Source organism: Peromyscus californicus, unplaced genomic scaffold (genome assembly GCF_007827085.1).
Source record: "Peromyscus californicus insignis strain IS unplaced genomic scaffold, ASM782708v3 Scaffold_9__1_contigs__length_137607984, whole genome shotgun sequence".
Lineage (NCBI taxonomy): Eukaryota > Metazoa > Chordata > Mammalia > Rodentia > Cricetidae > Peromyscus > Peromyscus californicus.
This window is the reverse complement of record NW_026294617.1, coordinates 86,315,319-86,374,839: the sequence shown is the minus strand read 5'-3', so window position 1 is coordinate 86,374,839 and position 59,521 is coordinate 86,315,319. Positions and strand designations below refer to the sequence as shown.

The 59,521-nt window shown below is 49.2% G+C and overlaps 4 protein-coding genes across 9 annotated transcripts; 3 read left to right on the top strand and 1 right to left on the bottom strand.

Moving 5' to 3' along the window:
• The first annotated feature begins 9,836 nt into the window (after positions 1–9,836).
• Positions 9,837–23,930, top strand: Sypl2 (synaptophysin like 2). Its single transcript, XM_052731137.1, has 6 exons — positions 9,837–10,382; positions 10,545–10,619; positions 18,080–18,204; positions 19,343–19,544; positions 20,358–20,549; positions 22,852–23,930. Exons 1-6 carry the CDS (start codon positions 10,329–10,331, stop codon positions 22,996–22,998), a joined length of 795 nt encoding a protein of 264 aa, XP_052587097.1. The 5' UTR covers positions 9,837–10,328; the 3' UTR covers positions 22,999–23,930.
• Positions 23,931–27,370: 3,440 nt separating this feature from the next.
• Positions 27,371–35,845, top strand: Atxn7l2 (ataxin 7 like 2). 2 transcript variants are annotated; one of them, XM_052730036.1, is made up of 12 exons: positions 27,417–27,531; positions 28,797–28,975; positions 29,394–29,459; positions 29,846–29,950; positions 30,315–30,525; positions 30,802–31,088; positions 31,637–31,719; positions 32,090–32,340; positions 33,118–33,316; positions 33,424–33,545; positions 34,007–34,802; positions 35,692–35,845. In XM_052730036.1, the coding sequence occupies exons 3-12, from the start codon at positions 29,423–29,425 to the stop codon at positions 35,704–35,706; spliced, it is 2,106 nt and encodes a 701-aa protein (XP_052585996.1). In that variant the 5' UTR covers positions 27,417–27,531; positions 28,797–28,975; positions 29,394–29,422; the 3' UTR covers positions 35,707–35,845. The 2 variants fall into 2 exon arrangements, with proteins under 2 accessions (XP_052585995.1, XP_052585996.1); XM_052730035.1 differs by lacking the exon at positions 28,797–28,975 and having other exon boundaries at positions 27,371–27,531.
• A 113-nt stretch (positions 35,846–35,958) lies between these two features.
• LOC128105143 (probable transmembrane reductase CYB561D1) lies at positions 35,959–42,695 on the top strand. 3 transcript variants are annotated; one of them, XM_052730041.1, is made up of 3 exons: positions 35,959–37,484; positions 37,942–37,979; positions 38,619–42,695. In XM_052730041.1, the coding sequence occupies exons 1-3, from the start codon at positions 37,118–37,120 to the stop codon at positions 39,120–39,122; spliced, it is 909 nt and encodes a 302-aa protein (XP_052586001.1). In that variant the 5' UTR covers positions 35,959–37,117; the 3' UTR covers positions 39,123–42,695. The 3 variants fall into 3 exon arrangements, with proteins under 3 accessions (XP_052586001.1, XP_052586002.1, XP_052586003.1); XM_052730042.1 differs by having other exon boundaries at positions 37,246–37,351; XM_052730043.1 differs by lacking the exon at positions 35,959–37,484 and adding an exon at positions 37,548–37,855.
• Positions 42,696–46,429: 3,734 nt separating this feature from the next.
• On the bottom strand, positions 46,430–51,673 carry Amigo1 (adhesion molecule with Ig like domain 1). 3 transcript variants are annotated; one of them, XM_052730040.1, is made up of 3 exons: positions 51,559–51,667; positions 49,625–51,131; positions 46,430–46,533 (listed from the first exon to the last, which is right to left on the bottom strand). In XM_052730040.1, exons 2-3 carry the CDS (start codon positions 51,030–51,032, stop codon positions 46,463–46,465), a joined length of 1,479 nt encoding a protein of 492 aa, XP_052586000.1. In that variant the 5' UTR covers positions 51,033–51,131; positions 51,559–51,667; the 3' UTR covers positions 46,430–46,462. The 3 variants fall into 3 exon arrangements, with proteins under 3 accessions (XP_052586000.1, XP_052585999.1, XP_052585998.1); XM_052730039.1 differs by having other exon boundaries at positions 46,430–51,096; positions 51,559–51,673; XM_052730038.1 differs by having other exon boundaries at positions 46,430–51,131.
• Between the last annotated feature and the right edge of the window lie 7,848 nt (positions 51,674–59,521).

Here is a 59,521-nt window from a genome sequence, read left to right as displayed (position 1 = left end):
CTGGAATTCACACGGTGGAAGGAGAGAACCAACTCCACCAAGTTGTCCTCTGACCTCCACACACACATCATACCACACATCCCACAAATATAAAATAAATCAGTAATAAATTGGATCGAAAGGACATAAGCATGAATGGAGAGCCCAGAAGGGCATTTCATCGGCAGGCCCAGTAAGAGGTAAAGGTGGGCTAGGCTTAGTTGGGGATGGTAAGAAGCACATGGATTCAAGCTCATCTTACAGGTGAAAGGATAAGGCAGAGTAAACGAGGGGGAGGGGGATGCATTTGCACAACTGAATGACTCACTTTCTGAAATGGATTTGTCAGAGTGAGGCTCAACAGGGTAACAACTAAGGGTTGAGACTTCAGATGCTCGAACATGCGACACGTAAAGAAGTATATCAAAAAGACATTGAACACAGGAGTGCAGATTGCAGAAGAGATGTCTGTCCTGGGAAAAGTAACTGTCTGTAAAACCCTAAATGTTGACATGAGAGCCCAGGGTCTTGAAAAAGAGGAGTTATGTCTGATGTGGAGAGTTGGGTTGGAGATAACAAGAACATGAAGCTGAAAAACCATCACACTTTGAAATGCCCCAGGATAAGGACAGAAGAGGAAGAGGAAAAAAAAAGGCTAGACACAAGGTGCTTGAAGATTGTCAGGGAGTGGGGGAAAGAGGCCAGCAGTTTGGAAGATAATTACACTGGGAAGAGAGATGAGCTGGATGAATTAATGACAGAAAACTCAAAAGGCAGAGGCTTCTACAGAGACAGAGGGAGCAGTGAGGAGGAGCCTCCAGTCCTCCTTAGCTGTATTCTTGGTTTCAGAAAATGCGGCTTCAAAGAGTGTCTTTGGGTTTTGCAGATTAAATAGACAAAAAAATTCTACCCCTGCTTTTTCAAATAAAGTCAGTCTCATGTAGGTTTAAACAAGGTGGAAATCGGGCAGAGTGAGGCCAAAATGGAGAAAGTGTGGCATGGGTAAGAGAAAAATAAGTAAAAGTGAGCTGGTCATGTGGTGCACACGTTTGATTCCAGCACTCGGGAGGCAGAGGCAAGCGGATCTCTGAGTTTGAGGCCAACCTGGTCTACAGAGTGAGTTCCAGGACAGCCAAGACAGAAACCCTGTCAGGAAAAACTGAAAAAATACTTATATAAGTATTTGATTGAGTGATTAGTGTCTAAGCAACTACATGTTAGCTCAATAGAGGGCGGAAATAGAGCTAGAGAATGAGTCCAGTTAGCTGGCTAACGAGTTAATTGATCATTCCTACGTGAGAATCCGTGTAAAAACCCCCAGCATGGAGGCTTAAAGGAGTTTCCTGGTAGGAAGTGCACCTGGAAAGTGGTGCATCCCAGCACCACAGGGAGGGAGCGTGAACACAGCACTCAAGACCCTCCCAGAGCTCACTGTATCTATCACAAGTGTCATGCCTTCCTCAGTTCTGTGCGTCATGCTTGCAGCTTACTGAACCTGACTCCCTCCCGGGAAACCCTAGGTTCCGTAAACTAGTTCTCTTTCACACTCAGTTTTCCAGGGGTTAAGAGACTGGTGTCACCCACAAGGCCCCAGGATGGAGACAAGCCCTTGTTCGTTGTAATTGATTCTGAAGTGAGCCTATGGCTCAAAGTGGGCTACTGGGGGCCCTACCCAGAGTTCCGTTTAAAGCGTTCATGGGCATGCTGGGATCAGAGGTAAGCAGGAGTAGATGGTTTGGCTGACCTATACAAGGCCCTAGGTTTGATCCCTAGCATGTCAGGTAGGTGGAGTGTATTCCAGGGGGACAACAGGGCTTCGGATACAGCTCAGTGATCGATTACTAGTCCTGGGTTCATCCCTCAACACTGGGGTAGGGAGCAGCATGTAAAGATGTAAACCCAGAGTAATGTGGGCCACCGTGGGGAGGGTATCCTGGGAGATGAGGCCAGCACAGAGAAAAGCCGAGCAGAAAGAGAAAGATAAAAATAGAAAGACAGAGGAAGAGAAACAGGCAGAGAGCCACACAGAAAGACGGAGAACTGGGAGCTGACGGTGTGATCTGAACCCTTCGAGACAGCCTGGTCTACAGAGTCACGAAAACTCTTGGACTGTTTAGTTACAGGAGGCAATCAGCTGCTTTCTTTGCTGAAGCGCATGTAAGTTAAGAGTCTGTATTGATAGAATTTTGATGAATTCACTTGATTTTCTGGTTCAAGCAGATTTGAAGCGGCACTAGAGGAAAGGTTTTGTGTGGAGGAATGTGAATCATCAGTAAGTTCACTGATTTTTAAAATGTTTCAAACCCTGAACAATTAACTAAATAAAATGCAGTAACTTGCTATTTGGAGCTAACACCAAAAGTAGGCAGAAAAATCTCTCTCTTTCTCTCTCTGTCTCTCTCTCTCTCTCTCTGTCTCTCTCTCTCTGTCTCTCTGTCTCTCTCTCTCAGTTTTTTTAGACAGGGTTTCTTTGTGTAGGCCTTATTTTCCTGGAACTCATTCTGTAGACCAGACTGGCCTTGAACTCAGAGATCAGCCTGGCTCTGCCTCTCAAGTGATGAGATTAAAGGCAAAAATCTCTCTTGCAAAACAAGAAAGAAAAGAAAAAGAGAAGTTTGCTTTCTCGGTCATGACTCCTTACAGCACAATATCTTACAGGGCAGGACAATGTTTCTGTTAATGTAATTTTGTGTGCATATGATGTGGGTGTGCACATACCACAGCGTGTATGTGGCAGTCAGAGGACAGCCTTGTGGAGTCAGTTCTCTCCTTCCACATTTATGTGGGTTCCAGGGATTGAACTCAGGTCATCGGGCTTGCTCAGCAAGCGCTTTTCCGGCCCCCAGGCTAGTGTTCCTGACCCTAATAACATCTCCTATTTTTGTAACTGACCTCAGCATCCCCTCACACTTAACGCCGTCTTCGGTGTCCTCCCTCACTAAGAAGCTGGAATGCCATTAGTGATGCTTCTGTTTTAATTCCCCGTAAAACTAAAGCAATGAGCTTTATTCAGGTATATTTTACATGTCCAGCATTTATGCTCTTTAAATTAAAAACTAAATATTATGTAACACGTTTGAAAGCAAGCCCTGTGAGCCTGGCATGGCGGTATATGCCCTGCACTTGAGAGTGAAGACAGGAAGGAGGATTGGGAATGCAAGACGACGCTCCGTTCATGAGACCCTGTCCCCCACCCCCAAAAATCCAAAGCATTAACAAAAATAAACTTGAAAAGCACGGTACAAAACGTCCTCTGGCCACTGCTGGCCCTGCTGCTCTCTGAATGGTCACTGTCTCCCAAGCTAGCTCCCTTCCTGAAGTCCTCACCAGGTTCATCTCTGACATGGCTGTTTGGAAGAGCTTCCAGACCTGACTTCCAAGTCCAGCTCCCTGTGGGATTTCAGGAGTACTGTCTCTGGCTGGAATGATCTCTCCCGAGTCTAAGACAGAGGGTCACAACCGCTGCCTGACTCTTCCCCAACCCCTGTGGGTAGATTTCTTACTTTGGAGCCTCCTTGAGCCAGGACCTTGCTGGCCTTTTTGCCAGGAGAGTGGAGTGGAGGAGGGTGAATTTGGAAGAGGTGGGGTCTGGTGGCAATGGGAGAGTGACGGGGCTTAGAGTAAGGTTCTTGTGGAAAAGCGGGGAGGGAGGAGAGAGTGTGAGTAAAGGAAGCCGCTGGCTGACGTGTCAAATGATGGTATCACACCACAAAATACCCAAACCTCAGTGCTTAAAAATAGCACAGTGTATCAGAGGGCTGGCATGTAGAAATGCTGACACGGAAACATGACTGCATCCCTGACCTGCAGGCAGAGTGGCCTCTGAATCTTGCTAATTTCACTCAGAGGCACATCTTCCCACCAAGAGATTCCGCTTTCTGAAATATCCTTGGCCTCAACCTTGGAAGGCCCTGCCTGGCTCTGAGCTAGGAAGGAAAGCCGTTTGCTTAGCTCATTTTGTACCCTGCCGCCAGATTAACATTGCACACTTGCTCAGAGCTGCTGTTACACGCTAGGTTTTAGGCACCAAGCTGTCCACGTGTGGTGGTCTTTAACCGCCACAATAGCCATTTGTAGTGGATACTATCATCAGCCCCATTCTGTAGATTAGAAAAATGATTAGAAAAAACATCTTGAAAAGGAAACACAGCTACTGAGCAGCACAACTGTCTAGTGACTAGACTCTAGTCAGAACACTTGGTCCTAGAACCAGCTTTGGTGCCCAGTCTTACGTTAATTCACAGGTTCGGCTCAAAGCTTACGCATAATGGGAGGCGGAGGGTCACGAATTTGAGGCCCATCTGGGCTACATAGTAAGATTCTGTCTCAAAACAAACGAACCAACCCAAGCCATGAGTAGTCAGTAAAATCCAGGCATTTCTCATTCAGGGCCTTTACCTTCAAGTGCCATTCAAACATTATTTCCTACCACTTGACTTTCGTACATCTGATTTCCCAGGTAAATGGAAGTATTCGCTTATCATAGGTATACCCCTATCTCATACTTTACGCCCTTGTTTACATAAGAATTCTTTCTCTGTCTCATTTCAGAAAACAATGAAATATTTAAATCATTGCTTCATACAATTATCGTCCTGATTTTCATTACAATAAGGGGGCCCAGGAGAGGGCTTGGTAGGTAAAGGCACTTGTTCAAGCCTGGAGAGTTCACCCATGCGCTCTCACACCTCCTCACCTCCCTATATGCACAAATAATATAAAACTCTTAAAGGTGTTCATTGTATTAAGTGCCACTGATTTTCATTCTCATATAGATATTGTTCTTAAACTACTTTTTGTTCTGAAATACGTATAAGGTTCAGGGCCTTTGGAATGTACTATTTTGTTTTGTTTACAAATTATTCATAAGTCCAAATCTTACAGAAGTAGAATTCCAAATAATAAAAGATATTTTGTCCAAAGTAAGTCTTCTTTTCCTTATTATGAGACAAAGTCTCCCTATGTGTGTGGTCCAGACTGACCTCAAATCATGATTCACCTCCCAAGCACTGATATTACAGGTGTCACAGTGGTCAGCCCAAGAGGCCTGTATGGTTTCTAGGTTTCCTAAATTAAAAAAAGAGAAACTGATAGGCAGAAATTTGGCAAGGGGGTCTCTCTCTCCCTCTCCCTCTCCCTCTCCCTCTCCCTCTCCCTCTCCCTCTCCCTCTCTCCCCCTGTAATTATATGTGCCTCTACTCCTAACAGGCAGGCATGAACCATCTGCTAGAATATCTATTATGGGGGCAGTTTGATAGGTTCAAATGAAAAGAAAACAAACTTGGTGACATGTACCTGTTCTACCAGCTGCTGGGGAGGCTGAGCTAGGAAGATCACTTCAGCCTAGAAGTTTAGCAGCATAGACAGACTCTGTCTCAATAAGCAAACAAAACCACTGAGAGAATGATGTTTCCTTGAATGTGTCTGGCCATGGTGTGTGTAATAGTTACTTTACATGTTGTAATAGTTACTTTATATGTTGCTGTAACAAATCTGAAAATCTTTGTTTCTTCATACATAGCATTAGGAGAACGCAAAAGGCAAACTAAAGACTGGGAGAAACATTGCACAAATTGTATGTATGTACATATACATGAGATACAGCTATACCTGTCTAAACATATCTCAAAGGACTTATATCCAGAGTATATAAAAATTTTCATAGCTCCATAATAAGGAACCACAGCCTGAATATTTAGAAAGGCAAAAAAATCTTGAGCAAAAGAATTCACCAAAGAAGATATTCAAGTGGAAAAAATAAAGTAATTAAAGGATACTTAACATTATTAGCTACTAGGGAAATGCAAATGAAACTAGACAGCCACATGCATTTTATGGTTAGAAAATGGTTAAAACCTAAGGTAATGAATCCTACCAAGCTCTGGAGCAGATGAAGCAATGAGAGTACCTAGCTAGCAGTGTGAATGGATGCAGTCCCCATGGGAAGGGTTTGGTTGTTTAACACAAAGTTAAGCTTACACTACATATGACCTAGAAATCCCATTTCTGAGAATTTGCCTTAGAGATAGAGATTTGCACTCACACAAGAACACGTGAACGTCTACAGAGGTTCTACAAATAAGAACAAAGGACGTAGAAGCAACCCAAATGCACTCTTCACAGGTGAACGCATAAACAAGCCATGATGCACCATATTAAATATCATGGAATACTGTTCAGCAACAAAAAGGATCACCACAGCGTTGATGTATTTGACCATGTGAATGAGTAATGAAAACACTATGTCGAATGAAAGAAACCAGATACAAAAGGGTCAAACTATATAGTTCTACTTGAAATTTATTTCAATAGTTCATTTCAATGAGACTAGTACTTTATCATTTCAAGTGTATTTTTAATATATTTCACAAAGATGCTAAAAACCCATGCAATGCTGCCTGCATTGGATGCAAGTCTGGGCCACACTCCTCTGCACCTGGATCTTTCATCTTGTTTTTAATGTTTACTGTGACCCCTGCATAGTCTTCAAAATGAACACCCCATCTTTTCTATATGACTTTCATTGTCAAGTTACCATGGCTGGATGGACCTTATGCTTAGCCCTGGTTTGCCCTTTCTTTCTTTTCTTCTTCTTCTTTTGGTGCCTGTCTTGGATCTCGCTCTGTAGACCAGGCTGGTCTCGAACTCACAGAGATCCACTTGCCTCTGCCTCCTGAGTGCTGAGATTAAAGGCGTACGCCACTTCAGGCTGGTTTGTCTTTCTTAACTGTGGCCATCACCAGTTCACTCACCAGCAACAGGAAGTCTGTCCAGCCATCCCTTGATTCCCTTCACAGAGATGATAGGCACGTTTTTGGCTCCTGTCTTGTCGGCACAGGTATTGAAGTTCCTACGGAGAGACCTAGGGAAATCCAGAATTTTGCTTCAGAGGACCCACCACGCCCTCACTTCAACATCTGGAGCACCCGGAATAAGAAGGGCACCAATTTTATTTTTTTGATGATAGAAATCAGGATGAGGACTGTCTGGAGACTGACTGTAAACTCTTTGAAATGAATGGTATATTTCATGATTATGATGGTGGACATGGGTGCATACATTTGTTGAAGGTTAAAGTTGAAAATGTTCACATCTTATTATCTAGCCAGACTAATTTTAAGTGTATTGCCATGTTTATCAAACTGCTGCTAGAGACCCACTATGAATGAGCCATTAAAGGACAATAAATCATTATCTTGAAGGTAATGAGGCCCAGGTTTCTTACTCAAAGGCTTGACTAATTTTGTATAGCATTTTGTGGACTAGACAGATGGTTTAGTGGGTAAAGGCACCTGCCACTGTGCCTGATGACCCGAGTTTTACTCTGAGGACCCACACAGTAGAAGCAGAGAACTAACTCCCGGCAGATTGTCCTCTGACTGCCATACATTTGATATGGCACAAATACACCCACACATGAGTGAATGTAAAAACCTTTTAAAAAAAACTTTACAGCAGTACAATTCTGAAAAAATAAATTACAACAACTTTAGGATCCATTAAACCTAAATCTGCCACTAGGTAGCCAGAATTTCTTTCTTTTTTAAATTAAAATTCTTTCATTTATTTTACACGGAATTTCTTAATGAAATGGAATAGAAAACATGAGTTTCACAATATCTTTGTTCCAGTTTACTTTTAAAATTGTATTTATAAGATGGGCTTTTAATTCTAGCACTTAGGAGGCAAAGCCAGGCAGATCTCCATGAGTTCATGGTCAGCTTGATCTACAAAGTGAATTTCAGGACAGCCAGGGCAGTTACACAGAGAAATCCTGTCTCTAAAATAAGATAAAATAAAATGTTAAAATAAAATTGTAGCCGGGCAGTGGTGGTGCATGCCTTTAATCCCAGCACTCGGAAGGCAGAGGCAGGTGGATCTCTGTGAGTTTGAGGCCAGCCTGGGTTACAGAGTGAGTTCCAGGAAAGGAGCAAAGCTACACAAGGAAACCCTGTCTTGAAAAAAGAAAAAGAAAAAATAGAAAAACAATTGTATTTATTACTGGTCTGTGTGTCTGCTGTGGGAGTCTGTTGTCTCCTTGGGCTGTGGGATCCAGGGATTAAATTTAGGTCATCATGCTTGCCTGGAAAGAGCTTTTACCCCCTTGAGCCATTCTTGTCAGTCCTGTTTCAGTTTATACAATGGGTCAGGCTGTAAACATCTATTTACAACCAAGGTACGCATTTGGACACACACACACACACACACACACACACACACACACATACACACACACTGAAAACTCAGTGCTATGTAAAACCTATACAAGAAAATACACATATAACAGCAGTGTGTTTGAAGAGTGGACTTCTGGAAATAACCCAAACACTGAATATGAAAGTAGGAAAATATTCTGCACTATGTTTGTGGTGGAACTCTCTACAGCTAAAATGAAACACAAAAACAAAACTAAAGCTACATGTATCGGGTCAGATGATTGTCACAAAACAAAAGCAAGTCAAAGAACCATGATATTAATAGTAAAGTTTCAAACGATTTGAAAAAATTATGATATAGCATCTATACATTGTTCCTAGATATAGTATAATGGGGGGGGGTGAGGCTGATAAACACAGGATAGAACAGCAATGGACTTGAGTCAAACAAGGCTGGTCAGTGGGCATTATAATACGTTTTATTTCATATCTGTGTGGTTAGGCATTTACACCTCAGTCTTCATGGTGGCTTAATAAAAAATGAGTTCGAGGCCAGCCTGGGCTACCAAGTGAGTTCCAGGAAAGGCGCAAAGCTACACAGAGAAACCCTGTCTCGAAAAACCAAAAAATAAATAAATAAATAAAATAAATAAATAAAACAAATGACTGTAGAATGGGAACCTAAGATAGCAGAATAATTTTTAAAGATGCACTTATCCTTACTTTATGTGTATGAATGTTTGCCTGTGTGTATGTACGAGCACTCCCAGAGGCCAGTTGGGGCAATGGATAGCCTAGAACTGGAATTGCAGACGGTTGTGAGTTCCCAGAACCAAGCCCTGGTCCTCTGAGAAAGCAATGTTCCTAACTGCTGAACCACCGCATCTCTCCCGTCCCCATGATTTATTAAGGTCCTATCTGTGGACTCAGCAATTCCTTGTATCCACAGCAGAAGTTTCCTTACAGCCCAGCCTGAGCTGCTTGTCCCACCCACTCATGCCTAGGTTTGGGAAGACTCTTATTCAACGGCTGAATTATATAAATAACAACAGAATGTTTGATTTAAAAGCATTGGTTTTGAAATGCTGAAATACTGGAAGTAGGGACTGGAGGCATATCATCAAAGAATGACTTTGATGGATAAAAGTTAAGAGCAAAAGAGGGAGGCTGGTTCCCTCCTAGCTCCGCCCATTGATTCACTCTGAGTCTTTGGTTACGTGGTGTCTGTCACCTTTTACTATTTAGATTTCCACTTCTTGTAAACGTAATGTGTAATACTCACGACTGCTCGCTTTCAGCTCCCACAGAACGCTTTTCAAAAATGAGGCCCATTCAAAGTCAATCAAAATGCAACTTTGCCTTAGTTTTCAACACAAACTCCAGTCTCTGCGCCCACAGATCCTTAGAGATTCATTCTCATTTAAATAGTGTTGGCTATTAAAAGGAGATCGAGTTCTTCCTTTTTAAAATTTGGTAACTTTGAAACTCATTAACATCTAAACGCCGTTTGTTGTTAAAAAAAAAAAAAAGTAAAACCGTGTCTACTGCGAAGTGAAAGTCTATAGTTCAGTTCTTTCCCGTCTGTTCTGGCTGGTGGAGCACCGTTACAGCAGCACTAACGATGCCTTAGGAAGATCTTGTGTGCTCTAGTTATTACGGTATGGAAAAGGAGAAGAACCCTCCGACAGAACTCAGGAAAACCGGGAAAGCTGCACTAGGAGTCCGCGCATCCCGGGTGGGTTCCTGACCTTGGCCCTGGTGTTGGAGCGGCTGCGCTATTTCCGTGGGGACCCTCCCTGGAGGCTTCTAACAAAGCCCGGGAGCCTTCTGGCAGCCCGACGGCTAGCAGGCTCCACAGGTCCCTTTAAGGCGCCCTACGCGCGGAAAAAAGGGGAGCGCAGGGGGCGGGAGCAGGGTTCGCGATCGCACGCCACGTGACTCGGCTGCGGACTCAGCCCGAGAGTTTGACAGAAGTTTGAATCGGACTCGGGGGCTTTCTGCAGCCGGCGGGGCAGTGCGGCGGACACAGCCTCCAAGAGCGCGAGCAGCAGCGCCCCCCACGACCTAGCCCGCCCGCCAGCCTGGAGCCCGGCCTGCCCACGGCCGCGAGCCCACCGTCCCCAGCGCCCCCGCGCGCCACGCAGCCTCCCGGCCAGGGAGCCGAAGCCCCACACTGCTCCCCGCTGCACCAGCATGTCCTCGACGGAGAGCCCCGGCCGCACGTCGGACAAGGCTCCGCGCCCGCAGGTACGCCCCGAGCGCTCGGCTCGTGGACTCTCACCAGCCCCTGCCCACCTAGCTATCCTGCCTGAGTCCGATTCCGCCTTCCCTGCACCCCAGTGTGAGTAGAGGGGGACCCCCGCCCCCCTCCCCCGCCTCATTGACCGTCGGCTGCCTCTGTCTCTGCAGGTGGACCGATTGCTCGTGGGGCTGCGCTGGCGGCGCCTGGAGGAACCACTGGGCTTCATCAAAGTTCTCCAGTGGGTGAGTCGGCCCCAGCCCCGGGCTATTTCGGGAGTCTGGATCGTGACGCCGACCCGAAGCAATGTGGCCCCGGAGGAGGCTGGGGAGATGCAGCGGGCCCAGCTACTGCGGAAGGGTGGAAGGGTGGCGACAGGTGGGCGGGGGAGGGGAGAACCAGGGTTGCTTCTCCAGCAGTCGGTGGAAGGAGGGAGAGGAGCCAGGCCTGCGGAGTCCTGGATTCGGACCTTCTATGTGCAGGGCGCCTTTGCCCAGGCCGCTCACATTTCGCTCGGGCGAGAGGACCCGGGTGTAACCTTTCCAGAACTCTGATCCTGCACATACCACTCTTCAGTGGCAGGCGGGGTGAGGAGGACAAGGCGGGGGGGGGGGGGGGGGGGGGGGGGAGTAAGGTCCGCTTTGCAATCAGAGCAAAGCCACGGAGGGCACCGGAGAGAAGGAAGAGGAGGGTTACAGAAACCATTCTGCCCAGAACCCTCTAGGACCTAGATGATCCTGGAGGTGGACTCAGGGGACAGACTCCCAGCTGAGGTCACTGGAGTAATTTGGGTACCTGTAACTGAGTAAAGAAGTGGATGAATGAATGAACAGTTTCCCATCCTACGATTAAATAAAACAATTAGGACAGGAGAAGATCGCCGCGTGACTCAAATGTGGCAGCTAGAATAACAAAACACGGAGCTGGGAAGGTGGGGTGGCAGGTTGCAGGCCTAGTTCTACCTTTCTCAGCTCTGTGACCTTGGACAAGCCACTTCTCTGGACATCGCTTTCCAACCTTAGTCGAACTTGGATCAAACCTGTCAGCATGCTAGACTACAGCTCGACATTAAATTTACCCCGTGACCTTGAAACATTCGTCTGTCCAGGTCCTCAGTTTCACCTGCTTTGGTCTAGTAGGAATATTGTCTTGTTCCACTGGTCCTTTAAAACATTGGCAAGCTCTCTGTTCTTAGACCCAGTGCCCAAGATTGTCATAAATTAGAAACGTGGACAGGTGCAGTCAGTTTTTCAAATCATAAAGACTTGGGGGACATTTTGTGCATTCTTGCAGAAAGGATTTTGTTAGACAATCCATGTACCAAATGCTATATGAAGTTATTCCCCCCACCACTACCACCAGCTTGGTGTTTCTCTGTGTAGTCTTGGCTGTACCGGATCTCCCTCTGTAGACACACACACACACACACACACACACACACACACACACACACACACACAGATTCGCCTGCCTCTGCCTCCCTAGTGCTGGGTTTAAAAAGCATTCACCACCACTGCCTGCCTTATACGAAGCTGTTAATGTGCCCTCAGCTAGGGAAACAACTTACCATTGAAAGTGGGAGGAGTGAGTTCTAAAGAGCTTTGAATTCATCAGAGACAGGGAGTAGCGTGATGTCACCAAATCCTAAATAAGTGTGGTTTGGATGGGAATCATCACATTTGGAATTCAGGGACAATAGTGCATTTGGGATTGTCTCTGGGTATCTGAGACCTGACTGGCTGTAGACCAGCCTGGGAGTCCTAAGTGTAAATAACCTCTGGGACTTTCCGCTTTTTCTGCTGCCTCAAGAGTGGGACCAGTGTCGACCGAACTCTTCCACCTCTTGCCCTTTCTTGCTTTGACTTGAGCACCAGAGGGGACTGAGTGGGAAAAGCAAGGCTTCAAAGGGGCTGGCATCCAGAAATTAGGAGGCATCGTGAGCAACCCGGAGAACCGGGACAGGACATAAGTGCTATCTAAACTGGCCAAGTGGATCTAATAGAAAGTTGAGACGGACTGTCAAGGGATGGAAGAAACAATGAGGAGAGACCATGCATTTGCTTTCCTCAGGAAGATTCTGAAAAGCTTCCTTCTTTGATCTCGCCATCTTTCTCACCACCGCTTCCTACAACATTCCTGCACACAGCCATGCCTAGCACAATGCTCCAACCTTCTTCTAACCCTGTCTTAGGTTCTCAGCCTTCCTGATGCTGCAACCCCTTGATACCATTCCGCATGTCGTGGTGGCCCTCCCCCCAAACATAAAATTATTTTGTAACTGTAATTTTGCTATAAATATCTGATATGCAGGATATCTGATATGCGACCTCCAAGGGGATCATGACCCACAGGTTGAGTACTGCTGCCCTAATAATTAAGACCTCTCTGACTTTATGATCTTCAGCTTTATAAAGGGAATTGTACAAAACAGGGACCTTCTTCCTCTCCTGCTGATGAATCAGGTCTCTGGGGATAACTTGGAACTGGCCTTCGTTCACAGGGTAGCATCCTAAGGAGCCGTGATTTGCTCTCAGTGCTCTACCAGCTTGGGGTGTGAGTTTGGCTTGTTTGAGTCTGCAGACGAACAGAAAAGTACGTAGGAACCAGTGTGAGAAATACTTCTTACTGGGGAAGAAACAGAAAGCACGGATCTTTTAGTTATTATAATGGTAATTAAAAACTTTTTATTATTGCCCAAAGGAATCCTTGTGAGAAGAAAGTGATGTGATTCTTTTTTGAGTCAGGACTTTGAGTGTCTTTAAGACTTGGAAATTAAGCTGGTCATACTGACACACACCTTTAGTCCAAGCAGTTAGGAGGCAGAGACAGGCAGATCTACCAAACCAAACCAAACTAAATAAACAAAAAGACTCAGAAACTAATCTCACCTCAGTTCCAATTCAAGAATCTTATCAGGTCTATATCAAGCCAGCCAGCCAATTCTATCCATCAGTCCATCCATCCATCCATCTATCTTTATTTTGAGACAGTATTTTTCTACACATCCCTGGTTGTCCTGGAACTCACAGGACTAGGCTGTCCTCCAACTCACAGAGATCTGTCTGCCTCTGCCTCCCAAGTGCAGTCAAATAACTCTGAAGTAGGTTTTTGCTGTTGTTTTTTTAACTTTCATATTATCATTAGTATGCGTGTGTGTGTGTGTGTGTGTGTGTGTGTGTGAGAGAGAGAGAGAGAGAGAGAGAGAGAGAGAGGAGAGAGTGAGAGAGAGAGAGAGAAAGAAAGATAGAGAGAGAGAGAAAGAAAGAGAGAGAGAGAGTGAGAGAGAGAGAGAAAGAAAGATAGAGAGAGAGAGAAAGAGAGAGAGAGAGAGAGAGAGAGAGAGAGAGAGAGAGAGAGAGAGAGAGAGAGAAGTGGTGCAAGTGCCTGGCATTCATGTCAAAAGAGTTGGCTTTCCCTTTTCATTTTTACATAGAGTTGGGGGATGGAACCCCAGATCACCAGGGTTACATGGCAAGTGCCTTTGAGCCATCTCCCTGGCCCCAAAAACTAGCTTTAAAAGTAAAGAAGGGAAAGAAGGGGGGAAAGACTAGGATTGGATGGACTTTGACTTAAATTCGGTCTCTTTTGTTTTCCATCCCTCAAAGCTTGGGTAAGTGATGAAATCTTTATGGGCCTCATTTTCTTCATCGGAGGCTAAACCATATCATCTAGGTTTACTGGCAGGGCTATGGGAGGTAACGTCTATGGCGCATGGAACATTCTTGAAGATCATGGTGAGCAGGTTCCATAGATGCGTGCTCCCTTCCCTCCAGTCTTTCCTAATTCTCCCCCTTATGCAGACTGTCCCGTGAGAGTCATCCTTTGGTGAGATTACGCGAACACCACTGCCAACCGTTCGGTTTGAACGCAAGGTACAGGAGAATCCAGGTGACTCGGTCATATGGGACTCCATTTCCTTACAAGGAATAGATCGTATTAACTTTATCCAAATACCCGCTCCTGATGAGGGCTGACGATTTGGGAGTAGAGGGGATGGGCTTTGGTATCTATAATACGAGGAAGCTATTTCATTGGTGGAATTTGTTTTTATTTGTTTGGTGCACTTTTTTTTTTTCTATTGGAGATTTTGAATGGACACTGTCAGAATCCATAGCACCAAGAGATGGTTGTGAATCAGGACTCAGGGGGAAAAAAACCCATGTTCTTGTGCTTTGAGCACTAATCCCTGGGGGTTAGTGCTCTCCGGGTTGACACTCCATTACAACCAGCAAGCCAGCCAGCATCAGAGTGGAGCCCTAACCTTAAACTGAGAAGGTTATTCTATCTTTTCAAAGAGATTCAAAGGGGGGGGGGGCGGGGGAGGAGAGGGGGAGGTAGAGGGCAAAGTTCAACCATCACCATTTGCAGTTTCAGAGCTCCAGAAACTCCCCTGCTCTCGGGTACCCCATCTTGGTTCTTTGTGATCAGTGTGTTATCTCACAGCCTTGTGTGTGTGTGTGTGTGTGTGTGTGTGTGTGTGTGTGTGTGTGTGTGTGTGTGTGTGAAGATTAGTTTCAAGTTCTTCTTCTCTTGTTTCTGGGGCTTAGTTCCCTACATGGTTATGGCAGGAAGCAATCTGGTACAGAAAAGTAGAGGGGTTGAAGCTGTGAATGGGCTGGACTGGTATCTCTGCTCGTGCAGCCCAGAGCAGAGTGCCTGCCTTCCTCCCTTCCTCCTTGTAACATGCACTGCACAGAAGAGACCGCCTCTTCAGCCGTAGGAACTCTGCGGTACAGTCTTACTCACCTCCATATCTCTAGTATCAGGGCACAAGGTAGATGCCTAGTTTCAGTTGAATGAATGAAGTAGGAGGAGCCCCGAACAGGAATCAGGAGCTGTGGATGTGAAACCCCCCCTCACATTAGCTAAATATGATTTGAGAACATCACTGAATCAGAGGAAGGAGTGCTTCTGCATCCAGAAGTGAAAGGAAACCACTGGTCTAATAATGTCTGAGGTCTTTTGTTCCCACTGCTCTGAGAACCTATCAGATTTTTCTGTTATCCACTAACTCTGCTCTCTGGCACCACAGATTGTGGTGGTCTGTGTTTGGAGATATGGGTTTATAGTAGAGTGCTTGTCTAGCATACTTAAGGCCCTTTGTTTAACACTGGGCACCACAAAATGAATAAATAAACACACACTCAGATAAGCAAAAAAAAAAAAAAACTACTACAGATAATGTTTAGATATTCCTAGCTTTCAGAGAATCAAAATAGAAAAGAATAAACAATTAACAGCAAAGTGGTTATGAGTGTATTTTGCTTTCTGAAGAATCAGAGGAGGGCTCATAATTTTCTGACCTGAACCTCATCATTTAGACTGAGAATTTTCATTGATGATGGGAAAGTTCTGTAATCCATGCTGATCAGTAGAGTGGTGGTTTGCTGAATGTGACTACTGAGCACTTGCTATGTGGCTGGTATGACTGAGCAACTGAATCTTAGCTTTTGTTCCATTTTATTTGAAGTATTTTCAATAGCCATAGTTAGCTGGACACTACCTGTTGAATAGTATAGTTCTAAGGCATGAGCTCCATGAGGACAGCACCCCTGTTTGTCTGTCTGTCTGTGTTTGTGTCTGTGTCTGTGTCTGTGTCTGTGTCTGTGTCTGTCTGTCTGTCTCTGTCTCTGTCTCTCGCTCTCTCTGCTAAAGTGACTGGTACAGGTACATACTTGAGAAATGCCAGCTTTCGGCAGATGTTCACCAGTGCCCAGAGAAGAAAAGGTTCCATACTTGGTATTCACTGCCCCAAGCTAGGAATCTGTACATGTTTCCCTATACTCACTGACTAACAGTTAATGAATAATAAAAAAAATACACCCAACTATGCTGCCCTTCCTCAAATGTAACACGCTGATTGTGTCCTGTTCTAGACACTAGAAACCAAGAGGAATAAGGACTTCTATGAGGAGTCCGAGAGTCACAGAGTGAGTGAAGATAAGAAAACCCCTCAGAGGAAGAGCTAGAGAAGGTTCATTGTTTTGCTCGAGAGGCCAGCTTTGAGTATGTTAAGGGTGATGATACAAAGGCGTCTAGTGACTTCTCTCTGTCCCTGGCTCTGTCAGGAAGATGAGCTAACAGTGCTCTACTGCAGCTTTCAGAGCTTAGCTCAGATATGGAAGCTACGTAGGCACTGCAGGCAGGCTACACTGTCTGCTTTCCTGGGTATCGCTGCCTGTATAGACAACTCCCACTCCTTTGGAACAACTCTACTGAAAACAGGGGCACACATGACCTTTAGAGAGCAGTCAACGGCTCCAGCATTGAGCTCAGCCAGGCCAGGCCATGCGAGGCATGGCGGTAGCACTGGATACCACCCAGGAGCAGAGCACAGCTGTCGGTAAACCCGGCCAAGAGCATGCTCTGCTGATAGCATTAACTTCAGACGGTGGAAGAATTCCAGAGCTGGAAGCAGCCTTTAAATAAACCCCAGGTCCTTCCTTTTAGAAATGTAGAAACTGGGACTTGGAGAGCCAAGCCACCCAGAGAATGAGTTACAAGGCCAAACTGGGTTTCCTGACTCCTAATCTAGATCTCTTTTCACTTCAACCAGCATTAGAGAAATAATGCACAACTCTATTCTTGATTAGATGTAGGCCCGGAGTATAGATTTCTGTCTTCTTCTTGTTTAATGTCCAAAACACTGACTGGGTGACAGCGAAGCAGATAGAAGCAAATAACTAACAGAATATATTCATCATTTAATAAGAATATTAGTATCATGCCAAAGGTGGGTGCACAGGAAATGGGCTGACCAGACAATAGGGGAGAACAAGAGCCTGCAGTTTCTTTCTTTCTGTTCTAATCAGCGTGTGTTCCTCCAGAAAGAAACGGGAGAATCATAGGACGGGGACACTTCATATTACTCAAGACAGAAGGTGTAGTCAGCCGTGACGAAAGGTGGAAAGGGAAACAGTGCGAGTGGTCTGAGCCACCCCCGCTTCTGGCCACTGGGAAATGGCAGCATCAGCAGATTACAAAGAGGAACAGCAGTGGGGAATAGTAGAGGCTGATAAGGAAAGTGGACGATACTTTCCTCTGGGCTTGAGCCAGGCCCTGTCAACATTCACCAGCGGGCGCCGTTGCCGAAAGGGTATACGCTTTCGGGGAAGAAAAGTCAGGCTGACAGTACCATGAAATGGCTCGGTAGAAGCCTCCTTCCACCATACCCCCAGTGAGGGAAGAAACTACTGGAAGTTAGAAATAAAGTAAGGGCAAGAGTCCATGACTGGTCGAGAGAGAATGAAAATGAAATTAAATGAAAAACATCCCAGGCATGCCTGATCTGGCTTGATCTATGTCTGATCTCTTGTTTTCGGGGGTGGGGGGGGGGGGAGAGTCTAGCTTTGAAACAGACATTTCCAAAGCCAGAATCACAGAGGTTTGGTGTTAGTCGTTATCTTAAAGAAGCTATGTGTGGTCCCCAGTGCCGTGCCCAATAGAGAGGTCTGGAAACCGTTCCCTCTCGCTTCCCCTCCCTTGAGACCACACTCAGGGTTGGTCTTCTTCATTTGCTCACTTGGCCCACTGCTTTGTTCAGAGAATACAATATTTGGAGTTGAGAGAAGAATGGCCGCTGAGGGTCCCTACCAGGAGGAACTTGAGAAAAGGAAGCACCTGCACCCTCTGGAGTCAAAGGGTGGTTCTTTACCTTGGACGGGAGAGACCTTCTGACTCTCAAAGCGGCTTCCCTTTCTTTTAGCTCTTTGCTATTTTCGCCTTCGGGTCCTGCGGCTCTTACAGCGGGGAGACGGGAGCCATGGTTCGCTGCAACAACCAAGCCAAGGACGTGAGCTCCATCATTGTTTTGTTCGGCTACCCCTTCAGGTGAGTAGGGACTGGTTCTGACCCTAGGTTAGCAGGGCTTTCTTCTTCCCCTGCTCCTGCCAGCCTCCTGTCACTCATTTATTTCTGCTCACAGGACACACAACCCAAAGACCATTTACTGTGTGCTGCTCTAGATCAAAATAGAACAAGACCTGGATCATTCTGTCCTCTAGCCATTTCAGACACTCTGACCAGAGTGAAACACGGACATATCATTGTCATAATGGTCCAGTCCACACTCAGGCAATGGCAGATCTCCACAGCTCAAACGGAGAAACTCCAGCTGGTGCGGCGGGGGAAGGGTAGTAGGATTCTGGGCCAGTGACAGCTCTCCCTAACCCTCGGCAGATTCCTCTGTGCTCGAAGGAAGGAAGCTGGTTAGAGTTTAGATATTAAACAATAGATGCGAAATGCTCACGTGATGTCACCCAAATACAAGGAGGTACATCTTGACCAGGAAGTGGATACTAACCCCTGAGTATTTGGGAGCCTAAGGAGGAGGGAATGTGTGTTCATAAGAGGATGAAGACAGAGCTCATCTTTTCAGAATGTCTGAAACCATTTCAGCCCCCAGCTTAGACTAAGTATCTCTTGTACACAACGAGCTGTATTTCCCACTTTATTTTGTTCAATGTGGCCAAATCAGGGAGGGCTAAATCAAGTCTGTGAATGGGTAATTCAAACCCTAATTTGCCCACTACTTAATACGTGCTTGTCTGTTTCTAAGGGCAAAATGGATCTATTTTGTCTAGTGGTTTGTCTATCAGAAATAGTTGGACTGTATATCTTATGACTTAAAGGTCCCTAGAGATACTTAGAAATTCAGGGAGACCATTTCTGGCCGGATGGGTGGGTATGGAGTGGCTGCTGATGGGGAACATAGGGCTTGGATGGAATCTTGGACTAGGGTAAAGCACTTGCCTAGCATGCGTAAGACCCATGTTCAACCCCCAGTACTACCAGAAAAAAAAAAAAAAGAGTAGAATCTTGAGGCAGCTCCTGTCTTGACTATAAGATTTCCTCAGAAGTTCCTACCTATATGACTCCTTTCCCAGGGTGAGAACCAACACAGGGGCCCTTCTTGGGCAGGGCAAGAGAGGCGGGCCCTGACTCAGCATGGCTTCCTTGCCACCTGCAGGTTGCACCGGGTCCAGTATGAGATGCCTCTCTGTGATGACGACTCCACCTCCAAAACCATGCACCTCATGGGAGACTTCTCTGCCCCCGCTGAGTTCTTTGTGACCCTTGGCATCTTTTCCTTCTTCTATACAATGGCTGCTCTTGTCCTCTACCTGCGCTTCCACAACCTTTACACAGAGAACAAACGCTTCCCACTGGTGGTGAGTGAGCCCAGCCCAGAGGGATGGGACCAGGAAATGGAGGAGCCATTTGTCAGAAGGCTGAGGTCAGAGATGGAGGGGACGTCAAAAGCGATGGCTTCTGAGTCCTTGATACCTACGTGTGGAGGGGAACCTCTGCCCTACCAACCTTTCTTGCTTTGTTTGCAGTCAGAGGAGGCAAAGCAGTATCTCTATCAAGCAGAATCTAGAGCTAACCTAACTGGGTTCAAATCCCAGCACTTGCTCATAGTAGCTGTGTGACATTAGACAAATTACTCAGCCTCTCGACACCTTAATTTCCTTGGCTATAAAATAAAGATGAAGTAATGAATACTTGTGTCAAGTGTCTTAGGAGGGTAAAATATGTGTATATGTGCAGCATCTCACATATAGTTATTCTCAATGAGAGCTATTTATTATTAGTATTATTTCCTTTACTTCCTCTGTATCTCAGACATTCAAGATGGGAAGTAGGCTTTAGAGACCTCAATTGTCTTCTGAATCTGCCTTCTTCGTTACTTATAGTTTGAACAGTGGTGGTCAAAGGGAAGCGGGGAGGAAAGAGTGGGGAGTTTAAGTCACTTGGGTTGCAAGGAGGGAGGGTTACCAGTAGATAGCTTGGCAGCTCATCGCCTAACCTTAGTTCAAAGGGCAGGGGTATGGCAGTCTGAGTGGCAGCATTCCTTTGGTGGTACTGAACAGAGTCTTCAGCTGTCTGGGGAGCTCAGGATTCTGGTGTGACAAGAGGAAAGAAAAGAGACCGGTGACCACGGGGCCATTCTGAATATGTCTTCTTCCCTCTGCTCCTCCTAGGATTTCTGCGTGACTGTCTCCTTCACCTTCTTCTGGCTGGTTGCTGCAGCTGCCTGGGGCAAGGGCTTGACTGATGTCAAAGGGGCCACACGGCCATCCAGCCTGACTGCAGCCATGTCCGTGTGTCACGGAGAGGATGCAGTATGCAGTGCCGGAGCCACACCCTCGATGGGGCTAGCTAACATTTCTGTGGTGAGACCTGTGTCTGGGAAAGGCACACAAGCCCAGCTGTCCCAGCTAGCTGGTTCTGAGAAGACTAGAGAACGTGTCCCCAGAGCCCATAAGCTCTGCATCTAGACTAGTAACCCTGCATCTGATATTGACCTGAGAAGACACTTTGGCATGAGAAGAATCCGAGTCACTCCTTTACTATCTCCCCTCCCCACTTTTAGCTGCCCTGGAGGCTACCCTTTCTTGCCTCTTTGGCCATGTGTCTCAGGAGAGGGAGCTTAGGGCTGGGACTGGCCTCAGAGCTGTGAGTGGACCAGTGTGAGAGAGAAACCGCCCCTTGTCAGTTAGCCTTCCCTACTGGAATGGGTTTGGGTGGCAGTGGTGGGTTCAGCTGGCAGGCAGTCCAAGTTTTAACCATTGTAGTTGTTGCAATGTTGAGATGTATCTCTATAAGCTGATAAATACCCGCCCGCAGCATTAAGCTTCTCAAATGACCTCTTGTCTTCACAGACACCCCATTCCCACTCAGAAAATGCTTCAGACCTCCCCAAGACCAACAATTGAAATGTTTCATGGCTAGTGCATCAGGGAGCCTTCTGAAACCATGCACAAGTCTGTCTTCCAATTTTTTATTTATTTATTTATTTATTTATTTATTTTGGTTTTTCGAGACAGGGTTTCTCTGTGTAGCTTTGCGCCTTTCCTGGAACTCGCTTTGGAGACCAGCCTGGCCTCGAACTCACAGAGATCCGCCTGCCTCTGCCTCCCGAGTGCTGGGATTAAAGGCATGCGCCACCACCGCCCGGCTCTGTCTTCCAATTTTTAATTGTTAAAATTTTCACATATCCAGCCAAATTGAAAATACTTTACAGGGAAGGCCTGCATAGTCACCACCTAAATGTAACATTTCAGTGTACCTGTTTTATATGTATTTACTCATCTTTCCTTATTGTTATTTTTGGGTTTTTTTTTTTTTTTTTTTTGTTCTTTTTTGGTTTTTCGAGACAGGGTTTCTCTGTGTAGCTTTGCGCCTTTCCTGGAACTTACTTTGTAGTCCAGGCTGGCCTTGAACTCACAGAGATCCACCTGGCTCTGCCTCCCGAGTGCTGGGATTAAAGGCGTGCGCCACCACCGCCTGGCTTTTTGTTTTGATTTTTGAGACCGAGTCCTGCTATATAACTCAAGTTGTCCTTGAACATGTATAGCCCAAGCTGCCTTTGAACTCACAATTCCCTTGCCTCAGCCTTCTAAGTACTGGGATTACTGATTCATGCCACTACACTCAGCTTTTCTTTTCATTTGTGTTTTGAGATCCTATCTGTTGTGTGATTCAGATTGGTCTCAAATTTGCAATCTTCCCTCCTTAATCTCCTAAATGTTAGGATTAGGCAGGTGTAAACCATCATGCCTTGTTTATTGATGGTGATATTATTATTATTATTATTATTATTATTATTTTGAGACAGAGTCTTACTATATAACCCTGGCTGGCCTGGAACTCATTGTATAGAACAGACTGGTCTCCAACTCATGGGGATCTGCCTGTCTCTGCCTTACAATTACTAGGACTAAAGGTGTGCACCACCATGGTTAACTCAATCCATTTGTGAAAACGCTTTTCAAAGTGAATTGCAAACATCAGTTCCTTTCTCCCTAACTCCTCTTTTGTTAGGTTTTTTGTTTTGTTAGGTTTGTTTGTTTGTTTTTCTTTCTTTTTTTTTTGTGTGTGTTTTGAGGCAAGGTCTCTCAGTGTAGCTCTGGAACCTTATAGATACCAGGCTGTCCTTGAACTCAGAGATCCACCTACCTCTACCACCGGAGTACTGGGATTAAAGGTATGAGCCAATACCCCTCACTAAAAAAACTAAAGGTTTTCAAAACATTTAAAATAAATATTTGAATAGAGCTGGTGTGGTGGCACACACCTGTAATACCAACAGCCTGTCAGGCAGAGGCAGGAGGGTTACAGGTTCTAGAACAGCCTGGGTACACAGAGAAAACAAGCAACAGATGTTTGAACAAAGCCTTCCCTGAGTCTCTCTCCCTGGAGGAGTACCTTGGACAGCTCCAGTCTCCCTCACCTCAAGCAGGCCGACATGTGATCCTTGATTTACTTAGCATTCCTGGGGCGGGGTTCAGCTAGGGACCAAGCTACAGTGCGGATGAGTACTGTGGATAGAGTTTAGACACTTTCACCAGAGAATCCCTTGATGACAGTGGCCTCGAACTCTGCCTCTATACCTAGCTCTCTGTGCACTTCCTCTTCCCGTTTCTCATGCGGCTCCTTGACGATTCTCACAGACACTCTCGATTTCTTTTGTAGCTCTTCGGCTTTATCAACTTCTTCCTGTGGGCTGGAAACTGTTGGTTTGTGTTCAAAGAGACACCGTGGCATGGACAGGGCCAGGACCAAGGCCAGGGCCCCAGCCAGGAGAGTGCCGCAGAACAGGGAGCGTTGGAGAAGCAGTGAACAGCTGGCTACTCCCGACCTGGACAGCACCTCTTCATGTCCTCCGGCTTCCACAGGACCTTCCTTCTCCTCCAGCTCCCTTCCCCCATCATTCTGGGCTTTGAGATTTGAGACGCTGGATGCGTAGGCATCAGCTATTGGTAACCCAGGCAGTCCTCCACTGGCTTCCTAATCCCTCACCCTGCTGGAGCTGCAAAGGGCAGGAACTCAGTACTTCTTGTCCACTGCCTGGACTCAGGCATCTTACTGGGCTTTAATTTGTGTTCTCAAGTCTCTGAGAAAGAGCCTCTGCTTGCTGCAGGTGAGGGGAGGAAACTAGAATCCTAACACTGGTCTCTAAAAGCTGCCTTGCTATCACTTGTCTAGTCTCCGTGCAGTGGGGGAGGGGAAGTCAGCCGGCAGCCTTGCCCAGATTTCCGATTCCCATGTGGAGGGCCCAGCAGTGGTGTCGTCTGGTCTCTGTATCTTATCTCTAGTCCTCCCAGAGCCCAGTGTGCTCCCTAATCTCCTCTCTGGCCTCTGTTTGTCCACAGCTCCCACCATGTGTCAAACAGGGAGACCCATTACCCTATCCACGGGCGGGCCCTCTTAGGATCCACATGAGGCCGGGGCTCAGTGGGAGCAGACAGAGTTGCCATTGTGTTGCAGCTTCAGGGAAGAGAGTCAGGAAAGTTGCTGGCAGAATACGTTTTCCAGGCCCTCAGTTCTCCCTCTCCCTCAGCTGGAACACTTTCAGCAGCTCCCTAAACTCCACTTACTCATGAAACCCCCAACTCCCTTCTCCTTCTTGGGCTTGGTTTTGTCTCACACTTAGGAAACAAGATGAGAAGGCCAGGAATATTTCCACTTCCTTCTCCCACCCCACCCCCCACCTGACAGCCCGTCTCCCTTCCCTAACCTTTTGGAGATGAGGCATTTAAGATCTTTTTTTTTTTTTTTTTAAGTCTGCCCAGGCCTTCCTTTCATTCCTGTGGGTGCTGGGAGGGCCTAAAGGACCATCATGAGGCTGAGGTGCCCAGGAGTCCCAGGACATGGATAGATGGCCCCACTTGTCTCTTACTGTCTGCTCATTTTCTCAAACCAGCACCTTTTCTAGATCTTTCATACCTTTCCTTTCTCATTTTTACAAAGAGATGTTCTCTCTCCTCATCTCTTGAAGTCCTCCCTTGCTTCCATATAGTAGCCAGACTCTACCCCTTCCCCAATCTTGGGCAGCCCGATGCTATTGGTGCTTCTTCACTTCGGGACCCAGTTCCATATTTGTTTCGGTGGTCTCCTCTTCCTGATACCTCCTTCCATCCCTCCTTGGGCCCCAAGGTCTCAGGGCACCAACTGGAAAAATACCATCTGCTTCCTATCCAGATCAAAACCCCTTGGTCTCTCCTGGCAGTAGGGCTGCTCAGGGAGAGATGAAGAAGGAAGAATCCAGCCATTTCCCAATTTAGTGCCAACTGGCCCACTTAATATCCCAAAGATGAATGTGTCCTGTGCTAATCTGTCCTCAAGACAGGTCCCAACCCTCTCCAGCCTCTTCATCTTCCTCAACGCTACCCACATCAAGATGTGGATTAATTGGGTTTCCAGGGCTTAGAACCCTTAACTTTGGGCCATCCATTTCTTCTTTGAGTTATAATTCCCCACTTGAGAGGGGGAGTATGATATTTACACACTTCTAGATGCTCCTGAGCCCTTCATTAAAAGAATTTGGAATTTTTGTTTTCTGTTTTAGATTTTAGGGAAAGAATTTAAGGAGGGAAAAAGTTGATGGGGGTGAGAATGTTCCTAAATCTGAAACTGTCTATCCTAAGTTGTCCCCGTGGTTAAGGACAAGGGGGACAGTTTTGCCTACAGCTCTAAAGATACAAAGGACAAAGGGGTGACCTTCATTTTTCTTCAAGCAAGCCCCTGTGGGGATCTGTGAGCAGCTTCTATTCGAACTGTGTTTGGATTCTGCGTCTATATTTATAATTTATTTGAAACGTGATGGATAAAGTGTTCTCATTTGGGGCCTAAGTTAGCAACTGGCCCATCACCTGCTTTAGGAAGGGAGATGTCCATGCCCGCTGAGCACTCTCAGTCCAGAGGTCTCTCTAGGACTGAGAAGGCTCTTCCTCACCAAGATTCTGACTGGTTCATGGCCAGAAGAGCCTTGGTTTAGGTTGTGGCCTCTCTCTTCATGGTCACCCTAAGAGGAAAGACCATTTCACCTCATTCCCTCTAGGGGGCTGAACAGGGGTAAGTGCCAAGGGCAGGGCTGTCCTCACAGGACTCTCCATCCAGGGCTGGCACCACCGCTTTGCCTAGTTCGGCCTGAAGTAGGAGAAGGTGTCTGGTTTCTCTAGCTGTTGCAGGAGGCCAACAAGCAGGGGACTTGCCCTTTGCCCTGGTAGACTCTGACCATGTGGAGACACCCATCCTGGACCTTTTTTAGACATGAGTTCCCTTCAACATCCTGACCACGGGTCTCTGAGATTGCAAATCAAGGATGCGGGGAGAATGTTGCATGCTGTTTTCTGGTGCTTGTTATAACACATTTGAATAAACAGTGCTGAGAACATTTGCCACAAAGAAGCCAAGACCCGAGGACTTCTGGGAATTTCTTTCCTCTCCTTTTCCCTTGTTCTATGTTCTTGGACAAATATCAGCATTTCTACCAAGACATCCCTGGACTCCTCTCCACTCTGCACCCGAGGCAATAGAGTCTGTTGGGTGAGCAATTGTTCCTGGCAAGCCCATCTGGTGACATCGACTCTTTTGGTGGCACCCAATTAGTCCAAAGAAACTGAGACTCATTAGCAAATTTGGATCAAACTCAAAAGGCAAAAGATAGTGGCTTCCACAGTGCTGTCTCCATTTGCTCTCCTACCATCTGTGACCCAAAGGAGGAGTCGAGGGCCATATGCTTCCCTCTCTACTAGAAGGTTCATGCTGTACAAACCTGCACCTCCATCTCCTTCAGACAGACAGTCGTGCGTTACATTTACATTCCCCAGAGAAATGTACTTGGACACAGTTTTACATTTAATCTCATCAGGTTCCTGGGCCTCTTAGGGATCACCTATGGGTGAGTCTTTGGCTTACAACTTCTGCCCTCGGATATTATTCTTTATATAGTTAAACTGTTCTTATATGGAAAGCAGGAAGTCTGCGGTCTTAAAGTCACAGACCTTGACTTATTTGCTCCCAAACTTGGTTTCTTTTAGGCAAAGGGATGCAATATGGCGTGAGGTGTGAGGTATTGAAAGAAAAAGAGGATTAATATTTCATTTCCAACGAGAATGGGGAAGGAGGTGGAGGCAGACTTTTGTCCCTTGTGTGAGGGAAGAAATATTATCGGCAGAGAAGGTGGGTGATTAAGGTACTTTCTGGACCTTAGCGAGGTGGGGGAAAGATAGATATGATGAGAAACCTCCCTATGCCAAGGCTTCAGTAGCAGCTTTTCCAGCGGTGAAAATATTCATTAGAAAAAGAAGCAGAAATGATGGATGGAATCAGGGTCCAGCCAGGATTTGGGAAGAGATATTCATTAGAAAAAGAAGCAGAAATGATGGATGGAATCAGGGTCCAGCCAGGATTTGGGAAGAGGCGGTGCAGGTTATCGATCGCAGTTCCCAGGAGGAGAGAGATGGATCAGCAGAGACACCGCAAACATCAGAAGCCTCGGGGCCACCCTAGTTCCGGGGCTGGTTCTGGCTCCGAGATAGCCTTCTGTCATACTGACAGGTGATCTTGGCAAGCTCAGCCAGGTCCTCCCAAACCCAGACAACAGCACCTCCAACCCTCCGTTCTGCATCAAGGCAGCGTGGGTTTCCCACAGAGGAACAGCACAGGAGCCGGGGCCCTCCCCCACTCCAACCCCTGTGTCCTTCAGCACGTCCTGCAGACTCCCTCCCCTTGCCCTTCTGATTCACTGCGCCCACCTCCCTGCACCTACCCCATTCGATCTACAGGGGAGCAGAGTCGCTTCGTGGCCGCCAGCCCAGGAAGGGGCGCCAGCCAGCTGGCGGATGCACGGCTTTAGAGGGTTATCTTGGGCAGAGAGAGGTTTGGGGCTCGGGTGTGCATAGTAAGCTTGGGAGAGCGGACTGGTGGCGCAAAGAATGTGTGCAGAGGGGCTGGAAGAGGGTATCCCGAGGTTTTGATCTCTCCTTCCCCGCGTGCGATTGTGCATTTTGGAAGGGATCCCTCGGCCAGCTCTGTAGGCATCACCACCCCTCCGCAACTACACTTCCCAGAAAGCTGTGCGGGAGTAAGGAGGTGGTGGCAGGAGACCCAAACTGCGCTTGCGCAAAGAGTGAACTGGCAAGGTAGGGGGAGAGGGAGGCGTGCCCCCGGTCGGGGGAGGGTGGGGGGGGGAGGGGGCCGCGCGGCGGCGGCGCCGGGGCGGGCGCGCGTCCGCGGCGGTGATGGCGGTGCGTGAACGCGCGGTGGCAGCAATGGCCGCTCTGGAGCGGCGAGTGCCGAGTCTCGATGACTTCGCGGGACAGAGCTGGAGCTCGTGGGTGGAACGGGCCGACCTGCCTGCGGCAGATGGTGAGTACAGCCACACTAGAGTCCGGGGACCCCATCACTATCTCCCCTCCCCCCTTAGGGCCCCCTCCAGCTGAGGGGAGCCGCCGACTAGAGCCGCCGTCCGGCTCCCCGGCCCCCCAAACAAAGGACCCGCCGGGTCCTAGTGCCCGCCTGCTCTGCCACCTTCGCGCCTCCGGGTCCTAGCGCCGGCCCATCGCTTGCAGCCCACCCTGCCCACCTCTGTCTCGGCGGGTGCACAGTACCTGCCCCTCACTTTACTTGCCTTTATCTTTCTTCTTGTGCGCTGGCCTCCAGCTTCCATCCGTCCTGCACCTGCTCCGGCTCTACCCATCTGTAACAGTCCTCTCCACGTGTTTCCCACGCACCCCACTTCTGTGCCCCCCTGATCACCCCCTTGATCCTTCGCCTTTTGACCCGCACCTTAGCTGTTTTCCACGTTTCCCTGCCCGCTGCAGTATTCGTGAACCCCCACCCCCCTCTGCTTTAGTTCATGCATCCTCCATCCATCCATCCATCCATCCATCCATCCTCCCTACCTCCCTCCTTCAGTCCATCCACCATCATTGCCTCCAAGCCTCCATCCGTTCCTGGGCCTCTTGCCCTGCCCCTTGGCTCTCTCCCTTGACCCCTATTTTCTGTAGGCCCTTGAGTGCCTTTGGTGAGCAGGCCTGCAGCCCCTTCTGATCTTTGTCTCCTGGGCCCCAGGGAGCACCTGGCCTCGTGGCCTCTCGGGGTGACAACAAGCATCACACCCCTGAAGAAGTTTGCAAGTGCGAAGAGGTGGAGGAGGAGATCTCATGGAGCAGTCTCTAATGACACTTGTTCTCTTTTGAGACAACTGACTTCCAGTTCTGTTCTGTCATTCTCCACACTTGCATTTAAGGGACTTAAAAGAGTGGGAGCTGCCCCTTGTCTTTTGCATGCCTAACCCACTACCACTCATGTCTGGATATTACGATTGCCAATAATCTTCTCCTCCTAGAAAGGGGCAACTCTGTTAGTGAGCATTAGAGAACCGACCTAGAAGGGAGTACAGGCCAGCCACCCTTGGACCGCCTCATGCTGAGTGGGCTAAGATGGGGCCCTTGTCAGGGTCTAGGTGCACTGAGAACCGGAAATGGAGTCAGACGGATTTGGTGACTCAGAATTGATTTTTTCCCCCCAAGGGACAGGGAGGGGGCTTAGAGGAGGGGGGTGAGGAATGAGGTAGGGGGATGGGGAAAGAGCTGCTTTGCACAGCTAAGATGTTTTTGTCATTAACCCAGACACTGAGGTACAAGGGCAACCCCTGGACAAAGCCCCCCTAAGAAGGGGAGGGGCTTGCGTAGCTGATCAAGGAGACTTTGAAGATGCCAAAGGGTCCAAAGACAGCAGTTTCTCTACTCTATGGCCATCCTATCAGTTCAGGACCTGAGAAGCTGAGTGTAACTTTGATGATACTATGGTAACTTGGGTGGAGCAAAATGAGGCTATGGGGGTGGGGATCTGGGAGGGTACTTGTCTGGGATGCCACAGAGTAGCAGAAAGGACCCATGTAAGCAGTCTCAAAAAGGGACTCAGGGACCTGTAGAAATATTTCCCTTTTAGATGGGGAAGCAAGACCCAGAAAAGAGGCATTTACCCAGTTACCCACCGAGTCAGCAGGAGAACCTTGTACTGTACCTGGGAGTGAAGGGTCTTTAATGATCCTTCTTGATGGGGTAATCTCATCTCAGAGGGGCAGGTGAAGGAAAAACAGACACTTGTGAATGACCCATTGCAAGTTTCTCCAGCAATTCTGAGTGCTTGTCAGGGAGTGTGGGCTTCATACCACTGGGTCCTGGGAAAGGAGATGGGCCTTCTGAGCTGTGCTTCTCCTCCAGGGGCTGAACTGGAGGAGAGTAGCAAAAACATGAAGAAGTTGGACGCCATGACCCTCATTAAAGAAGGTGGGAGTCGACATGTAGAGGACTGGGACTCGGGAAATTGGACCACCTTTCTTTCCTCTTCCACCGGGGGGGGGGGGGGTAGCTTGAAGCAGCAAGACTGCTGGGGGGAGCCCCCTTTTGATAGGTCTGAGTCAGCCAGTTGCCCTGGCTCCTGTGACCTGTGTTGGAGATCCCAGTCATATGTGGTTGGTGCCCGCTCCCATGAAAGCCCGTACAGTTTGGTTCTGGTTAGATTGAACTGTGGAAACCGGGAGCATCCAGCAGAAAACCCTGTCGTATGTCAGTCGGAAGGCAGAGTGCCTTCTAAGTAGTGGGGTGAGAGTGTTCTTTGCTCTGGAGAACTCCTGAGTCCTGCACCCCAGTGATAAAGGCTTCTGTCTTTGCAGACATGTCCATCTTCGGGCACTGCCCTGCCCATGATGACTTCTATTTGGTCGTATGTAACCACTGCAGCCAGGTGGTGAAGCCTCAAGCCTTCCAGAAGCATTGCGGTGAGGGGCGCCCCGGGGAGGTGATAAGGGGACAGGAAGGTGGGACACGGAACTCTTAGGATAGTGTCGGTTGGGAGGTCATGTGGGGTAAAGGAAGGCGGTGCTGGGGACAGATTGAGCGTTGTCGGTATCAGGACTGTTGTTTGAGCAAACGTCTACATCCAGTAGAGTTAAGAGGGTCCAGAAGTGTGGTCTTGAGTTTTGAATCTTAAAGGCTCAATTTTGAATGGGAAGGAGACAGACTCACAACCCAAGCTCTAGCAATCCAGATTCTGTAAAAGGATTGGCGGGCTGGTCAGGAGGCTGGGGAAGGAGGCGGTCACCACCACTCATCTCAGTTGCTCTCTCCACCTCCTGGTGACAGAAAGAAGACATGGGCCCCTCAGCAAGCTTTATGCCCGGGCCCCACCCCCACCTCCAGCCCCTGCCAGCTCTCAGAAATGCCATGTAGTGAATGGGCAGGGCCCAGCTTGTAGAGCCCCAGGTCCCACCAAAACCTCCTCCAGGGAGAAGGGCCAGGGGTCCCGGAGCCGTGGCCATCAGCCTCCTGAGAAGACCCAGAAGGACAACCTCTGGTAAGAGGCTGGAAACCCCCAGAGACTAGCCCTGACCTTGACCCAGGAAAGGGTTGACAGCCCTGGGTTGCAGGATACTGCTCATAGCAAGAAATAGCTAACCCCATCTGCAGCTCCTCTCCATATATTCCAGGGAACATGGGCTCCCCTTTTTTTCCACGCCTCTCTTGGAGCCCACCCAAGTTCCAGAGCTAGGGAGGAGATGGCTCTGGGCTAGAGTCCAGACCCCAGTCCCAGCCTCCCCACCTCCCAGCCCGTCCCTCTCTCCACGTGTAGCCTTTTCGTGCCTGTGGTGAATCTGGAGAAGATGTCCAGTCTCCCGAAGCCTGATGGACATGGAGTCAGGGTGGCTCCACCCTCTGCTTTCCTCAGTCAGCCAGGAGGCCTCCCCAAGGACTCCCCTGGAAAAGTCCCCACGGCCCCCTCTCCTAAAGAACCTCCTGGCAGAGAGAACATCGAGTTAATCCCTGGTGAGGGCTCCAGTCACCGGGCCGAAGGCAGCCCCCCGGAGAAGGAGCCCAGTGGAGCCAGGCTGCCTCCTAAAACCCACCGAAAGATGGCTCGTGAGTAGTTATAGACATGGGCTCAGAAAGGCAGAGTGGAGACTTCACTGGGCTTCTTTGTTTGGGGGCCAGAAAGGTTTGAGGTCAGGAAGGAGTGGACCTGGCCAGGTCTGGCCATTACAGCTTCCAGGGTACAGAAGCCCCATTACCTCCTGTCCTGCTTGTTCCAGGAAGCTTTGCTGGTCTAGGTCTCTGAGCTAGTCTGAGAGACCCTGTGCCCAGGCCAGCAAAGTCACTCATTCTCACCTTGGGCTGTTGACCACGATCTCCTTCCTCACATTCCACAGCTGGTTTTCCTGGCATCTCAGATGCCTGTGGCTGCATTTGCTTCTTGGTATGGGCTGCCCTGCTTTGGGCTGCTAGTCTTCCAAGAGTACCTGGGCCAGGAATGGGGCTGGGGGAGTTCATGCCTAGCAGGTAGCAAGACCTGAGGGTGAGGCTCTTCTGCCTTAGTCCTGCTTCTTGGCAGGAAGAGGTCAGATTCTTCCTTGGACCACAACAACAACAAAAAAAAGGACTTGAATTCATTGGAACCTCTTTCCCCACAGGTAAAGAGTTTGACCTCAACAGGCAGTGTGGGGTCATAAATCCAGAGACCAAGAAGATCTGTACACGTCTATTGACCTGCAAGGTAACCCCATCCCTCTGCACGGTGATGGGGTCAGCATAGACACGGGACCTTGGAAAGGAGAATCAGAGGTTATTGGAAACTCAGTTCAAGGCATGGGGCTAGGCGTACACCAGGGAAGGGGAGAAGAAGCTATCCGTGGTGGACGCAAGGTATGAGCAGTAGACAGGGAGTACCTTTGGATCTCCTTACCCAGCGGAGAGTTTTAGCCCCATCAGAGAATAAAATAGACACACAAACACCCCCACCCAACACACACACACACACACACACACACACACACACACACACACACACACAGTCAGAGAAGCCGTATACCCCTCAGTCCTGCTCAAATTACACTTCCCCCATCCTCTCCCCGGCTGTGTTCTAGATCCACTCAGTGCACCAACGCAGAGAGGTCCCAGGCAGGACCAAGGACTTTGATGTGCTAGTGGCTGAACTGAAAGCCAGCTCTCGCAAGGGAGAGTCTCCCAAGGAGAAGAGCCCAGGACGAAAAGAACCAGCTCTTGAGCGCCCCTCCCAGGAGCCTCCCTCTGCTGTGCAGGGTGTGGCCGCAGTAGCTGCCCCCAACAACACCTCTGCTCGTTCTAAGCAGGCCTACCCATACTGTGCGCTTCCCAGGTATGTACAGAATCCTAACCCCATCTAACTTGGGGATACCAGGGAGCCCTGGAGACGGGCCCAGGGAATATCCTGAAGATGTGCTCACTTCCCTTAAGCATGGGAAGATACCTAGAACCTACCAGTGGTGTGAGGCAGGTGACTGCCCTATTCTTGCCCAAGCATGCTGCAGGACTCCAGCCTCTGTGAGGTGTGCCAGATACAATACCTGGGAGAGGAACGTTCTTTTCAGCTACTCCCTTGAGTTAGCACTTGTCAACGGGGAGCTGAACGGGTCAGGGTCCTGGGTAAAGCAGTACTACTGTGTAGTCATCCACAGGCCCCTTTGTGTGCGGAGGCTGTACTGGACTCTGGGGGGAGCCTGCCTTACTGAAGGAGACTTACATGCAGCTCCACCTGTAGTACGAGGGGTAGACATGAAACACAGGCTCAGCTCCCAGACAAGCTCACAGGAGTGATGGTGGAGAAGAGGGTTGAGGGAGCTGACTAGGCTGAGCAGTGCTGGGTGTAGTTAAGCTGGGAAGACTTTCTGGAGGAAGCGAGTCTGAAGCAGTTTTCTTCCTGAAGAGGCAAGGCCTAGGAAGACGCTGGGGAGAGAAGCCCTTGGAAGCCCTTGGTTCTGTCTCTTACTTAGAGAGTTATATTGTACTTTCCCGAACCCTTCCTCTTCCTCCGAGTACCCAGAAGGGTGTGTCTACCCTGGCTATTTGAGCGTGGACACCCCGACTCTGACCCGACATCATTCACATCATCCTCATATCCCTTTGGCCCTTCCAGGTCCCAGGCCTCCTCTGAGAGTGAGGTGGATGATGAAGGTCCCTGTGGTGGTGATGGGGATCCAGGCCTATTTCCCTTCCCTCTGCCCCGGGGTGGGGCCCAGGCCTCCAGTGAGGAGAGTGAGGAGGAGGGGACATCTGATGACCTCCACCTTCCCCCTGACTGCCATTATGCAACCCGGCCACCTAGGCCACAGGCGGTAAGGACACAGGACAGGGAGCTGGGACGGAGGGTGGCTAAGTCTTGTAGGCAGATGCCTTCCTATATCTCAGGCCCTATCAACCATGCTCTTTTCTCTGCCTCTAGTTTTGCACATTTGGAAGCCGGCTGGTGAGCCCAGGATGCTATGTGTTTAGCCGCCGGCTGGACCGGTTTTGCTCAGCACTCAGCTCCATGCTAGAACGGCACCTCAGTTCACACATGTGGAAGTGAGTTTTGTGGACTCGGAACTTCCTTTCTCAGGCTTGAGTATACTTGGGCTTCAGAAGCCCCAGTCTGGCGTGCTTTGGCTGATTGCTAAGAACCCAAATTGAGTGTGGTATGAAGGGGTGGGACTTGGTAGCCTGGAGGAGGGCATGGGTGGGTGGTAGGGGTGAGTCCAGACTCTTACCCATCACTTCCAGTACCTTTTAGGTAATGTAGGATGGGGGAATGCCCAAACTGAGACCAGAAATCAGGCTGTTAATGGGTCTACATGCTATTTCATATGCCTTGTACTGATAGGTCATTCCTTCTCCTGTGCCTTCCTGGGCTCTTAGTTCCAGTGTTTCCCAGCAGGGGGCAGCAGCTTTGGGGCTTTGCTGGCCATCTCAAGGTGCAGAGACTGGTATATATTAGGGAGGCCCTGGAGTTTGCTCAGTATCACAGTGAAGCTCTCTCTTTGCTGCAGGAAGATCCCACCAGCGGCTGAACCTCCGTCCCATCTTGTCAGTCCCTCCTTATCTGATCCCCTGAGTCCATCCTCTATGGGCAGCTGCCCCCGACTTCCAGGCCCACCCCTTCGCCCTGCCTGCCCAGCCTCCATACCCCCCATCAAGGACAGCCTTGTCCCTAGCTACCCTGCAGGCTCCCCCAGCGTCGCAGCTGCCTGCAGCCAGGCAGAGTGCATGGGCGGTAGCCAGGCTATTACCTCACCACTGCCTGCCAACACTCCATCTCCGTCCTTCAGCAAGCTGCCACCTTCCAAGGCCAGCAAGTCCTCCAAAGGCAAGGAAGGGGTAGAGATGGAGGCCCCTTCTCGAAAGCGGAAGTTATCCCCTGGCCCTACCACTTTCAAACGGACCTGCATCCTGGAGCCTCCTGGAAAAGGCAAACCCTCTGGCTGTCGGGGTCTCTCAGCCAAGACTAAAACCACCCTGAGCATGGGGCTAAATGGAACAGTGGGGCCAAGAGTGAAAAGAGCAGGTCCCCTGGACTGTCGGGGTTCCCCTCACTCATCCCCCATACCAGTCAAGGCTTCTCAGCTAGAGAACCGGGGAGCGGCTGGACACCCAGCCAAGGTCCTGCCAACCAACTGCCTCTCTGAGGAGGAGGTAGCCAAGAAGCGGAAAAACCTGGCCACTTACTGCCGGCCAGTCAAGGCCAAGCACTGTCAGGCCGGTGTCCCTCCTGATGGGACCTGCCCTGTGCGTCGCAAGAAGCCAGGTCCAGCCCTGGCCTTTGAGGAGAAGTGCTCTACACTGAAGGTACCAGTCCAGCTTCCTGAAGAACATGGGCAGAGAGGGGTCAGGAGGGCTGAGGCTGGGGAACACAGTAGGTATGTGACGTGGAGAGGGTGCTGAGGAAATGACTCCAGAAAAGAGAATGAAGGGCAAGTTGAGAGAACTGGGCCGTCTACTGTAGGGAGAGGTTGGTCAGCTCTGTCCAAGGTGACTGGAGCTTTTTCCTGAGGGACCTTTCCTGTGCCCAGTCTTCTCCTGCGGGCTTAGGACATGCTGTCCCATCCTACCTTTACTTGGGCTTTAAGCTAAGGACCACTTCTTTTTGGACTGTCCGCGACCCTCCCGCTCGGACTTGGAGTTACTTTTCCTTAAGGGAAAGGGAGTTAGGTCCCATCATGCTGAGTAGCTGGGTGGGTGGGCTGCTCTGGTCCTCCGGTTCTTCTGGCACTAGGACAGAAAGCAAGTACTCAGAGTCCACAGAGTCATTTCAGATTCCAGCAGGGTCTCCAGGTTTCTCGGAAAGCTTGCAGTTAGGTTTATGTATCTTTTCTCTTGAAGCCTGCTTTGACCTATCCCTGTGATCTCTGTAAGGAGGGACTTCTGGGAGGTGAGGCAGGGTAACGGGCTCCTGATTTAGGCATGGAGTAGGTGCATGCCCACTGTCCTGGCACCTAGAAGGGAAATCTGACAGTTGGTGAAGGGTCTGCCTGTGTGTGGACAGGTGTGTGCATGTGTATTCTCCAGCTTCACGACCCAAGTCGGCCTCTGTTAGGCTGGCATTCATTTTCCCCTCGCTCAGTTGTATTTATCAGGCCAGCTGAGGGAATTCAAGGGTTAGCCCAGACGTTCACTAGGAAGGAGGACAGGTAGGCCCCGACCCTCACCCTGTCTCTTACCTCTTGTCTTCCTGCAGTCAAAAGCCCATTAACGAGAAAGTGCCTGCCCACTGCAACGGAGCCGCCAGCACCTCCTCCCCTCCAGATCCGGGCCCCAGGCTGCTGCCGCTTTTTATAACTTTATATTATTTTTTTTAAGAAAAAAAAAAAAAACTCTTTAAAATACCTCAAGACTGTCTCCCTGTTCTGTTGCTGCTAAGAAAATATAAAAACAGAAACATAGAAAAGGATGAAAAATGATGTAGCCGAATGAGTGTCCTTCCTCTCCCCAGCCCCATCCCAAGAGGCTGACGATAAGCAGTACACACTCAAGCACACGCACACAGTGCACAAAACCTGAGCTGGTGTCGCAGGGAATCCTCTTCCAGAGAGGATGATAAGGCATCTCTGAATGAGCAAGGCACCCCAGAGTCTTAAGAGAGACAACTCTTGTTCCACTGGGACAGGAAATGAGAAGGGTGGGGGGAGTCACACTTTGACTCTACCCTGGGGTTTTTGTCCTGAGGGTTTGTGGGAGTTAGCTTCTGGCCCTTTTCTGGTTTTCTAGCAACTCTGGGCTTCCATCCCTCTACAAATTATTTCTCTCAAACAGTCTCTCTGGCTGTTCTTGCCCTTCCCACTTCTAAAAGCAGCCTTAGTTTCTCAACCATATAGAGGTTGAGCTTGGTGATCACTGATCTAGGGATCCTGGCCAGCTCCCCCCCACCCTCATATGTGTGTGTGTGTGGGTCTGTGCATGGGATGCCTGCAGAGGCCAGAAGTGTGGGATCCCCCTGGAGCTAGTTACAGTAAGCTGTGAACCCCCTGATGTGGATGTTCAGGTCCTGTGCAACAGGAGTACGTGTTCTTAACCGCTGAGCCATCTCCCCAGCCCCTGGACAGCCTGTTTTGGCCTCTTCCGTGAGTTTCCCAGAAGAATGGGTTAAAGCTTCTCTCAGCTAGGCTGGACCATCTTGTTGGAGGTAATAGTGTTGCAGAACTTGGGGTTGTGGGAGGCCCTGGTTCCTCTGGATCACCTTGCTTTTCGAGGCTGTGCAGCTGTTGTGGAGGCGGCCGACTGGAAGTGCCCTAAATCTTTGGAGTATCTTATGGGAGACAACTACACCTGTAAATAGGGATGAGATTACATCTTTTGGTTCTCATCCTTGAATTCACCAGGTGTGGGTCACTATGTTTTGGCTTTGTCTTTTCTTTTATATGTAGGCAGGGAGGAATCTTGTCTCGAACAAGCCAGAAATGTCTGGAGAGTGAGCAGCCAGGGGAATCCAGTACTTCTGGAAAACTGTTCAAAGCACTGGGTCACGTTCTTGGGTCAGCGAACCAAGTGTGTGATTTGGGGTTTCGCTGATACCAGTTGCTACGGATGTAATTTTCACAGGCTGCTTGAGCTATATACCCTTGTGGATACAAAGGTAGAAATGAAGGTGGGTTGGGAGCCTGGTTATGTCAATGGAGGTTTCCGGGAGCCGCCCTTCGGGGCCGAGGCGCTTCCCCCCCAGCCTGCAGAGGGCGCTGTGGGCGCCTCCGCCACACGGCCCCGCAGCCTCCCCGGGGAGGAGCCTCTCCTGTAGCCGCCGCCGCCGCCGCTGCCACCGCCTCCGCGGTCGCAAACCCGGAAGAAGCCTCTGGTTGCTGGACTGTACCCGCCGGCTTGGCATTGCCATGCAGCCCGAGGAGGTAGGTCTGGTTCCGGCTCCAGCGAGGGAGCCGAGACTGACCCGCTGGCTGCGGAGAGGCAGTGGGATCTTGGCGCACCTGATAGCTTTGGGCTTCACCATCTTTCTGATTGTGCTGTCCCGGCCAGGAACCAGTGAGTGTGCGAGGAGGGGTGGGGCCGTGGAAGGGGCGGAGCCTAGGTGCTGGTGGGGGCCCGCTTTGGGCGCGCTGGGAAACGAGAAACCTAGACCCTCGGCGGAGGAGGGGCGGGTCGTAGAGTGGTTGTAAAGGCCTAGTGGGCGGGGCCCCGGAAGTCCTGGGAGGGTGGGACTTCAAAAGACAGAACTGACGCTTCCTTAGAATGAGGCCCCTTATGGAACAGCGTGAGGAGGGTCCTGGGCAGACTAAGGTCTACTCTAGAACTGGGCTGGCAGCATATGCAGAACCCAGGCCAAGGTGGTGTAAGGGCCCCTTAGCCGCTACTCCTTTGAGATAAGCTCCCGATTCTTGCTTAGGCTTGAGACGGTATGCTGACCTTTCCCTTATGGCCAGGTCTTTGCAATTATCAGTGATGCCTAGCCGTCAGCCTATTCTCTTTGATTCTTACTTAGGTCTTTTCTCCTGGCACCCTGTGTTCATGGCCTTGGCGGTGAGTTTGGATATACTTAGCTTACCCCTTGGGGAAGCATTCAGTTTTTCGGCTTTTTTTTTCCCCCCGGGTTTTTCGAGACAGGGTTTCTCTGTGTAGTTTTGGTGCCTTTCCCGGCTCTCACTCTGTAGAACAGGCTGGCCTCGAACTCAGAGAGATCCCCTGGCTCTGCCTCCCCAGTGCTGGGATTAAAGGCGTGCGTCACCCCCACCCAGCATTTTTCCGGCCTTTCTAAGGATCAGAAAGATGGGGGAAAGAGAGCTTCATCTTTTCCTGAAACCTATATGAGTGGGGGAAATGTAGTAAACTGTCAGAAAGATGGGGGAAAGAGAGCTTCATCTTTTCCTGAAACCTATATGAGTGGGGGAAATGGAGTAAACTGTCAGGGGGGTTGAGGTTGGGGAGGGGGGTATTTCTCCTCTAGGGGCAGAAAGGAAGACGTGAGAGGGATGTTTTCAAGGCCTTGTCCTCAGAATTGAGGTGAAAGTTCAATGTTTGCTGTTCTGTGGTCCAGAAAGGGCGTATGTGAGGCTGGAAGTCTGTTAAGCTTCCCCACGTTTTCTGGATGTATGCTAACACCTCCTTTTCCCCAGGCTCCATGCAGACTAGGGGCTCACTGGCCTTCTCCTGTGTTTACAGTTCTGTCTCTGCATGGCTGAAGCCATCCTGCTCTTCTCGCCTGAGCACTCCCTGTTCTTCTTCTGCTCTCGAAAGACCCGGATCCGACTCCACTGGGCAGGGCAGACCATGACCATCCTCTGTGCTCTCCTGGGCTTGGGCTTCATTATCTCCAGCAAGATCCGCAGTGAGCTGTCCCATCTGGCATCCTGGCATAGCTGGGCAGGAGCTCTGACACTGTTGGCCACTGGGGGACAAGCACTGTGTGGGCTTGGCCTCCTCTGTCCCCGGGCAGCCCGGGTCTCAAGGGTGGCTCGCCTCAAGCTCTACCATCTGACATGTGGCCTGGTTGTCTACTTGATGGCTACAGTAACGGTGCTCTTGGGCATGTACTCAGTGTGGTTCCAGGCCCAGATTAAAGGTGCAGCCTGGTACCTGTGCCTGGCACTACCAGTGTACCCAGCCCTGGTGATCATGCACCAGATCTCCAGCGCCTACTTGCCAAGGAAGAAAGTGGAAATGTGAATGCCTCAGAACTCTGAACCTAGGTGAGATTCTCTCCTTGGACTTCAGCAGTTCCTTGATCTTCACGGGACCCACTTCAGAAGCAGACGAATTTTTGCACTTCATGGCTAAGCCACAGGGTGCAGAAACCCTAGCTGCTACTGCTGAGGGATGATCTGGTGGGCTCCAATGGGGAAATGTACTACTGGGTGCAAGTAGAAGGTTCTGGAGAACCTAAAGCCTCACTTTTGATGGGATACAGAAGCATTAGGTGGTGGTGGTGATGGTGATGGTGATGGTGGTGATTACCTATGTGCCTGATGAAGAGTTGGATTCCTGTTGGTTATGAATGACAGTCACAGACATTGGGGTCCCTTTTGGAAAAGCAGTACTGTGGTCTCTTTGGCTGTGTTGTACAGTCAACCTTAGACACGTTTCATATCTCAGGACCTCAGTTTCCCCATCTGAAAGTCCCTTACCTTTAACATTCAGTGTCTGGCAGATGGTTGTCACTGAATACCCTCTTAGCTCTGGACCATGCGGACAGCTCAGGATGTAATTCTTTCATCCACTCTTCCTTGTACCCTTCAGAAATCTGTGCTGACTTGACTCCTGAGCCAAGGAACAAGGGCCATGAACTGTGGAAAGAAGGGGCCAAGGTGAGGGTCCCCTGGACAATAAGATAGTGAAGGCACTAAAGTCACTTTGAAGTTCTTTGGAGGAACAGGAGGGCATTGGCCTTAGCCAAGCCCTGGACTCTTGGAGTCCTTAGCTCAGCTAAGGACTTCCTTCAGGCTACCTCTGGGTCTAGACTGTAGAATCTGGGTGTGCTCTTGACATCATTCTCAGGGCAGAGTAGCTCTGGGCATCTTACACTTTGCTCTTAGGGCTTAGAGTACTTACTTAGCACATTGCTCCAGGGAACTATTCTGAAGCTTTTAGAACAAAATAAAAACCAGGGAGTGGGGCCCTCTTGATCCAAGGAGCATCGTGTCTCCCTGGTTGCCCGTCTCTCCTTGTCATTTAAGTTCTCCTTAGTTGTTGTCTCCTGCCATCCCCTTGGCTTGAGAATGGGATGATTTCAGTACCGACTGGGCTCTCTTCCCTGCCAAGATACCTCCTTGGTCCAGCTGAGTTCCCCAGAGCATCCTTGTTGGTGAGGGCTGGATGTCAAACTAGTTAGCTATGGTGTGGGTCTGTCCAGGAGATGGGCCCTCTGTAGAGCCTAATAAGGACTGGATACTGCTGAGCCAGGAAAGGTACCATGCAGTTTTCCACCTGGGAGACAGAGCCCATCAGAGACTCTGGGAGGCCTGCAGTATAGGGGCTGGAGCTCCAGGTCCAGAGACAAAGGAAAAGTGTCTGTCACATGTCTCTGATTCTCTAAAGATTTAAGGCCTCTTCTCCAAGTGGCTCAGGAACAAGGTGGGTGGGATTCAATAGTTCAAGAATGGGGACTGTCGGGTAGAAGTGTCCTCTCAGTGGACCTCACGATGCTTTTCCTCAGGGAGACAGCATCTCTCATAAGCTCTCTAAATACAGCTTACCGAACAGAGACTCCTGCAGTGCCGAGGGGAACCATTCTTGTCTTTTTCAATACCCTGTCTCCCTCTCAAGCTATCCAATGTGCTGTGAGCTTGGAAGGAATGGTTACTGGGCCACATGAAAGAGCTTCTCACTAGGGTCACTTTGATGTAGGGCTCCATCTCCTCCCCTCATCGAGGCCATTGCTGGGGCCTCCCTAGGGTGGGCCAGGTAAAGTTCAGCAGCTTGTTCTCAGAGCACAGAGGCAATGCCGGAAAGCCTGAGCCTGCTTGAGGTGTTGCCTCCTCCCAGGTGGTGCGGGGGCTGGTGGGCGGGCGGGCAGGCGTGCTGACAGCCGGCAGTTTGCGTGGGCTGTGCCATCTGATGTCTATTCCCAGCCCTGGGAGGAAGGGGAGTCATTTATATTCTGCAGGAAGAAGGGACCCAGCTGTCGCTTCCTCTGACCAGTGGGCCTGGAGGGCATTGGTGCAGAGCAGAGAGGACACAGGTAGCAGTGGTCTCCTGCTTAGGGATCTGACCACAGTGTAGGGAGCAGGTCACCAGGATGGCTGGCAGGCTAGATTTGGGGGGGGGGACTTCTCTCCCCTCCTGTCTTGCCATTTCTCCATCACCACCTGCCCTCACATCCTGGGGCAGCAGCTGGACAACCATTAGACCTCGGTGCCAGGGTACTCTTCCTCCAGCTGGGATCTGTGGCTGCCGGCTGCATATGCCTCCTGGCTGTGTGCTCCCTCTTCCCCACACTGCCTGCCCCTTCCTCTTTGTATCTTCCAGTGTCTGGATACTACCTGGGCTTCTCAGCAGCGAGGCAGGGACCGGAGGGGGGGACACACATGGCTGTCCTTTGCCAGTGTTCCTTGACTAGGGGAAGCTGCTAGTAGTCAGCCTGTTTTGCTTTTTAAAGTGGGGCGGGGGATGACACTCAGGATGCTCAAGATTTAAAAGTCGCCCATCATTTGCACAAATTTCCATATCGTGCTAAGTCCTGATTCCATATTTGATTGTGTTCCAAGCTTGATTATACTCAGACTCAACCTTGAGGGCATTAGAGAGATAGTTTTGTATCAGATCCAAATGGTAATGGGCATACTGTTCAGGTTTGGAGTCCTCTCAGGGGCCCTTTTGTTCCCATACCCTCCCTTTTCTTGGAGTCCCATTGGGGCTGGGGGTGGCAGCGAATGAATGACAGGAGCTCGGCACTGAGAACTCTCGCTTCCTTCTCTGGCTGTCATCCCCATCCAAGATAGGCTGCTATCACTTGCCAGCCTGTGCATGCTCTCCCCCTCCCAAGGCAGGCCACCCTTCCTCCATGACACTGGCCTGCCCCGTCTCTCATTGTCCCCACCTTTCCACCCCCATGCATGGCTGCCGTGGGTCTTGTTTTTCAAACCTCACTGTGGGAGATCCAGGCATCCCCCCTGAGCCAGCTGGCTGCTGTGCCAAGGCCTGTTCAGAGTTAATAATAATCATTAGTTGAATGGTGCTGGGGCCTTTCACTCCAGATCTCTAAGCACTTGCAGGCTGAGTCAGCCAGCCTTCACCTTCCCCCTCTTTCTGGGCTTTGGCGTGTAACAGCATGGGAAGACACTGTGAGAGAGGGAGTCGGGATTCTTGCTGCCTGACCATGCCTGAGGATTTTCTCTGAGAGGAAGCAGGAAGGCCAAGGTACACAGAGAATACAGTATGCTCAACTGAGACCACCATGGCTGTGGTAGCTGATGACCCCAAACCTCTAGTACTCCTGTGTGCTTGCCTTGGCCTCTGCGGGGCGTTCTTCCTGAATGCCCTTAAGCAAGCTTAGAGAGCGAGAAAGTTTCTGGGTTAGTACCCCCCCCCAATACCCTTGTCTGTGACTGGCACAAAGAACCTGTGTGTCATGAACTGAAAGGTGTGTCAGCATGGACACCGGGAAATCTGATGTAGGAGTGTCTCAGCTCCTAACATTGGGTGACATAGGCAAACCATTTGCTTCTCATCCTACCTCACAGGGATGTTGTGAGGGCTAGACAAGAGAACAAGGTTCAAAGCATTAAACAAATGGAAAGCAGATGGGATGTTCTGTCCTTTCCTCTCCCTCAGCCTGGCTCTGGGCTTTATGCTTCTTAAGGAGGCAATAAACTGTAGGAGATGAGCTCAGGGGGACCCAAGTCTCAGAGGGAGACTTACTTTTGGATTTCTTACTTTTGGATGCAAGGTCATCTATCTCTTCCTTTAAGAGAGGCCACCAAGATCATGGTTACTGAGGTTTGTCTTACATACTGCTTACCCAGTGTGGTCAAGCCACAGGGCTGATCACAGATCTGCGTCAATGCAGCTTCCTCCAGGTCTAATCGGAAGGGTCAGGTCTCAGCCGGGAGCTTTGGTCATAATTTATCTACATCTCTCTTTCCTAACTCTGCCCTTCTAAAAGAAGAGTACAACACAGAGAAAGGATCAATAGTAGTGATCACTGCAGCTGGACGTGGTGGTGCACGCTTTTGATCCCAGCACTCGGGAGGCAGAGGCAGGCAGATCTCTCTGAGTTTGAGGCCAGCCTGGTCTACAGAGCGAGATCCAGGACAGCCAAGGCTACACAGAGAAATCTTGTCTCGAGAAAAAAAAAAAAAAAGGAGTGATCACTGCAGCACCACCCTGACTCTGTGAAGTACATGTCTTTTGACTTCCAGAGGTCCACAGTTTTCCTGTTTTAGGCTCTTGGAGTTAAGACCATAGTGTCCTCTCCTCCTGAAAATGCTTTGCTGGAATTACCACACAAGCACTCATGTACTCTCTCTCTCTCTCTCTCTCTCTCTCTCTCTCTCTCTCTCTCTCTCTCTCTCTCGCTCTCTCTCTCTCTCTCTCTCTCTCTCGCTCTCTCTCTCTCTCTCAAGCAGTTCTATGTAAACTTTCAGTTAAGAGGAAGGATACTTTCCATTCCATTGTCTGAGGGCAGGGAGCATTTGGCCAGAGCAGAAGGCAAGCAGAACCAACAGCAGCACTCAGACTTGAACATCTGTCTTTTTTTATCTGAACTGTTGTCTCTGTCCTGGGATCCAGGAATGAAACACTACTTTAGCCTTAGCCACTCTCGCCAGAAGCTGAGGATGGGAGAGCAGTGCCCCAGAACCGCCTTGGACAGGGGTTGGAAGGAGATGGTCAGCACTGGGCGGGGCTTAACCCAAACAGATTACCTCTGCTGGGACTACCTTATCCCAGAAAGCGTGGCTAGTCACAGATGTCAGAGAACAGCAGTCCGTTATTAATCAGCCAGCCATTGTCAGAAGTTCCCAAAGAGGTTTTTAGCCTGCCTTTGAAGCCGGTGAAGAAACCCTGTCAGGCTAGTCTATGGAATCTGAGGGGTTGGTTTTGGGTCAGTAGTGACCTGAGCGGCTCCCAGAACCCTATCTTTGAGATAGGTTCTCAGTTATCTCCCAGTGTGTCCTAGCAGTGACACTTAGACCAAACCGAGGGAGCAGTGGGAGGTCAGAGGAGAGAAGTGCAAAGCACTGCCTGGCTCCAGGGACAGTAACCAGGCTGGCACACACCGGAAGGGAAGGCCTCGGGGTACTTCTAAGGATCCTGGCCATTTGATACCTTCTCCCGGTCAGTGTCTGAGCCTGATGAAAGTGCCTGACTGGCAGCTTAGCCTTCCCTTTCAAAGCCCTGGGAGAGGAAACAGCCAGCATAGACTCCCCGTGGCCTGACCAAAAAAGCCAACTGTCCTTACTGCAGGGCCCGAGCTTTTTTTGCCATGTGGGTGGGGAAAGTGCAGCATCACCATTGGTTGCCTAGGAGACAAGATAAGTGGTACAAATACAGAAAGGGGAGGAGCTGGGAGATCAGGTGAAGAAAGACTAGGCTAGCCCATGCACTGGACTCTCAATCTGTCACATCAGCCTTCTCTGTTCCCCCTGAAGTGCTGCCTGAGGGGGATGGGGGAAAGTCTTGCGAGACCTGACAGACAAACTGCATATCCTGACCACGATCCAGGGAGCTTGTGGCTTAGGAGTGGGATGAGCAGAAAAAGCAGAAGAGATACGGGTTTGGAAGGTGAGAGAGCTCAGAAAACATAAAGGGGAGAACTCCAAGAAGTCTTCCCAGCCTGTTCTCTACCAGCACCGCCCTCTGAACCAGGAGACAGCATAGCAAAAGCAACTTTGTAAAGACGAGAAAATACGCAGATGTGGACTATGGGAGAGCTCTGACCTCAACATCTGTATGTCCCTTACTGACTTGATGTGACTGGAGGTGGAGTGGTTCCACTGTTCCTCCCAAGATGAGACAGATAACTTCGCAGACAGGAGAGGGCTGCAGTGACTCAGAGGTCAGGGTAATTATAAATGTCTTCCCTCTCCAGTCTCCCATCCAAGTACAAACCTGGACTGACCCTACTTAGCTTCTAAGGTCAGCTGAGATCTGGCAATAAGTAGGGTGGTATAGGCCTAGTCCTCACCCTCTTTCGATCTACCAGGACAGTCCCTTCCAGAAGCCCCAAGAGCCTAGTCAGAGCATAGTCTAGTCCATTTTCTGGTAGGGTATGTCTATAAGAAAAAAGTAAAAATTCCATTTTTTTTCTATTCTGCAGAATACTTACTGTACATGTAGCAGTCATTGAGTATTAACATACCCATTAGATGAATATGCTTTTAGCCCAAGATGAAAATATCCTGGTAATAATCAAAATTTTATGAAAGTGAGCTGTTTCCCACCATTTAAAAAAAAAAAAAAAAAGCAACCTCCCAACCCAAGCATTTTCCCATTGTACCAATTAGAAAGCTTGATCTAGCCTTTTAAGAGAAGCCCGTAGGGAGGCAACCCTCCTCCTTAGGGATCCAGGAAATCATCACAAGCCCTAGCCCAGGATATCAAGACTCTTGCTTGCTCAGGCACTGTGATGCTGCTTTTGAGACTCTGTTTCAGAGGCTGGGAAACTACGGCCTTTTGGGCAGACCAACCCCTGCCTGATTTTGTGTGGTCTATAAGATTGGTGGCTTTTACATTTTTAACTGGTTGAAACAGATTCAAAAGACATTAACATTTTAATGTCCATAAGTAAAATTTCATTGTTTGCTATATTTCAGCAGTGATTCGAATAAGTACCTAAAAGATTCGTGTCCTAGAAGCTTGGACCCCAGTGTGGTATAGCTGAAAGGTGAAACCCTTAAGACATAGGGTCTAGTGAGAGCTAATTAGGTCATTGGGGGCATCATCCTTAGAAGACATTAATGTAGTTCTCATAGGACCCTGGTTAGTTCTTATATGAGCAAGCTGTTAGACAAAGAGCAAGCCAGACCCCTGAGTCTCTCTCGCTTCCTGTCTCACCACGTGATCTCTTCTGCATGCCCTTCCATTATTGTGACATACTCCATGAGGCTCTCACGACATGCACAACAGATACGACCACCGGATCTTGGACTTTCACCCTCTAAAACTGTAAGCTCAGTCAACCTTTTTTCCTCATAAAACACTCTGCCTTGGGCATTTGACTCTAGCAGATTACTACATTGGGACGGAACCACAGTCATTCATCTATACACTGTCTGTGGACATCTGTCTACTGTATCAGTGCAGCTGAAGTTTAATAAATGGTGAAGCCTATAAAGCCCCAAATATTTACTCTCTGCCTTAGAAGAAAAAGTTTGCCATTCTCTTGTCTAATCTTATTGCCTGGATATTTTACACTTAATTCCTAGACGATGAAGATAACAACACTTAAAAGAGATTCTCTCTTTAGATGTATCACACCCTTTTGAAGTATGCTGAACCCACCCACAGGCTAAGATAAATAAACCATCCACAAACTGTGCCAGAGCAGAGACTCAAGCCAGGTTTAATGGTCATTGTCTAGTTATAGAGCCCATTGGCTCTGAGGTGTGCCAGCCTGGTGTACACAGTGGGAGGAGGAGTCCTAGACAGGATAAAGGAATTACAGAGGCAAGAACATACACAAAACCGGGAAGTTGGCTTTGTTCTCCCCAGATGGGTCACCCTTTCCTGGCCTCTTTCAGAGGACCCATAGATACAGCAAAGAAAAAGATCACAGATAATTACACAGACTGTAGAGCCCTGTCACATCCTGTCTCCAGAGACACCTGCTTCTCCTTCCTGGGAAACACAGTTTATGGGTGCAGGTGGGGTGAAAGTCAACCTTCCTTAGAGCTACACCTGGCAGCTTTCTTTCCAAGGTCTAATGGGATTATACATGTGGGATACAGATACACATACATCCCCCTGCCTATAAGAAGAGAGCTACCATTGGGTTATAAGAACTGAGACCACAAGAGACCAGTCAGGTAAATGTCCTGGTGGCATCCAGACATGTCCTCCAGGTGTCTCAAACTAGGGCCCAAGTTAGTGGATATAGTGGAGAGATTGGGGCTGCAGAGTAGGACTTACACAGAAAATGGCCCTCCTAGTCCTCAGGAGCTCAGCTAGAATGCCCCCAAAGGCAAACTTCATTTGACCTCCATCTTAAAGAGGTTTACAGCTCTAGATGGTGTCAAGAGAGGAATCTGCCACATAAGAGATTTTCTCATTTCCTAATGAGCCTGAGGACAGAGGTCTGGCTCTTGAACCTCTGTTGACAAAGTTCCCATTAGTCTTTGGAATACAGCCCAACAGCTTCCCTCTCCAACCCTTATCTATCAGGACAGGTAACACAGGAAGAACAACTCAGAGCTACTTAGCCACGACCAGCATCCTTTGGGGTCCTTCACTGCTCTGGTTCTAGCTTTCTGTCTTATAAATGTGTGGAGTCTGACGAAGCAGCTGGTACCTCACCACCCCTCCTCCCAAAGACTTCCACGTGTGGTCCCCCTAACTCCAGCCTCTGCAGAGAAGTTATTCAGAACCACGGAGAGATGGGTAAAAGTCCAGGGCAGTCAGAAATGAAAGTACAAGAGCTTGTGCATTGGAAGAGCCTGGCACGGTCACTGTCTCTCCTACAGCGTGAGGAAATTGTGTGTGAGAAGTTGTGCGCGTGGGTGGAGGCCATTCTAGAGGGGGCCACAGATTCACTGTCCTGGTGGAGGTCAAGGTGCTGGTGTGCATGCATTCCTATGAGCATGCATACCTAATGAGCATGCAACTACTTAGGGGGAATCGCTGCACCTCTCTCTTGACAAAAGTAGGTTACTAATAAAGGATTGACAGCAGCCTTGAGATCCCAGGAGCAGACAGAAGACAATGTTTACTTCATTTTCGCTTCCCCAGTCCTTAGAGGCAGCCGGGCAGGCCCTCCTAGTACTAAGCAGCCCTCACCATAGGTAAACAACACCTCTTGGAACCTAAAAAGCAGGTCAGGAAACTGGAGGACCTGGACAATCTCCAACTACAGGAAACACGGGAAAGAAAAGACACTGAAAAAAGACCAACGCGGGGGAATACTTTCACCTCCGCCCTGCTCACCCCCCCTTCCAAAGCTCTTGGGCCTGCAGGATGGTCAAAGGGCGATGGGCGGAACATCTCTGTACCCAAAACATTTTGCAAGCCTGGATGGAAGCTAAGGCTGGGTTTCTTCTTCTCTTTTTTCTTGAAGTCTCTCTGCTCTGACAGCCACAACTGCACTGCCCTCCAACAGAGAGGAATGGTATGGTGGAACTTCCTTTTCAAAGCTTAGTGCCCCTTACGCCTCTGTTGCAAGACTGCCTTAGAGCCTGGTGGGGAGGGCAGGACTCTAAGCCACACTGTAGCGCCATTCTGGGACAGGGACCACTAGGTTCCAACCCTGCAGATAACAAAATTCCACAGTTTGGCTTTGCAGCAGGAGTGAGGCAGCCTTGTCAGCAGGGAGAAGATAAATGTTGGGTCCTGTCTCTCTCCAGACCTAGTCCAACTGAGCAAGACCAGACTTTACTGGACTCCTCCCTCTGCAGAGCAGCATAACATGGAGGGCTCAGAACCCCACCTAAGTTGATTAGAAGGCTAACTGAAGAGAGGTCACACACAGAAAATCAGGTAGGTCTGGCTGGCTGCTACATCAAAGAGGCTGGTTTTCCTCATCCTTTCAGTAAGATTGGCCCTTGTGCCACATTGATGGCAGGTATCCATAATGCTCCGCCTTCAGCATCCCCTCCTGTGGTCCCAACAGATATACACTGGGAGTCAAATACTAACCAAAGATTTCCCCCAGCCAGGAAATTAGCCTACCCGGAATTTATATCCTATCTACAAATTTTACGCTATGACAGGGACCCTTTAATTCATTCTGTATCTATCTGTGCCACTTGCCCCAGGACAAGGCACAGATACCACATCCTATATTGCTGCCATAACTAACAGGCAAGAGGCCAGACTCCTGCAAAAATCCACCTACTCAGGACTCCCGGGGAAAGAAGACAGCTTTAGTGAGAAGTCTCACGGCAGCTTTAGGCAGTGCTATAGAGCCAGGCCTCCATCTTTCCCTGACTCATTTTCCAAACGTTTCCCATCCTCTAGCTCTGGATGTGACTTCCTGACCAGAGAAGATACTGCAGCATCCCAGCATGGCTCCTGTGGAGGCTCCCCCAACACACACAACTTCACAGGTGTGGGTGGGCAGAGACAGAAAAAAATTGTTTTTCAAATGGTTTTCTCTTAAGGAGCTAGGGATGACCTCAAAAAAGTTTAGGGAATCTGCTCTTCCCCTCACCCCTTTCCTCATTCCCATCCAACTCAGACGCATCCCTCCTCCTCTACCACACTGAGAATAGCCAAGGCTTTGGGTAGGGGTGTGGCATCTGCCTGAGGATTAATATATCCGTATGTGAAACTCACAGCATCCACACCGTCACTGGGGTCTTGCCTGCTCTTGTGCCCATGACCAATTCCCTGGTGGTCAGGAAGAACCCACTCCCTTGGGCAGCCAGCCCTCTCTTCCATCCCCTCCTATCCCTCAGGGGTACACTACCTCTCCTGGGGCAGAACCTCCCCACCAACCTATCCTGCTCACACCACAATGGGTGTATCAGAGAAGACCGAGCTGACAGACTCAGGATCTGACATCCTCCGTTGGCCCTTGCCTGTTGCCTCGGGCACCGGCAGAGTGTTGCCTGGCTTGAGTTTGCCATTTTGACCCTGCCCGGGTCCAGCAGGTTCCAGGAAGGCCACCCGCCGGTCAAAACCATCATCCTTGTCCCCACCAGCCATCGGATCATGGTTGGGTGTGGTACTGAGCATGGAAGAGCTGAGGCTATCCCCTTGATGGCTGGAAGGCTTCTCCACACCCCGACACCAGCAGCGGCAAGGGGTGAGGTACAAGTATATGAGGACCAGGACCACACTGAGGATACAGCCTACCAGGGTGGTATAGGCTGTGTTCAGGGTGTCATGGTGTCCGTGCAAGGTGAAGTTGTACACTTTCAACTCCACAGACAGTGTCTCATTGAAAGTCTCCCCCATGGCGTAGCAGGTATACACACCCCCATCCTCCACCTGCACCTTTTTAAAATGAAGACTGCCATCCTTGGACACAGTCACTGTGCCATTGGCCCCCTGATTTAGCACCTGTTCATTGCTCGGTGTCACCCACACTTTGGTCATCCCTTGCTGTTTGGTATCACACGTGATGGTCAAGGTATCTCCCAGGTGAGCCTCCCAGGCACTTTCCTTGTACTCGCTGCAATTGAAGAAATCCAGATTGAAGACGTTGTGCAGCTTCTTGGAATGCACGCAGTAGAGATCCTCCTGGAAGTCCATCACGGAACTCAGCTGCCGGTACTGCCAGTGCGAAAAGAGCTGGTAGAGCTTGCAGTCACATTCCAGGGGGTTGTTGTGCAGGTACAGCCCGTTCTTGACCCATGCTGGCAATTTCTGCAGGTCGGTCAGCGGCAACTTCTTCAGCTTGTTGGACGACAGATCCAAGAGCATAAGTTTGGGTAATTTGTGGCCATCCTTGATCAGTTCCAGAGGGAAGCGAGAGATCTGATTCTGGCTCAAGTAGAGTTTCTGCAGCTGGGCCATGTCCTCGAAGGCATAGCGGTCCACCACCACGATGTGGTTATTGTAGAGCAGAAGCACTTCCAGTGCCTGCAGATCGCTGAACAGGAACTCATCCAGCGTGTGAAGATGGTTGGAGGAGAGGTCCAGGTACCGCAGGTTGGGTACTGGGACAAAGGCCTCGGAGGAGATGAAGTTCAGGTGGTTATGGCTCAGCAGTAGGGAGTGCAGATTAATCAGACGGGTGGGGGTCCACTCCGCCCGGAGCCGGCTCAAGTTGTTGTGGCTGAGGTCCAGAAGTGCTGTGTAGCTGGGTAAAGACTGGGGCACATTGGGCAGCTGCTGCTTGGAGCAGCTGAGGATGTTGCTGGCGCACAGGCAGTTGGCGGGACAGCTAACCACAGCTCGGCCGGCCTTGGCTACCTCAAAGAGAAGCAGGAACAAGGAGAGCAGCAGGAGCCAGAGGCCTCGCAGGTCACGCTGGGGTTGCATAGTGTCACTGGGGAGAGCGAGGAAGGCCACAGGACGATCTGGGAGGGAGTCACCCCGGCATGTTCTGGTGGAGTATGGAAGGGTCACTTTCACTACAGGCTTGAGAGAAAGAGCATGGGTTTGTAGTCACCAAGGACTCAGAAGGATGGACCACCACTCCCACTTTCCCCTCCCACCCCTGCTCCCACCCCTTTGGTCGAGTAGAAAGAGGAAGCGATCTCGGGTAGTTCCCAGGCTCAGTGCAGGCAGACTGTGGGCTCAAAATCCTAGGGCATTAGAGGCATTGGTGCAAAGCCCCGGTGGGTTGGGGTCGCGGGTATAAAGTGAGGGTATGCACAGCGTGTCACCTGCGGCGGTAGTGGTGGGGTGTCACAGGGATTGCACACTCGAGGTTTGGAGGCGGGGTCATCAGGGCCTTTCCCCGAGGAGTCGAGGGGAAGGTCAACAGGGTACCGGGCTAGGAAGGGCCGCAGGTTTCCGGGGCCTGTGGCGCGGGCTCCCTCCCCAGAACCTCCGGTCACCGCACCTGCTCTGCGAGGATGCGTCTCAGCCCATGGCCAGTCCGGGAGCTCCGTCGCGGCCTCCCCCGTCCGCGCCTCCCCGGCCGGCCTGTCACGGCGCCCGGCGTACGCAGGGGCCCGCGCCCGGCGACATCGCCTGCGAGGAACTTGCCGGGTTCCGCGCTGTCCACCCGCGCCGCCGCCGCCGCCGCCGCCGCCTCGCCTCGACCGCCGCGCCCGTCCGCCCGAGCCCACGCACGACTGCCGCCTCCGGACCCACGGGCCAGGCGTGGAGCAGTGCGGCGAGCGGGAGACGCCGCGATCCCAGCCGAGGGAGCAGCGTGGGGGCAGCGAGCACCGCGCGCGCGCCCGTCGCCGCCGCCGGAGCCTCGGGGCGCGTGCGCGCGGCGGGGGCGGGGCGCACGTGCGTGTGTTTGGCTCCGGCTCCCCCGGCGGACACGCGGGCCGCCGGCTCGAGTCAGGGGTCACTTCCTCGGCGAACCTGCGCGCGGGGCCCCAAGCGAGCGCCAGGGGCTCCTTCAGCGCCTCTCCCCCCTGGCTCCCCTTTCTCCATCCTGCTCAAGCCCCAGTGCCTCTCTTCCTGCTCAAACCCACTGTCAGGAGAAGTAAGCCTACCAGGAGTGAGTTCGCTGGAGCCAGGGAATTGACGCCGGGGCAAGGAGCGTCACACGTCTTTTAATTTTCCTAATTAAAGAAGTCTGGCTCGACTCCCGCTCTTCAGTGTTGGCGGGAAATTCATTAGTCACATTTTTTGATGTTCCTCCTGCTTTCTCTATGGAGCTGTGAAGTCCCCAAAATTTGGGGGAAGAGCTTTATTCTGCTTTCCCCCACCAATTCTTGATGCCACTAGTCCGTACACCTTGGAGAACCACTGGAGAGCACCGCTGCAGAGCCTGCAAGCCTGAGTGTCATTGGGAGGTGTGTCCTTCCGCAGACAACCCATGGTGCTCGCCCCATTGCCCATCCTATGCAGCTCTCTCCTTTGTCTTCTTCCCAAAGTAGGACCTGTATTTTCTGATGGCGGGGTGAGTCCCGTAGTTTCCCCATTAACCTAATTCCCAAAAATGAAGGCCAGTGGTGGGGCGTTTGAGGTGTTTTCTGTAGGGTAACCCGGACCCCAAACACAAGCTGTTAATCAGTGTATGACACTGATGATTGGGGCGGGGTGTAGGACGAACTAAGACCATTCCTGAGATAGTGGTCACCAAGGGAGAAATTACCAAATTTTTCTTTCTAGTCGTTTGCAGTAGCAAGACCAAGCCTGAAATTAATGTCTCAACACATTAGCTTGCTACGAGTTTTAAAAAGAAAGAATGTAACCAGGCGGCGGCGGCGCATGCCTTTAATCCCAGCACTCCCGGAAGCAGAAGGTGGATCTCTGTGAGTTCGAGGCCAGCCTGGTCTACAGAGCGAGCTCCAGGACAGGCACCAAAACTGCACAGAGAAACCCTGTCTCGAACGTATATCTGTCCCATAGGTTTTACTGTGAATTTAAGTGACTGTATTATCTCTTCAAGGGATATAAGCATGTTAACCTTACGCACGATCTGAAAGGATTTTTTTTTCCTTCCCTATTTATTCCAGGTATGGGTGAAAAGTCAGGGAAGATGGGGGTCCTTTTTAGAGAAGAGGGAAGGAGAAATCATGAAACCAATTGCTGAAACAGAGTTTCTGAGAAGCATGCTAGTCAGTCCTGGCCTAGCGGTTTCTCAGTTGCAGGTACATGCCACATGGAAGCTGGTCATCAGAAAACTTGACCAGGACCAGAGGGTCAGCTTTCACAGAAAGTCCCATGGATCCCTCAGATGGTTGGCTGTTGGCAAGAACTCAGTGACTCTCCGGAAGGTCAGGTCTCAAGACTGCTTAAGTGCCCCAACAGGACAGCTTCCCTCAGGGCAAGAGGTCCAAAACCGTGCAGACAGAAGTCACGATGACCCAGCTCTTTAAAGGGTTGCTGTCATCTCCACTTTGGTCACATAGACAGATCCTGACGGAAAGAGACCACACGAAGGCATGAAGTCCAGTAGAAGAGGATGGCTGGGGGCCATCCTGAAGCTGTTTTCACACACGTTATCTCTGAAATCACATCTATTTTTTGACTTTGAAAAGTCTCAAACATACAAAAAGCATGCAATGAACTCCTGTATGTCCACTATCCTTGATCAATAAATGACAAGGAAATACTATCATTGTGTTTTATGCAAATATCCCTGGAAAAAGTACATCCTCCTACCTTGCTTGGACCTCCCCATTCTTCCTTTAGACCCCGCCTTTCCAGGCTCTCTCCTCCTATCCCTCTCCTCTTTTGAAAGGCAGACAGGAGTAGCAGGGGGAAAAAAGGCCCTTTGTGCTGGGTGCCAGTTTTAAGAGTTGGTATCTATAATTTGGACAGGTGTCCTCAGGCTCTTTTGATCTTGACTGCACTTAATATTCTTAAATATGCACACAAACCACTGAGGAAGCTTGCCAACAGTGAGATTCTGAATCACTAGTCCAGAGAGGAGCCCAGTAGTCTGTGTTTCTAACATGGTGATATTAATGCTGCAGAGCCACAGACCATGTGTTGAGTCACAAGGGGCTAGAAGCGTGTCATTCAAATAGGTAACCATGAGTCAGCACATGTAGCTAGCTGAATTAATTACAAGTAAATAGCATTAGGAACCACATCTTCAGTTTTCCTGGCCGCACTGAACAAGGCATTGTCCCAGGAAGTCCTTCGGGTGGCACTGTATAGAAAGAACTGACTCATAATAACCCTGCCACAGCTGCTTTTCAGATCAAACAACTATCTATTAATTCACCACAAAAGACAACCTGTGCACGAGAAATAGCAACAGGTTATTTATAGTGTGTATTTATTTCCTCTTGCTGGAATAGATCAACCCAGTGTTCCTAAATACAATTTCAAAGGTTGTTTGGCTAGCTCAGGACTTCAACAAAAGAGGTTGCATATGTTAGCTTATGAGACTGGATGGATTGCTTTCCTCCACACTAGAAGTATTTTTTTTCTGTTGGGCTGACTGACATTGACCATTAGAATCGAAGCAGAAGGAGCGGTGGTGGTGCACACATTTAATCCCAGGACTTGGGAGGCAGAGGCAGCTACAAAGAGTTGTTTCACAGAGAAACCCTGTCTCCAAAATAAATAAATTAATTTATTCATTAATTAAAACAGAATGGGATAGAATCAAAGCAGAGGATGGTAGGGGAAGACATCCTAATAAGAAGCTAACTTTGGGGGCTGGAGAACACAAAAATTTGGGGTTGAGGATGTACTTGGTTGGTAGAGTGCTTGCCTAGCATTCAAAAAACCCTGAGTTTCATAAAGACCAACATGAGATATATAAGGTCCCACCTTAAAAATTAAAATTAAAAAATAAATAATAAGCAAGAATCCACAAGTTAGCTTCTTTTAAAATGATTTGTGCATGTGTGTGTGGGGTGTGTGTGTGTGTGTGCCAGAGCATGCACAGATGTGTATGCATGTGCATGCACAGTGTGTGGGTGCCCTTGCAGAAACCAGAAGCCAGAGTCGGATCCTGTGGAGCTAGAGTTACAGGTGTTTGTGAGCCCCTGATGTGGGTGCTGGGAACTTAGCTCCTCAGCAACAGTAGTAGTTGCTCTTTCCTGTAAAGCATCTCTCCAGCTCCCAAACTGAAATATTGTAAGCGTTCTTGCATTTTGTGGAGAACATCTATTAACACAGTCTCCCTGCTCCTGACCAGGCGTCCCAAGGTGAGGACCAGTTCCGAGGCATGGTTACAAACAAGAATTCCCTAGAGCTCCCTATGTATAGTCTTTTAAAGGGGATTTGGCTTTTTTTTTATTTTTCTTAATTAAAGAGTTTGGTCATGGGGCTCGAGAGATGGCTCAGAGTTTAAGAACACAGGCTGTTCTTCCAGAGGTCCTGAGTTCAATACCCAACACCCATATGGTGGCTCACAACTATCTGTAATGAGATCTGGCTCCCTCTTCTGACCTGCAGGGATACATGCAAACAGAACATTGTATACATAATAAATAAACAAATCTTAAAAAAAAAAAAGAGTTTGGTCATGAACCTGAAAATATTTTCTTTTCCTGTTCATGCAACCCCTTCTTTTGATTTTTTAAAAAGGCTTCTAAGACTAAAGGGACTAAAGGGACTAAAATTAAATACTAGTAATAACAGTAACTTTACAGCAGCTCCAGAAAGTGAAGCCTGCAAAATGAGGCTATCTTGGAACAGTTAGCAAAAAAGACGTCGTTTTGAGATTTGCTTAGAGGGATAACGGTTTAGAGCTCACCATTGGGCTGCATGTCTCCTGTATCAAGACGTTCACCCGTGTTTCCCCTTTTGTTTTGTCCCTGGTGGCACTTTTCTTGAGGGAATTTCTGTGGCCACCTCCCACCTTATAAATTATCACCTGTTTCCTCCGCTCTTTTACTTACTCGGTTCTGAACATGCTTATACCTTGATGTCTTTCCCATCCTATAGGCCAAGAATTCCCTCTTTTTAGACAGTTGATGTCCTGCCCCCTTCTGTCACTCCTTTGTCACCTCAGCCATGCCCACTTCCTGAAAGTTCTGGGTCGCCTACAGAAGCCACAAGCACAAGCATGTTGACTGGAGAATGGAAATGCATCACTGGTGTGGAGGATGGAAATGTATCACTGGTGTGGGCCCGAGGGGGTACCACAGACAGTGTTCTGGGCTCTTCGGCTTCATCAAACCTATCTGATGGAACTTGCTTTCATCTCTAGCTCTCAGTCGGGGCTGTCCTGCCTTCATGGAAGGGACTGTCCCAGGTAGCTAGATTATGAACATTTTCTTGACTTTTGATACTCACATATGAACATCTCAAAATAGTCCTGAACTGAGTCATCAGATGGATGTTTCTTGGAAATATATCTGACAGCTTCATGATTTGAAATGTTATTCCATCCCTGAAGGACAGGATTTTACTGCTACAGTCTCCCTGCTCCTGACCAGGCATCCCAAGGTGAGGACCAGTTCCAAGGCATGGTTACAAACAAGAATCCCCCAGAACTTCCTATGTACAGTCTTTCAAAGGGGAGTTGGCTCTTTTTTAAAATTTTTCTTAATTAAGGAGTTTTGTCAAGAGCCTGAAAATATTTTCTTTTTCTGTTCATTCAACCCCTCCTTTTGATTTTTTTTAAAGGCTTCTAAGTCTAAAATTAAATCCTAGCTAATGTTGAGACTTCTCAGCTAATTTTCATATCATACAAATTCTTGACTAGTTTGTATTGTGTCTGGAGAGCTTAATATTCCAGTTTAGGAAGTCGAGGCTTTTTGACTTGGGATGGCATAATTGTTAAACAAACAGCTAAGAATTTCTTTCCCTGACCTGTGGCCATTTGATTAACTCTATGTCAATAGATTTTTCTCCTCTAACCAACCTATCTTCCTTCCTTCCTTTTTTTTCTTTCTTGTTTTTTTCTTTTTGTTTGTTTGTTTGTTTTGTTTTGTTTTGTTTCTTGAGACAGGGTCTTTCTACACAGCCCTGGCTAACCTGGAACTCACTATATAGACCAGGCTGTCCACAAACTCACAGAAATTCACCTGCTTCTGCCTCCCAAGTGCTGGAATTAAAGTTGTATGTCACCATGCCCAGCTCTAACCATACTTTCTGAGTCCAGTTCAGTTATTCTTGAGGAATTTCAACCATTTATATTGCTCTTAACTGATTATCACGTTAATTATGATTTTGGCTTATCTGGCTCTTACCTGTAGTAAAGACAGCTTCGAACTGCCCATGTTATAAGAGATGTTAACAGTGAAGTTCACAAGCTAGCTAGCAGAGCAGTAAGAACCCGGAGCGAGAAGTGTCATTTCTTGGTCTAGAGTGCAGTCTCAGCAGCCAGGCTTCCTGTCCTTGCTCTGCCCCTCACTGTGTGATGAGAGTGAGTTACTTAGGCAATACTATCGAGACAATAAGAATCCCTGCCTACTAGGGTAGTGAGACTTTAACAAGCTCCTATAGCCCAAAAGAGTCTCTTAACAGGCAGTAAGCACTACATACACCAGGAGGTAGGAGTGGGTGTCTTTGGTTGCGGTCCTTTTGAATGTATTTTTGCTCTTACACAGTCTCGTACACGTCCTTAATGAATTGTGGTCACTTTCACATACCCCATTACTCTCTTTCATTACCACTCTGCTCAATGAAATACTTCTTCACAGCAAGCTGCCTCCATCTTCTGTGTGCTGTGCTGTGTGTGTGTGTGTGTGTGTGTGTGTGTGTGTGTGTGTGTGTGTGTGAGAGAGAGAGAGAGAGAGAGAGAGAGAGAGAGAGAGAGAGAGAGAGAGAGAAAGATTCAGTTTAATCAAGCTTTCTTGCAAAGTGTAGGTGGGAGATTATTTATTGGAGTATGGGCAGTTTATGAATGGCCACATCACTGAAGAAAGCCATACCTATTACCCCAGCCACAATTAACTATCAATAACCCCTCTGAGAAGGGTGGGGCCTCATGAGCTCTTTCCCTGCCCATGTTGTGCGGTAATCACAGCTTCACTGAGTGTCAATGTACTACAAGACTGTTAGGGGCAGCACACAGAACAGAGGGAAAGCTGTGATCTGTGGGCTGTGTCCTGCATAGTCCTATGTTCCAGAGTCCAGTGGAGCTTACGGACAGAGCAGAGTTCTAGGTGTTAAAGAATGGGAAGCTAGGGACTGGTGAGATGGATCGGGTGTTAAGAGCACTGACTGCTCTTCCAGAAAGACCCAGGTTTGATTCCCAGAACCAACATAGAGGCTCAAAGCCCTCTGTACCTCCAGTCCCAGGAGATCTGACACCTTCGGGCTTCCACAGACAATATACACATGTGGTGCACAGACATACATGCAAGGAAAACACCCACACACATAAAAGGAAGAAAAAGAATTAAGAAAGATTGGGAAGTAATGGGGAAGTCACAATAGAGGCTGAACAAGCAAGAAGGATCTGGAGTCAGTAGCCAGTCCTGGCAGCACCCAAGAGGGCTCTTGCTGTTCCAACAGGTCCAGCCCCCAGCACAAAGAACAGTTCCTTTAAGACTACAGGAGCTCTGCTGTATTCAGTTCGTGTCAGACTATAGCTGCAGTATCCAGATCAGTTCTGGGAAGCTCATTTACAGCCTGGAGCATAGCCAGAGGTTGCTGATGGAACTGTGCACAGTCCAGTAATCATATCATATGCATTTGCTCACAAACATCTGTTGAGTCCCTAGGGCAGAGCACTATGTTACAGGCCTCAGGGTGAGGCTGGGTAAAGTGGCATGTAAATATGCTTTCGAAATAGTTCTTCCTCTGTCTGGGGCCTAGAAAGTATGATACATGGATTGTATTCAATTTAGCAAGTACCTATCAACTGCCTGCTCAGTTCAGGTTTCCTGTAGGTGGTATGGCTTTTGGGATCTACTAGAAAGATCACTGAATTTGCTTCAAAACAGCTGGACTCTAGTTCCATCCCTGTCAACTAGCTATGAGACTATGGAGACATTACCCTGAGTTTCAGTTTTCTCACACAGAAAGTAGAAGTTATAAGACCTTCTTTATTAACAGCTCAAGGGATGGCTCAGTGGTTAAGAGAACTGGCTGCCTTTGCAGAGGACCTGGTTTCCATTTCTAGCACCCACACAGATGCTCATAACCACCTGTAACTCCAGTTCCAGTGCCCTCTTCTGGCCTCCATGGGCACTGCACACACATGGTGTACATACCTATATTCATGCAAAAGACCCAAATACATAAAATAAAAATAAATATTGAAAAATGCAAATTACAGAGCTCCAGACTTACTGAATGAGAACCTTCATAATTAAGATCATGGGAGGCATTTTGATCAGGGAAATTGGGGAATGTTACCCTTTAGGGCAATGTTCTCTAGATGTGGGCTTCACACAGCCTACACCAGAATGTCAAAGGAACCTGGAAAGAAGGTTCCAAAGCCCATCTCCAGACTTACTTAGAATTCTGGAGTGTGGGGTCTG

What these genes read in the sequence shown, in the direction of transcription:
- Sypl2 (XM_052731137.1), top strand. Translation starts at nt 10,329, where the DNA reads ATGTCCTCGACGGAGAGCCCCGGCCGCACGTCGGACAAGGCTCCGCGC. An exon ending in TCATCAAAGTTCTCCAGTGG is followed by an intron (nt 10,620 to 18,079) that starts GTGAGTCGGCCC and finishes CCTTTCTTTTAG; the next exon opens with CTCTTTGCTATTTTCGCCTT. An exon ending in GGCTAGCTAACATTTCTGTG is followed by an intron (nt 20,550 to 22,851) that starts GTGAGACCTGTG and finishes TTTCTTTTGTAG; the next exon opens with CTCTTCGGCTTTATCAACTT.
- Atxn7l2 (XM_052730035.1), top strand. Translation starts at nt 27,405, where the DNA reads ATGGCGGTGCGTGAACGCGCGGTGGCAGCAATGGCCGCTCTGGAGCGG. An exon ending in AGCCTTCCAGAAGCATTGCG is followed by an intron (nt 29,951 to 30,314) that starts GTGAGGGGCGCC and finishes TCCTGGTGACAG; the next exon opens with AAAGAAGACATGGGCCCCTC. An exon ending in CCATACTGTGCGCTTCCCAG is followed by an intron (nt 32,341 to 33,117) that starts GTATGTACAGAA and finishes TGGCCCTTCCAG; the next exon opens with GTCCCAGGCCTCCTCTGAGA.
- LOC128105143 (XM_052730041.1), top strand. Translation starts at nt 37,118, where the DNA reads ATGTCAATGGAGGTTTCCGGGAGCCGCCCTTCGGGGCCGAGGCGCTTC. An exon ending in GCTGTCCCGGCCAGGAACCA is followed by an intron (nt 37,485 to 37,941) that starts GTGAGTGTGCGA and finishes ATTCTTACTTAG; the next exon opens with GTCTTTTCTCCTGGCACCCT. An exon ending in CTGTGTTCATGGCCTTGGCG is followed by an intron (nt 37,980 to 38,618) that starts GTGAGTTTGGAT and finishes CTGTGTTTACAG; the next exon opens with TTCTGTCTCTGCATGGCTGA.
- Amigo1 (XM_052730039.1), bottom strand. Translation starts at nt 51,032, where the DNA reads ATGCAACCCCAGCGTGACCTGCGAGGCCTCTGGCTCCTGCTGCTCTCC.